Genomic DNA, 72,089 nt, shown 5'->3' on the forward strand with positions numbered 1-72,089 from the left:
CTTCGGCCCAACGATTCCACGCCAACCCCCGCACGCTAACACTATCCTACACACACTAGGGACAATTTTACTGAAGCCAATGCACCTACAAACCCATACATACGTCTTTAGAGCGCGAGAGGAATAACGGAGAAAACCCGCGCAGGTCACGGGGAGAACGTACAAACTCCGTACACACAGCACCCGTGGTCGGGATCGAACCAGGGTCTCTGGTGCTGCGAGGCAGCAACTCTACCGCTGTGCCACCTTCAGTCTTTTGTGAAACCCGTTGCTCTTGCCGTCTCCTCCCACAAAACTAATTACACGGAAGCATCAGTTGATTCTTTTGCACGATATGAATGTAGATTTAAAAAAATGTGCACATATTTGAACGTGGGAAAGGATAGTCAGTACTCAAAGGGTTTAAAAATATATATTCTTTAGACAATATACAATGCAGTAAGATCTGTTTGGGGTTCTGAGATCACATCAGCAACATTAAGTTCAGTAATCTAAAGGGCATTTCACGGAGTTTTATTTCCACAGTAAAAGTGTGTTTGGCCTTTTATTAGAAAACACAGAATTCTTCGGTTCACATCAGAGATGTAGCTCATATGTCCTTTTCCGAATATATACATTACTTCTATCGTCTTCGGGTAAAATTTTTCACACAAGTTTACTAGACTAAAACAAATGTCCCATCGGATGAGTCTTAAAAACATTTCCGTGTTCTTCTGATCGCTTGCATCGGTGAACATCCCCAGGAAGAGAAAGTCTTCCATCCACGCTGCCTCTGGCCCAGTACAATGGTTATGTTTCGGGAACTGATAAATGGCAAGGAAAGGTAAGCGTTTGACAATGACTTTCCTGATCCCATGCAGTGAAGGTTTTAAAACTTGATCTCCACACGTTTTTGAGACGGCCAACGTTCAAAGTCTGGGGCGAGTGAGTGCCATTTGTCAACTCTCTGGCTGTGCTTTCCATCACGGAGGGACGGCACTCCAATGCGTTACTCCTCATTGCGATGTGCTAAGATTCTGTGTTGGAAGCCCATGTCATGTGGCTGTGGCCGCCAGGTAAGTCTGTAGTTTGCGGACAGTGGTCTCATCCAGCGAGAAGAGGTCAAAGTCAAAGGTCGTGTTCGTAACATTGAAATGTCCTGTTTCTTCGATAAGGTTCACAATCTGCAGAGAGAATAAAAAGGTGGCATGAAACCATGAAAGAGGGAATGAATCTAATTGCCGGGATGGCGGCACTCACATATGATGAAAGAATGGATCAACTGGGCATGTATTCACTGGAATTTAGAAGGGTGAGAGGGGTTCTTATGGAAACATATAAGATTCTTAGGGTTTAAGAAGGAACTGCAGATGCTGGAAAATCGAAGGTGGACAAAAGTGCTGGAGAAACTCAGCGGGTGCAGCAGCATCTATGGAGCGAAGGAATAGGTGACGTTTCGGGTCGAGACCCGGAAGGGTCTCGACCCGAAACATCACCTATTCCTTCGCTCCATAGATGCTTCCTGGTCTCGACCGAAACGTCACCTATTCCTTCACTCCACAGATACTTCCGGGTCTCGACCCGAAACGTTGCCTATTTCCTTCGCTCCATAGATGCTTCCTGGTCTCGACCGAAACATCACCTATTCCTTCACTCCACAGATACCTCCGGGTCTCGACCCGAAACGTTGCCTATTTCCTTCGCTCCATAGATGCTGCTGCACTCGCTGAGTTTCTCCAGCACTTTTGTCTACCTAAAATTCTTAGGGGGATTGGACAGGCTAGATGCAGGAAAAGTGTTCCCCATGTTGGGGGGAGTCCAGAACCAGTGGTCATACAGTTTAAGAATAAGGGGTCGGCCATTTAGGACTGAGATGAGGAAAAACGTTTTCTCCCCGAGAGTTGTGAATCTGTGGAATAATTCTCTGCCACAGAAGGCAGTGGAGGCCAATTCACTGGATGATTTCAGGAGAGAGTTAGATATAGCTCTTCGGGCTAACGGAATCGAGGGATATGGGGAGAAAGCAGGAACGGGGTACTGATTGTGGATGATCAGCCATGGTCATATTGAATGGCGGTGCTGGCTGGAAGGGCCGAATGCACCTATTTTCCATGTTTCCCCGTACCTGTTGCAACACATTGCGTTCTCGTAGTGCCATCAACCTGCGATGTAGATCCACCAATTCCTCTGTGTACGACTGCACAAAGTAAAATGAATAGAGATTTAATCATTTGCACCAAAACGGCTGGAACTCAGCTTTGCCCTTCTGTTTGTGAATCTTACTGTGGGATTGGGTGAGAGGGTGGAGAGACAATGCACCCTCTAAGACAGTCTATTTAGTTTATAGATACAGCATGGAAACAGGCCCTTCGGCCCACCGAGTCCAGACCGACCATTGTATACCCGGACACTAGTTCGATACTGCACACTAGGGGCAATTTACAGAAGCCAATTAACCAACAAATCCAGACGTCTTTGGAAGCCATTTAGAACGGAGACGAGGAAAAAAACACTTTTTCTCACAGAGAGTGGCGAGTCTGTGGAATTCTCTGCCTCAGAGGGCCGTGGAGGCAGGTTCTCTGGATACTTTCAAGGCAGAGCTAGATAGGGCTCTTAAAAATAGCGGAGTCAGGAGATATGGGGAGAAGGCAGGAGCGGGGTACTGATTGTGGATGATCAGCCATGATCACACGGTGCTGGCTCGAAGGGCCAAATGGCCTACTCCTGCACGTATTGTCTATTGAATGTGGGAGGGGAACTGGAGCACCTGCAGAAACCCACGTGATCCCAGGGAGACCGTACAAATTCCAGATACAGACAGCACCTGAGGTCAGGATCTAACCCCGGGTCTCTGCCGCTGTAGTGCAGCAGCTCTACCACTGTGCCACCGTCCCGCCCATCACTGGAGAACGCGGATAGGTGACGTTTCGGGACGGGGCCCTGTCTTGCCGTTCGCTCTTCCACCTGCAGAGGCCAGTGCTTTTGGCAGTTGGGTTTGGGAGTTGGTCTGGAGCCTTGGACCTCCTTCTGTCCCTCTCGCCCACCTGCGGAGTTTACGGGTGCCACTTGACAATACGATTCTCAAACACGGCCCTGTTGGAACGTGCCAGTCCGTGTGATGCATTCTTCAGATTACAGGTGGTGACTCCACCATCTTTTGTTTTAGAGATACAGCGTGGAAACAAGCCCTTCGGCCCACTGAGTCCGCACCGACCGACTATCGCCCATTCGCTAGTTTGCTCCGGTTTCCTCCCACACTACAAATATATACAGGGGCGATTGTGGAGGCAGTTACGATACTGACGTTTATGAGGCTTAGAGAGGCAGAGAAACTTTGTTCCTCTCACCTTAAAGCTATGCCCTCTAGCATTTGATGTTTCTACCCATGGAAACAAGTTGTGACTGCCTACCAATACTGTATATTCTTATTTCTCTGGAGGTTGGATGATGGATAATTTTGAGTTTGCACGTTCTCCCTGTGACCACGTGGGTTTTCTCTGGGTGCTCTGGTTTCCTCCCACACTTCAAACACCTGCAAGGTTTGCAGGTTAATCGGCTTGTAATCCCCTACATGCACACGCCCCTTAAAGCACTGCCAGTATCAGGAGAACTATACAAAAACTCTGCCACAGCTTCTCTTTGTGGGGTGATAGTGAGTCAGGCCCACTTTCCTCCTACTGCTCCGATATGAGTTTCATTCTTATAAATCGCTACATCATTTTTTCCATACAGAGGTGTTTCTTTGAATAAAGTATTACTAAAAATCGCACATATGACATTAAATACTTAGCAACCGCACTCAAAAAATAAAAGCAGTTGAGTAAAAAGTCAAAATATTAATTTATCATATAAAGTCAAAACTATATTCCTTCCTCTAATCGTCTACTATTGTGGCTCTTTAAATAATAAGGGAGCTGTTCACCTTGTCTTGCAATCCTTTTTTAAATAATTTGTCTGGTTTTTCACAGTTTTCAGGACTTTTTCTGCCAGATGCCTGCAATAGAGATAAATAGAATTATTGTGTAGGAAGGAAGTGCAGATAGATGCTGGTTTAAACCGAAGATAAGACACACAATGCTGGAGTAACTCAGCGGGACAGACAGCATCTCTGGAGAAAAGGAATAGATGACGTTTCGGGTCAAGACTCTTCTTCAGACTGAGAGTCAGGGGAGAGGGAAACAAGAGATATAGACGATGATGTAGAGAGATATAGAACAAAGGAATGAAAGTAATGATGATAAAGTAAACCGGCCATTGCCAGCTGCGTGCTAGGTGAAAATGAGTTACAGACAATGAGACTCAACAAGACAAATTATCCTAAACTTTAACCCAATCCGCGCCGACCAGCGATCACCCCGTACATCGGTGCTATCCTACACACTAGGGACAATTTACAATTTTACCAATGCCGATTAACCTACAAACCCGTGTAGGGAGGAACTACAGACGCTGGTTTAAACCGAAGATATACAATACGCTGGAGTAACTCAGTGGGACAGACAGCATCTCTGGAGAAAAGGAATAGATGACATTTCAGGTCAAGACCCTTCTTCATAGTGAACGTCAGGGGAAAGGGGAACAAAAGATATGGACAGTACTTAGGACAAATGAATGGAAGATATGCAAGAAGCAACAGTAATCAAGGAAATGTGGAGCCCACAATGGTCCAGTGTTGGTGGTGGGGTAGGTGATAATGAGGTGTACAGACAGTGGCCATTGTGCCACCCTTATGAATGCTGCTTCTTTGCATGTCAGAAACTGGACAATAAAATAGTTTATTTTGAACTCCATTGTCCTTCACGCTTCTATTTATAAATGCAATGTTCAAGGATTTTGTACAAACGACTCATGGGCAAATAGAAAAACACAGCAGCTTGTCACGTGAAGGGATGCTTGGAATAAAGGGGTTTCTCTCCGACAGAGAAACAAGAGTGATACAACGTGGAAACAAGCCCTTCAACCCAACGTGCCTACACCAGCCAACATGTCCCATCTACACTAGTCCCACCTGCCTGTGTTTGACCCATATCCCTCCTGTCCTATCCATGTACCTGTCTAACTGTTTCTTAAACGTTGGGATAGTCCCTGCTTCAACCCACCTCCTCTGGCACCTCGTTCCATACATCCACCATCATTTGTGTGAAAAAGTTACCCCTCAGATTCCTTTTAAATCTTTTCCCCTTCACCTGAAGCTTACGTCCTTCGATTCACCTACTCTGGGCCTAATCTCTCATTTATTTTCCCACACTCTGTATTCATCATCCTTGGATGGCCAACACTACTGCGGCCAAAGATAGGCACAAAGTACTGGAGTAACTCAGCCTTCTTTTCTCCAGAGATGCTTCCTGACCTGCTGAGTTACTCCAGCACTTTGTGTCTATCTTTGGCATGAACTAGCAGCTGCATTTTTTTAGTTCAACTACTAGAGACCAACCTGAATTTTCACACCCACCACAATAAGCATGCAGGTACAGCAGGCAGTGAAGAAAGCGAATGGCATGTTGTGCCTTTATAACAAGAGGAGTTGAGTATAGGAGCAGAGAGGTCCACACCTGGAATATTGTGTGCAGTTTTGGTCCCCTAATTTGAGGAAAGACAATTCTTGCAATTGAGGTAGTGCAGCGTAGGTTTACAAGGTTAATTCCCGGGATGGCGGGACTGTCCTATGCTGAGAGAATGGAGTGGCTGGGCTTGTATACTCTGGAGTTTAGAAGGATGAGAGGATATCTTATTGAAACATATAATATTATTAAGGGTTTGGACATGCTAGAGGCAGGAAACATGTTCCCGATGTGGGGTGAGTCCAGCAAACCAGGGGCCACAGTTTAAGACTCGCCAGCGTTTGGCCATTTTGAACGGAGACGAGGAAACACTTTTTTCCACGTTGTAGAGAGTGTGTGAGTCTGTGGCCATTCTCTGCCTCAGAGGGGGTGGAGGCAGGTTCTCTGGATACTTTAAAGAGAGAGCTAGATAGGGCTCTTAAAGATAGCGGAGTCGGGGAATATGGGCAGAAGGCAGGAACGGGGTACTGATTGTGGATGATCAGCCATGGTCACATTGAATGGCGGTGCTGGCTCGAAGGGCCAAATGGCCTATTGTCTATTGTCTACTATCAGACCACAGGCCTGTGAATAAACTTTTCAAGCCTCTGATGTTAGATAATTCCAAGGGAAAGGCCAGTGTCATTGCTTGTATAAAGTGTGACCATGCATTAGGAATCTGCGGCTCCTGAAGCATGATGCTCCATCTAGTGGCAGAGTTATGATGCTGCAAGTGTTGAAGTGTTTGAATTCATTGATGCAGCGTGGACCCTTTGGCCCATCGAGTCCAAGGAGACCATCATTCACCTTCTCACTTTCACAACCACTCGCTACACCAAAGGCGTCATTTAGAGAGGCCAGTTGCATGTGCAGCACAGTGTCATAGAGTAAGCTGACTATACAGATATCTTCAAAAAACAAACGACAAAGTGCTGGAGTAACTCAGAGGGTCAGGCAGCATCTTTGGAGGACATGGGTAGGTGACGTTTTTCAGACCTACTGTGATGGGGAGAAAGAAATCTGCAAGAGACGAGATGTTTAAGAAGGAACTGCAGATGCTGGAAAAATCGAAGGTAGATAATTCTGCTGGAGAAACTCAGCGGGTGAGGCAGCTCCATAGATGCTGCCTCATCCTTAAGGGTCGAGACCCGAAATGTCACCTATTCCTTCGCTCCATGGATGCCACGTCACCCGCTGAGTTTCTCCAGCATTTGTATCTACCTTGGAAGAGAGGAGAGGCACCTACACTGACCTTTCTGTCCTGGGCCTTTTTCCACTGTCCCAGTGCAAATTGGAGGAGCAGCACCTCATAGTTTGCTCGAGCAGCTTACACCCAGTGGTTTTACCATTGACTTCTCTAACTTCAAGTAACCCTTGCTTTCCCTCTCTCTCCATCTCTCCCCCTTCCTAGTTATCCGACCAGTCTGACTGTCCCCCAGATTAAATATTATCCATGTATGCTTCTAGCTAAAAGCCCTGTCCCACGGTACGAGTTCATTCCAAGAGCTCTCCCGAGTTTAAAAAAAATCAAACTCGTGGTAAGTACGGAGAATGAACGTAGCGGGTACGTCGGAGCTCGGGGACATCTCTTAGTGGCTCGTAAAGCTAACGGCAGGTACTCAGAAGACTCGCTAACGGCAGGTAAGCACGGGAAGACTCGTGAAGATTTTTCAACATGCTGAAAAATATCCACGAGAGCCCCGAGTACCGACGAGTGGCCATTACCGTAAATCTCCGAGTTCGAAATAGGGCAAACTCGGGGAGAACTCTTGGAATGAACTTGTACCGTGGGACAGGGCTTTAACAACGATCTATTCTACATTTTCTTTGAGCTTTGTCCCTTTTGATGCCTCGTTTTCACACCTTACGCTTCCTTATCTCTGTGTCTCCCTCTCCCCTGACTCTCAGTCTGAAGAAGGGTCTCGACCCAAAAACGTCACCCATTCCTTCTCTCCAGAGATGCTGCCTGACCCACTGAGTTACTCCAGCTTTTTGTGTCTGTCTCCCATTTACACATGATCCACTCAGTTGGATCAAGCGCCTGGTTGCTTGGAGGTGTGTGCAAGTTATTCAGGAAAGTCTGAATGTCCCACTGAGTCCACGTCAACCAACGATCACCTGTACACAAGTCCTATCCGACACACTGGGGGACGATTTGCAGAAGCCAATTAACCTACAAACCTTAACATCTTTGGAATATAGGAGGAAAGAGGAGCACCCGGAGTAAACCCACGAGGTCCCAGTTAAAACGTACAAACCCCGAACAAACAGCACCCATAATCAGGATTGAACCCGGGGGGGTATCTGCTGCTGGAAAGCAGCAACTCTGCCGCTGTGCCACCCCACTACTATGTCTGGTCTCTGCTATGCCCTAAACATACAGATTATCTTTGGAAGAACTTACTGCCACCAAGAGTAGCAGTTTATATTAAAATAGCTTCAGCATACCACTTCAAAATTGGAATTTATGGTCAGAAATTGGATGCTGACATTAATCCCTGCAGCACAGATACGGGCAACTCTGTACTCACCTTGTTGCTGACGGCTAAGTGTTTTTGAATTGAAGGCTGGTCGAGTGTGTTGATATTGCAATTCTCGCTGCTTTCGCTTCCACTATCATCACTTAAACTCAACCTGCAAACAAGCAACACATTTGCACGTTAAACAATGTCCGCACACTTTACAACATCATCCAGGCTCTTCAGGCTTCATTTACCTTAGACTAAATCTTATTCCCTTATATAACTATGCACTGTAAATGGCTTGAGTGTAATCATGTGTTGTCTTTTTGCTGACTGGATAACACGCAACAAAATCTTTTCACCGTCCATTGGTAGACGTGACAAAAAACTAAACTGAATTTATATACTTGAAAGGAGAAATGTATCAGTCTTAATGTCAAACAGCCTGGGAACAGGCCCTTTAGCCCAACTTTCCCACACCAACCAAGATGGCCCATTTACACTCGTCCCACCTGCCGGCGTTCGGCCCATCTAAACCTATCCTATCCATATACCTGTCGAAATGTCTTTTATTACATTTGTACATTGAAGAGGAAAGATATAACATTTCATATTCCTGAAAGATAAAAGCATCAGAGAGTGGAGACATTAGCTGCTGAGTGATTTGCTAAATGTGTAGGAAGGAACAGCAGATGCTGGTTTACACTGAAACTAGACACAAAATGTTGCAGTAATTCAGCACGTTAGGCAGCATCGCTGGAGAAAAGGAATAGGTGGCGTTTCAGGTGGAGACCCTTCTTCAGACCGAGGGTCAGGGGCGAGGGAAACTAGGGATATGAAAGGGGACAAAGAATCAAATGAATGAAAGGTCGCTAAATTGTCCACTTCTGAGACTTTGGTCTTGAACACTTTGTCAAATCATTTGTCTGTAAAACCTCTAAACAATAATCAGATGAGCACAGCAATCTCTGCAATTATTATGTTTAAGAAGGAACTGCAGATGCTGGAAAAATCGAAGGTAGACAAAAATGCTGGAGAAACTCAACGGGTGAGGCAGCATCTATGGAGCGAAGGAATAGGTGACGTTTCGGGTTGAGACCCGGAAGGGTCTCAACCCGAAACATCACCTATTCCTTCGCTTCATAGATGCTGCCTCACCAACTGATGTCCAGAAGGGTCTCGACCCGAAACGTCACCTATTCCTTCGCTCCACAGATGCTGCCTCACCAGCTGAGTTTCTCCAGCATTTTTGTCTACCTCGGATTATCCTTGATCGGACTTTGCTGGCTTTACCTTGCACTAAACGTTATTCCCTAATCATGCATCTATACACTGTAAACTGCCCAATTGTAATTCCGCTGACTGGTTAGCACACATCAATACCTTTTCACTGTACCTCGGTACACGTGACAATAGACTAAACTGAATAAACCAAACTGAAGCTCAACAAACTGGACTTGGCTCAGATCACTGTGGCTACAGGTTTTGTGTCAGAACCTGAGCCTGTGATCTGGGCTGACAATCCAAGGCCTGTCTCACTGCCAAACACTGACTCACTTCAGTGAAACGCTGAGAAGGATTGGAGTAAACTGAAACCTAAAGCACCCTGTTTATCTGCAAGATTCAAAAAGTAACTGGACTCTTGCCCAGAAATTCAATTGTGAAACAGTTTTATTCAGTTTTTGTGCTATTGAAATTCAATTTTAGTTGAAATAGAATTGCAGTGAAGTCATGTAGCGACGTGCCAGGTTCCTCTGGGGCAAGGTTAGACACACAGTGCTGGAGTCGCTCAGCGGGCCAAGAGAAAATGGACAGACAGTTGAGATTGGTTTATCTTGGTGCTAGAGCAACTCGGCTGGTCAGGCAGCATCTCCGGAGAAAGGGGACGAAGAGGGGTCCCGTCCTGAAAATTCGCCCGTCCTTTTTTCTCCAGAGATGCTGCCTGACCCGCTGAGTTACCCCAGTGCTTTGTGTCTATCTTTGGTATAAACCAGCATCCGTAGTTCTTTGTTGCTGCTCTCTTCTGGGGCAACTCGTCTTTGCACTCTGATGAGATTTTCACAGCCAAGGCATAAGGGATGTCGTAGATTACCCAGACAAAAGTGAACATTGGAGGGTAACCTGGGTGCTCCCTGGACATCGTGATCTTAGTATCCCGGCTGGGGCTGGGACCCCACCCCACCCCCGGTAGGTCAACAACTTCCCTTCATCCTGCCTAACTCAGTCACTCTGCGCTGCACTGACTCTCCCACCCCCTCCATCATTCAAGTCTGTAGTGGGTGACGAATAACTAAAACAGCGCAGTGTCTTCCTATCTTCATCTAATTCTTCAGCTTTGTAGGTTAATTGGCTTGGTATGAATGTAAAAATTGTCCCTAGTGCAGGATAGTGTTAATGTGCGGGGATCGCTGGTCAGTGCAGACTCGATGGACCGAAGGGCCCATTTCCGGGCTTTACTAAGAACCTGGGGGGTAATCGTTTTTCCACAAAGGGTGCTGGGTGTTTGGAACGAGGAGGTAGTTGAGGCAGATACCAGTAGGCCTCCCTCAGTCATGACTGACCATGGGTGATGCATCGTGGTCGGATGCAAGCCTGGGCCATCGATGTCATATGGAGGACAGGCTGTCACCCAGGCAGCACGTCCCCCCCTCTCCACGTCGTTGATCGATCCAAAGGAACAGCAGGGCCGTTACAGTTTGGCACCAGCGCCGTCGCAGGAGCTGCCAGAGCGAGGTTGTAGACAACGACGAACTGCCTCAGGGGCTCCGACTGCGGATTTTCTGGAGGTTTACTCCAGGAGCCTTTTCCATGACTGGATATAGCCACAAGGCAGTGGAGGTTTTAAATCAGAGTTTTCCCTTTCCTAGATGGACCGCCTTCCCAGGCTGACGAGCCCCATCTGCCCGAGACTCGTGGGGGCGGGAGCGTCTACCTTCCTGTGCAGGTCTATAGCACCTGCCCACTGCCTAGATACTATTGCAACGTTTAAGTAACATCCAGACTGGTACATGGATAGGATAGGTATAGAGGGTTAAGGGCCAAACGAGTGCAGGTGGGACTAGTCTAGATGGGGCATGTTGGTCGGTGCGGGCAAGTTGGGCCGGAGGGCCTGTTTCTGTGCTGTATGTAATATGGTAAGCACCAGTAAGTCACCATTTGTCTGCTTTTGGTAGACAAGAATGCTGGAGAAACTCAGCGGGTGAGGCAGCATCTATGGAGTGAAGAAACAGGTGACATTTCGGGTCGAGAAACCTTTTCACTCAATGGTGGGTGTATGGAACAAACTGCCAGAGGAGGTAGTTGAGGCTGGGACTATCCCAACATTTAAGAAGCAGTTAAACAGGTACATGGTTAGGACAGGTTTTCCTCTACATCACCGGCAGAATTAAAGGCACCTCCCTTTGTGCCTGTCCACATTGGTTTTTATTTAAGAAGGAACTGCACATGCTGGAAATATGTGCTGGAGAAACTCAGTGGGTGAGGCGGCATCTATGGAGCGATGGAATAGGTGACGTTTCGAGTCTTGACCTATTCCTTCGCTCCATAGATGCTGCCTCACCCGCTGAGTTTCTCCAGCATTTTTGTCTACCTTCGATTTTTCCAGCATCTGCAGTTCCTTCTTAAACATCTCCTCTCTTCCAGATTTCTTTCTCCCTAATTCCCCCCCCACCCCCCTCCCCATCACAGTAGGTCTGAAATATTTCTCCCTGTCTTTAATATTTACTGCTATTCGGTTGCGACCTCTCGTACACTACGGATGAATTCCCACTCTTCAGTCTGCTTTTTTCGTGGCTCTTCCAGGGTTTTTAATCTGAACTTTCTCTGTAGCTGTAACATTATATTTTACACCCAGTTTTGTTTCTATTTAGCAGATGTACACGCGTGTGTGGCAATGACGCTGGATAGCATGGGCAACAACATTTTTTACACTCTCAGTACATGACAATAACAAATCAATATCAGTATTAAGCCAGCAATAAAAATCTATTTCTGAGTCTTTATTTACAGCAAATATGCAAACCTTCTTTGAAAGGATTACTGGAGATTAGGTTTAACTTAGGTCATAGAGTGACACACATGGAAACAGGCACTTCGGTCCAACTTGCCCACACGTCCCATTACACTAGCCCCACCTGCCTGTATTTGGTCCATATCCCTCCAAACCTGTCCTATCCATGTTTCTTAAAAGTTGGGATAGTCCCTACCTCAACTACCTCCTCTGGCCTTTCGTTCTGTACATCCACCACCCTTTTACCCCTCAGATTCCAATTAAATCGTTCCCCCTTCACCTTAAACCTGGGAGCACCCGGGAAAAACCTATACAGGTCATGGCGAGATCGTGTGGGAGGAAACCGGAGCACCCGGAGAAAACCCACGTTGGCCACGGGGAGAAAGTACAAACTCCATACAGACAGCACCCGTAGTCAGGATGGAACCCGGGTGGGTCCCTGGTGCTGTGAGGCAGCAACTCCACTGTGCAGCATCTGTCAGGCACACTGACCTGTTATCTCTGCTCACTGCAATGTTTTTCACAGCCCTCTCCTCCTCGGAGCTGCTGTCGTCGTCCGAGCCTTCCGATTGGATTTCCTCCACCATGGAGCGCAGGGGCCCTGGGGGAAACAAGAGCAGTTGTCTATGAGGGAACTGCAGATGCCGGTTTAAACCGTAGACACAAAACGCTGGAGCAACTCAGCAGGACAGGCAGCATCTCTGGAGGGAAGGAACGGGTGATATTTTAGGTCGAGACCCTTCTTCAGACTGAGAGTTGGGAAAGGGAAACGGGAGATATAGACGGTGATGTAGAGAGATATAGAACAAATGAATGAAAGATGTGCAAGATAGTTACTTTTTTTGCATATCTTTCATTCATTTGGTCTATATCTCTCTGCATCACTGTCTATAATCTCTCGTTTCCCATTCCCAACTCTGTCTGAAGAAGGGTCTCAACCCGAAACGTCACCCATTCCTCTCCAGAGATGCTGCCTGTCCCGCTGAGTTACTCCAGCCATTTTGTGTCTATCATTCAATATGCCAATGGTCAACAGACACCAGACTCTGTCAAATCTATCTCATAACCTTCCTCCAAGATATTTGATCTCATTGAAGCTGCTATACAAATGAAAGTTTTTCATACATAATTTCCGAACTTCACGTGGATGGACAGTGGGCCCATAAGTCTGTGTCCGGTTGGTACAGAACGTTTGTCGGCGCTGGGCCTGAACTCGCTGGAGTTTAGAAGGATGAGGGTGGACCTCATTGAAACTTACCGAATAGTGAAAGGCTTGGATGGGGTGGATGTGGGGAGGATGTTTCCATTAGTGAGGGAGTCTAGGATGAGAGGTCATAGCCTCAGAATTAATGGACGTTCCTTTAAGAAAGAGATGAGGAGGAATTTCTTTAGTCATAGGGTGGTGAATCTGTGGAATTCAATGCCATAGACGGCTGTGGAGGCCAAGTCCATGGATACTTCTAAGGCAGAGACGGATAGATTCTTGATTAGTACGAGTGTCAGGGGTTATGGAGAAAAGGCAAGAGAATGTGGGTAGGAGGGAGAGATAGATCGGCCATGGTTGGATGGCGGAGTAGACTTGATGGGCCGAATGGCCTAATTCTGCTCCTATCACATGATCTTACGAACAGCCATGATTGAATGTCGGAGTAGACTTGATGGGCCGAATGGCCTAATTCTGCTCCTATCACATGATCTTATGAATGTCGGAGTAGACTTGACCATTCTAATTTGTCCCACTCCCCAACCTTCTCACTGTAGCCCATCAATGCGCTTTCAAATGTCACAATCATATTAGGACACCACCACCTAACCCATATGCTATTTTTCCCCCAATCACCTTCATTGCGTTTCCATTCCCTCCTGATCCCACTGCCCATTAGATGAGAGGAACTTCTTTAGCCAGAGGGTGATGAATCTGTGGAATTTAGCCACATACCTTGTCTGTGGTTTTGGGAAGGTGCAAAATCAGAATCGGAGCTCGAGTCCGAACTTGAGGTCGTGTTCGACTGGCTAGTTCGCACAGACTAAACATGGAGAAAGAGGAACAGAAATCAGTCAGGAAATATCTTGACAGTTAATCAACTTAACTTACTTTCAATTTAGTTGACACAAGGAACTGCAGATGCAGGTTTACGAAAACAAAACACACCAAGTGGGTAACTCAGTGGGTCAGGCAGCACATCTGGAGGACAGTCTGAAGAAGGATTCTGACCCAAAATGTTGCCCATCCATGCCCTCATAGTTTAGTTTAGTGTCACGTGTACCGAGGTACAGTGAAAAGCTTTTGTTGTGTGCAAACCAGTCAGCAGAAAGACAATACATGATTACAATCGAGCCATTTACTGTGTACAGATACATGAAAAGGGAATAACGTTTAGTGCAAGGTAAAGCCAACAAAGGCCGATCAAGGATAGTCCGAGGGTCACCAATGAGGTAGATAGTAGTTCAGCACTGCTCTCTGGTTGTGGTAGGATGATTCAGTTGCCCGATTACAGCTGGGAAGAAACTGTCCTTGAATCTGGAGGTGTGAGTTTTCACACCTTTTGCCTGATGGGAGAGGGGAGGAGAGGGAGTGACCGGGGGTGAGACTGGTCCTTGATGATGCTGCTGGCCTTGCCGAGGCAGTGTGAGGTATAAATGGAGTCAACAGAAGGGAGGCTGGTTTGTGTGATGGTCTGGGCTGCTGCGTCCACAATTCGCTGCAATTTCTTGCGGTCTTGGATGGAGCTGTTCCCAAACCGTGCTGTGATACATCCCGAGAAAATGCTTTCTATGATGCATCTGTAGAAGTCGGAAATGCTGCCTAGCCTGCTGAACTACTCCATAGTGTTACTCAATTGGGTATGATTGGTTTTAACTCAAGAATGTGCTGCTTGAATAAGAGTGAAGGCAAATACAAAACTAATGTGGAGAACAGAAAATGATTCAGAGGAATCTGAATCTGAATCTGATTCAGAGGCATCATGTTTACACCTGAGTCAGCTGCCCATCCATAACAAGTGGCAGCATTGTGCCACAGGGAGAAGTCGTAAAAAGGAACTGCAGATGTTGATTTATACCAAAGATAGGCACAAAATATTGGAGTCAATCAGTGGGTCGGGCAGCATCTCTGGAGAGACGGAGTCTGACGAAGAGCCCCGATCTGAAGCGTCACCTATCTTTTTTCTCCAGAGATGCTGCCTGACCCGCTGAGTTACTCCTGCACTTTGTGTCTATCTTTAATCACCGGAGACTGATAAAATCTCTTTGGATTCTCTGTATCCTTATCTGTCAGATCTATCTCACGTCCTCTAGATTTCCTTCTTAAGTATAATCTTCAATCCTCTCCTCATCTGCAGGAATACACTTGATCCCAGCTGTGTGTACCTGATCCATGCCACCTTATTTTTCCTGACCAGAGCCTCAGTTCTCTCATCTCTTACCTGCCTTGCACAAGCACGTACATCTCAAACACTCATGATCACACTTAGAAAAGCATCACACTTTCCAGACAAAGTTTTTAAGAAGGAACTGCACATGCTGGAAAATCGAATGTAGACAAAAGTGCTGGAGAAACTCAGCGGGTGCAGCAGCATTTATGGAGCGAAGGAAATAGGCAACGTTTCGGGATGAAACCCTTCTTCAGACTAATGGAGGGTGGGGGGTCTCGACCCGATATGTCACCCATTCCTTCTCTCCAGAGATGCTGCCTGTCCTGCTGGGTTACTCCAGCATTTTGTGTCTATCTTCGGTTTAAACCAGCATCTGCAGTTCCTTCATACACCTAAGGTGAGATGGCATATGTACTGAGATTTTTCCCTACTGTTCCTCGAAGCATCAAACTGCAGCGTTACATCCCTTTGAACCATATTTAGATTTGAGAATAAAATTCTTTACCTCAGATTTGGAGATCACTTCATCTTCTGAATTACACTCATCTGAATCCACAGGCTTTTTCACCTCCTTCACACTACTTTCAGTTTTAACCTTCTCTACTTTAATGTTCACTTTTTCTTTTTCCTTTTCCTTGGTCTGTTTTTTTTCAGAGTATGAAGTAGAGGAAATTCTCGGCGAAACACTTGGGAAAGTTTTTGATGTCTCTGAAGTACTTTTCTTTTGCTTTTTAACGTTGGATTTGATTAAATCTACATTGGAGGGCCTCTTTATGCTGGGCTTTGACTCTTGGTGTAGGGTCCCACTACCTTTGGGCGACATGCTGTCTAGTTTAGACTCCTTGAAGGCTGGTTTTGGTTCTTTAGAAGTTGCCTTTGGAGTAGATTTCTCTTCCTTTGAAATCTTGCTTTCAGCCGATTTCCGCGATAGTTCCTTAGACGATTTACTGTGCTCCTTCTCCGGTTCTTTCACGGTTGTCTTGTTCTCAGAGTCTTTCGTAGTCCGCTCCTTGTGCTCTTTTGTGACCTTGTGAGGTTTTGAGGATTTGCTGCTCTCTCTATTTGTATCCTGTTTGAAATGACAGAAGTAATTTAGTGAGTTAGTTTACACACACAAGTATATATATAAATGTTTGGAGGGATCTCAAGAGTGCTTTATTGCCATATGTCCCAGATAGAACAATGAACATCTTACTTGCAGCAGCACAACAGAATATGTAAATATAGTACTCTGTAAACGATATAATAAGTAAGTAAGTAAGTTTATTGGCCAAGTATTCACATACAAGGAATTTGCCTTAGTGCTCCACCCACAAGAGGGGAAAAAACAAGAGGGGAAAAAAGTTCAGCTTGTGTATAATATACATACACTCATAAATACACACACACACACATATATATACACACACACATATATATATATATACATACATACATGCACACATACGTACACACAAAAAAGTAATAATAGCAATAATAATTTATGTAGTACAGAGCTTATTTGAGGTTGTAGTGATTAATAACCTGATGAAGCTGTTCCTGAACCTGGACATTACAGTTTTCAGGCTCCTGTACCTTCTTCCCGGTGGCAGGGGTGAAATGAAAGAATGGCCAGGGTGGTGTGGGTCTCTTATGCTGGCTGCCTTTTTGAGGCAGCGATTCCCGTGACATGTCAACATGTGACGCCTGTATGGTCGTGAGTAGTCGCCCAAAGAGTCGTACCTTTTTCTGGTCGCCGCTGCATTTTCAACATGTTGAAAGTTTTCAGCCACCTGCTGCGACTATGACGGGTGACGGCAAGTCGCCGAAAAAATCGTAAGTAGGACAGGCCCTTAAGGATTCAGATTAGTCCCATTATTCTAATCTGACTCGATTAGAGAGAATCAGATCAAGAGTTCTATTACTGACCTTAGAGCCATGTGATGGCTTGCTTTTCTTTGGATCGGAGAATGCAGACAGTGGAATTGTGGGCAGCATGGGGTAGTCCGGGCTTGGCCTCGAAGTTGTGTCAGTCCCTTCAGGCATCACCATAACCTAGAAGAATAAACTAATGTAATGCCTGCAGACTTGTTCAGTAAACCAGCATCTTCTTTGTAGTTATAAGCCAGCATCTGCCGTTCCTTGTCTCCAGACTTTACTTGAGAGATACAGGCCCTTCAGCCCATCGAGTCCGCGCTGACGAGCAATCACCCCGTACACTAGCACTATCCTACACACTGGGGACAATTTACAATTTTACAGAAGCCAATTAACCTACACGTCTTTGCCGTGCCCTCAGAATGAAACTGAATACTGTGCAATTATCAGTGTACTGCCTGCTTCTAACTTCATGTTGGCATCAGTTGGGCAGAGGAGTGTGGGAGGAAACCGGAGCACTCGGAGAAAACCCACGCGATCACAGGGAGAACAGCACCCGTAGTCAAGAATCAAACCCGGGTCTCGGCCGCCCTTCCACTGCTAACGTTTTAAAGAATTATTTTATTGGGTGGAACTATCTGCAAATCATACACATATTGAAAGGAAGGTTGGCCTGAACTTAAACTTCATTGCAAAAGGATTTGAAAAGGATCAGGGAACCCGGGTCTACGGCAGTTGTACCTTCCACCTGGAGTAACGTACAGTAGACTTTAAAGACATTATTTAGAGGGGTGGAACTACGGTTCACTAGCTGAAATCATAGGACACTTATTGAAAGGACTGGATAGAGGGTTTATACTCCTGAACTTAAAGATGAATCTTATTACAAAATTCTTAAGGGGTTATTGTTCCCGATGTTTTCCAGGACAAGGGGCAAAAGGATTAAACCTAAAAAACCGAGATAATGGAAGAACTTTTTTAACTCAGAGAGTGGGAATCTCTGGAACTCTTGCCACAGAGGGTAGTTGAGGCCAGTTCATTGGCTATATTTAAGAGGGAGTTATGTGGCCCTTGTGGCTAAGGGAATCAGGGGTATGGAGAGAAAGCAGGTACGGGATACTGAGTTGGATGATCTGCATGATCATATTGAATGGCGGTGCAGGCTCGAAGGGCCGAATGGCCTACTCCTGCACCTAATTTCTATGTTTCTATGTCTATGTTTCTAAACATGAACATATTCCTATTCCAGTTGTTTTCCGACTGCAAAGATTAAACCTAAAAAACATAATGGCTTTGGTTTTAACTCTAGGTTGGTTTTAAGCAGTAATTCAACTATTCTCTTGAGCCTGACATGACTGCATACAAACATGCTTCACATCTAGATGCAAGAGTGGTGCTGAAGAGGCTTTTAGAACATGGAAGTGCAAGGGATTAGAGGGATATGGATCACGTACAGGCAGATGAGATCGTTTAACTCTGCGACATGTTCAGCACAAACATTATGGGCCAATAAGCTCATTCCCATGCTGTACTATTCTATGTTCTAATAACTTGTGAACCTTTCTTCCACATTGGATAATACTGCTAAAATACATGACATTCCGATGCCTTGATTTGTTCTTTTCACACATTTCCTTCTTTTGTTTTTTCTATGTTTTCATATCTCTAGTTTCCCTCTCCGCTGACTCTCAGCCTGAAGAAGGGTTTCAACCCGAAACATCACCTATTCCTTTTCTCCGGAGATTCTGCCTGAACCGCTGAGTTACTCCATCATTTTGTGTCTATATTCTGATGCATGTGTTCTGCAAATATATAATTTCTCAAGGCCATCAATAACTCTTGCCTTTTCACTTTCCTCTTGGTACTTCTCAACATCCAGGGCACCCATCCTGCCTCCTCCACTTCAGTTTAGTTTATTGTCACATGTACTGAGGTACAGTGAAAAGCTTTTGTTGCGCGCTATCCAAGTCAGCAGAAAGACAATACATGATTACGATCGTGCCATTTACAGTGTAGTTACATGATGAGGGAATAATGTTTAGTGCAAGATAAATTCAGAAAAGTCCGATCAAGGATAGTCCGAGGGTCACCAAAGAGGTAGTTCATTTGATAACAGCTGAATTATCCTGAGTGCTGGACACTGCTTCAAGACAGGAAAGTTCTTTTGAAGACAGGAAAGTTCTTTTAGAGTTATACAGTGTGGAAACAGGCCCTTCGGCCCACGCCGCCCAACATGTCTCATCTACACTAGTCCCACCTGTCCGCACTTGGCCCTTATCCCTCTAAGTGAATCAGAGACCTGGGTTCGATCCTGACTACGGGTGCTGTCTGGATGGAGTTTGGACCTTCTCCCTGTGACTGCGTGGGTTTCCTCCCACATCCCAACAGGCCCACTCCGGCCTACCAAGTCTGCACCGACTAGCGATCCCCGTACATTAACACTATCCTACACACACTAGGGACAATTTACACTTAGACCAATCCAATTAACTTACAAACCTGTACGTCTTCGGATGTGTGGGAGGAAACCGAAGATCTCAGAGAAAACCCACGCAGGTCACGGGGAGAACGTACAAACTCCGTACAGACAGCACCCATAGTCAGGATCGAACCGGGATCTCTGGCGCTGTGAGGCAGCAACTCTACCGCTGCGCCACCGTGGCGTCCATTACCAGGACTGTGAAGAAAGAGTCAAGAGAAGGCGAGCAACAACAGCAGGAACCTACCCCTCCTGCCTTGACGAGCTTGCGCCGAAACTCCTTGGTTGGGTTGTTAAAGGTGAGCTTCTCACAGCGTAGGTGATTCACGGGTGGGTTTCCTTCCAGGTTTAGGAACAAATCATACGTGAAACAGACTTTCTTCGGTTCTTCCTGACCAAAAAAAAACTTTTTTAATTTCAAACCTATTCAAATATGAACTCACTTTAACTTTTAAGTTTTACAACATGCGGTTTTAATCGTTGCACTAAAACAAAAAATTCAAACTAAGAGATTAAAATATCAAATAGATTCTTGCTAAGCAAGGACAGTGGGGAAATGTGCATGTAATCATCTGGACCAACCTACCATGAGGAGCATTATCAAATGCTTTACTAAAGTGCATGTTGACAACATCGACAGTTCCTGTCTGGGAAGGAACAGCAGATGCTGGTTTAAACCGAGGACACAAAATGCTGGAGTAACTCAGCGGGACAGGCAGCATCTCTGGAGAAGCTGCCTGTTCCGCTGAGTTACTCCAGCATTTTGTGTCTATCCACTGTACCTACTCTCTTCAATCGTCTTTATCACTTCCTTAAACAAAAACAATCACATTTGTGAACAAAATGTGACAAAAGGCCGGAGGAACTCAGCAGATCAGACATGTTGGGTCAGGAGGTTACACAAAAAAGCTGGAGGAAACTCAGCGGGTGCAGCAGCATCTATGGAGCAGGAAATAGGCAACGTTTCGGCCCGACGTTGCCTATTTCCTTCGCTCCATAGATGCTGCTGCACCCGCTGAGTTTCTCCAGCTTTTTTGTGTAACCTTCGATTCTCCAGCATCTGCAGTTCCCTCTTAAACACATGTTGGGTCAGGACCCTTCTTCAGAAAGACTGTCTGCTTATTCTCTGCACAGATGCCGCCTGACCCAGTGAATTCCTCCAACCTTTTGTGTAGGAAGGAACTGCAGATGCTGGTTTACACCGAAGATGCTGGAAACGTCACCTATTCCCTTTCTCCAGAGATGCTGCCTGACCTGCTGAGTCGCCCCAGCATTTTGTGCCTACCCTCCAATCTTTTGTTTTTATGCTCAGGATTTCAAGTGTCTGCAGTTTCTTGTATCTCCAATCAAATATGAGAACCAGGATCACCCCAAGATTAAGCTACGATGACCATCTCTCATAAATCCATACTTTTCGAAAAGCAAGCACATCCTTTCCCCAACAATCCCTCTCCAACTATTGCCCAACCAGTGCCGCAAGGCCCGCTGGCCTACAATCTTCTGGTTTCCCCGATGCCCTCTTTAGACAAAGGAACAACATTGGCTTCTCTCCAGGAGGGCATAAGGTCATGTGATAGGAGCAGAATTAGGCCATTCAGCCCATCAAGTCCACTCCGCCATTCAATCATGGGTGATCGATCTCTCCCTCCTAACCCCATTCTCCTGCCTTCTCCCCATAACCCGACACCCGTACTAATCAAGAATCTATCTATCTCAGTCTTAAAAATCCCCATTGACTTGGCCTCCACAGCCTTCTGTGGCAAAGATTTCCACAGACTCACCACCCCCTGATTAAAGGAAATTTTCCTCATCTCCTGCTTAAAGGAACGCCCTTTAATTCTGAGGCAATGACCTCTGGTCCTAGACTCCCCCACTAGTGGAAACATCCTCTCCACATAAAGTGGAACCATAGGTTCCTGGAACGATCAGGCAGCAGTTCTACCAGCTGTAGCATTGAACTTCTACTTCCATATCAAAAATAGAAAAAAACCTGAAAATAACACTTCTTCTAATCTAGCACACTGCATCATATTGTTCTTCCCGTTTCCATTAGCAGGTCCTACAGTCCTGCACTTAGCACTTCTCATGGGCCTTGGTATTCTCTCTCTCTCTCCCCTTATCTCATGGCTTCTGATCATTTTTGCTCATCCCAATGCTCATCTCACTAACCCTTTGATAAATTTCTCCACAGCAACCTTGCGCTCAGAGGTAGACATTTGTACAACAAGGTCATTAGGAATAAGAGTAGAATTAGGCCATTCAGTTTACTCCACCATTCAATTATGGCTGATCTATCTCTCCCTTCTAACCCCGTTCTCCTGCCTTCTCCCCATAACCTCTGACACCCGTACTGATCAAGAATCTATCTTTGTCTTAAAAATATCAACTGACTTGGCCTCCACAGCCTTTTGTGGCAATGAATTTCACATATTTCCTCAAAAACCAAAATGCTGGGAACACGCAGCAGACGAAGCAGCACCTGTGAAGGAAAAAGGACAACTGATGCTTCAGGTCACCTCGTCCTTTTCCCTCTGCTGGCCTGCTGAGTTCCTCCAATACTTTGTCCTTTACTCAAGATTACAGACTCTGCTGTCTCTTGAGTCGCCGTCCTTCCTCACCTCTCTGTAACTTAAAACTATAGACAATAGACAATAGGTGCAGGAGTAGGTCATTCGGCCCTTCGAGCCAGCACCGCCATTCAATGTGATCATGGCTGATCATCCCCAATCAGTACCCCGTTCCTGCCTTCTCCCCGTATCCCTTGACTCCGCTAACTTTAACTAGCTCTCCCGTGAAAGCATCCAGAGAACCGACCTCCACTGACCTCTGAGGCAGAGAATTCCACACTCACAACTCTCTGTGTGGAAAAAGTGTTTCTTTGTCTCCGTTCTAAAAGGCTTACCCCTTATTCTTAAACTGCGGCCCCTGGTTCTGGACTCCCCCAACATCGGGAACATGTTTCCTGCCTCGAGCGTGTCTAACTTGTTTTCTCTCTCTCTTTGTCACCTCTGATGCAGGACCTTCAATTGGAACCATTAATTGTGTTCCTTTCCAAACGTTTCCTGACCTGCTGAGCGTTTTCTGCATTTTCTGTTTTTACTTCAGATTTTCAGCCTCTGGTGTTTTTCACTTAAACAAATCTGGCTCCGACCACCGGGTGGTGCTATGCCCACCATCCTCCCAACCAGTTGAGACACTACCTCCCAACCCCTTCTCCAAAATTCAAAGGGCAGAATTCAGAAGTTAAATATCTTCCAAAATTTGAATATTGGAATAGAAAATGTAGGTGAGGCAGATTTGGTGGAGGCAGAGGTTTCAGGTCACCTCTGCAATTTTTTTGTTCTTCTAAAATTCAAAATTAGTTTTGTTTAGTTCAGTGTAGTGTCACGTTTACCGAGGTACGATGAAAAGCTTTTTTGTTGCATGTTATCCAGACAACTAAAAGACTATACAAGATTACGTACAGGTGTCAGGGATTATGAGAATATGGCAGGAGAATGGAGTTGAGAGGGAAAGATAGATCAGCAACGAATAGACTTGATGGGCCAAATGCTCCTAAAACTTATGAATTTAAGATTACAATCAAGCCATCAATTTACATTACAATAAATCGAACCTGACAATTGAAAAGTCTGAGGTAGACACAAAATGCTGGAGTAACTCCGAGGGACAGGCAGCATCTCTGGAGAGAAGGAATGGGTGATGTTTCAGGTCGAGACCCTTCTTCAGCCTTGAAAAGTCTCTTTATCTTAATGTAATTTTGTCGTTTTTGTACAACAGTTACACAGGGACTTAAAAACAAATGAATTTGGAGCAAGAGTAGATCAACTGACAATTTGAAAATGTCTTTGGTTCCTCAATGCCGTCAACTAAGCCTGTCCATGGATACAATCTCACCTAAAATAATTAGGACTCTTATGGGTTTTACCTCTGTCACTGGACTTTAGAATGTGTAGCTCAAATGTGCACAGAGCAGTTTCCTTCATCTGTGAGGATGGTGTAGGAGCTAAGGTGGAGTATCAAATAGGAACACACAAAATGCTTGAGTAACTCGGCGGATCAGGCAGCATCTCAGGAGAAAATGGATAGGTGATATTTTGGGATAGGGCCCAAAACCCTCTTTAGTCAGAGGGTGGTGAATCTGTGGCATTCTTTGCCGTAGAAGGCTGTGGAGGCCAAGTCAGTGAGTATATTTAAGGGCGAGACAGATGGATTCTTACTTAGCACAGTTGTCAGAAGTTATGGGGAGAAGGCAGGAGAATGGGGTTAGGAAGTAGAGAAAGATCAGCCATGATTGAATGGCGGAATAGACGATGCGCCGAATGGCCTCATTCTGTTCTTCACACTTATGATCTTATGACCCTTCTTCAGACACTAGTCCCAACCCAAGTTACTCCAGAATCTTGTGTCCTTTTGTGTATTATTCAGCATCTGCAGTTCTGTTTCCATACTGGTTCTATGCCATCCCACTTTCCCATCCACTCCTTACACGTCTGCGGCAGTATCTACAGAGGACAATTAGTCTCCAAACCTATACGCAACGCCTATGGGATGTGGGAGGAAACTGGAGCACCCAGAGAAAACCCGCGCGGTCACATAGAGAACATGCAAATTTCACACAGACAGCACTCGAGGTCAGGTTGGAACCTGGTTCTCTGGTGCTGTAAGGCAGCAGCTCTACCCGCTGTGCCACTGTGCCGCCACAATACACCACTTCTCATCCGAGGTATAGCAATGATGGGAATCAATGCTGTGGTCATTTATAGGGAAGTCTGGTTCTTCCTCTACATAGTGAGCAGTTTTAGGATCTGTCAGTGGATATTAGGCTGCACTAGTGAGCCTGATTCCAGTAATATCATCACCTAAACTTCATAGCCAACCTACCGCCTACCTCTCTCCCCTCAACTATAACAGATTCTCTAGAGTTCTGATGAAAATAAAAATAAAATATATCTCTTAATATACAGACCATTATTTTAGTTTAAACCGTGTAGGAAGGAGTTTAGTTTAGGAAGGAGTTAGAGATACAGCGTTAAACCGTGTAGGAAGGAGTTAAGAGATACAGCATGGAAGCAGGCCCTTCGGCCCACCGAGGCCGCATCGACTTCTGATCCCCGCACATTAACACTATCCTACTCTAGGGCCAACTTTTAGATTATATCAAGCCAATTAACCTACAACCCTGTACGTCTTTGGAGTGTGGGAGGAAAACAAAGTTCTCTGAGAAAACCCATGCAGGTCAAGGGGAGAACGCACAAACTCCGTATAGGCTAGCCCCCGTAGCCAGGATCAAACCCGGGTCTTTGGCGCTGTAAGGCAGCAACTCCACCGCTGCGCCACCGTAACGCCTGTCAGTCGGCAGCTGAAGAGGTAATATATGCAAATGTTCTTGATGTGACTTTTAGGAGATGAAGGAAATCGAGAGAGAGCGCAGTGGACATCACCAGCCAGTATTAAAGAGTCACTCTGCTGTTTTATCACCCACTTTTTAAATGAGTCAATAACATTTTAAGTTTAGAAACATAGAAACATAGAAATTAGGTGCAGGAGTAGGCCTTTCGGCCCTTCGAGCCTGCACCGCCATTCAATATGATCATGGCTGATCATCCAACTCAGTATCCCGTACCTGCCTTCTCTCCATACCCTCTGATCCCCTTGGCCACAGAGTATAAACCAAGTCTAGTAACGTAAGCATCAGAGGTACCTTGTTCTTGAAGTAGACATCAATTGGCATAATAAATCCAGCGTATCCAGACTCCTCTACTTTATAAGGCGGCTCCTTACAAACTACATTAGAAGAAACAAATGTGAAGTTGTTAGTAAACATAGAATGGAAAGAGTAGAACATCAACTGAAGGCCTTTTTATTAAAGAAAGCAAGAAAATGGGCACATGAATTCAGTTGCTTATAAAGTATTTCTGGTACCATCCCTGTGAACAATGTCCTCTCTTCAGTATTGTACAATAATTTGACTGCGTCGAGCTAACAATATGGATTCTGGACAAAACTCTGGATAAAACTTCAGCTCCGTTACCGTTCTTGTTCATTCACTGATCTCCAGGGCTTCTTTCCCTTCCGAGCTTCCATCATCATTCCCAAGTTGTATGAAAGCAAGTGGTGTGAGTTTGTGGTATGGAATTCATGATCAATTAGTGCCGCACTCTCGATGGTGGAGTGGGCTGCTGGAGGCCCTGCAGCAGCCTGGAGCCTGGAGCGCATGGACCGCACGCAACATGCAGCTGCACAGAACCGACCCTGCAACGCCGCCAGGACAACAGGCCTTCATAGCCAGGTTAAGAACTCTGCACTTATAACAAATTGGGACTTGAAAATGGTGCCAAAACCCGGCACGCTTGTACTCCTGTGCAGTAATACTGAATCCAAGATGTGCCTATCTATAATATACTTTAACTGAACTGTATGCAAAAAATCATTTCACTACACCTCGGTACACGTGACAATAAAAGTCCCACTGAACCATCAAAATACAATATTGACAATTTATGTGGGAAAAGTAATCTGTTTCAGCAGAGATACCCCAGAAAAAGTCACCTCACACCCATTCTTCACGAACCTAATTAGATAAACTCCAGGAGATTCTGGTAACTGCCTTTAAATGATTCATTTTCCAACACCCGTCTATTTAAGTAATCTTGCGTTATGCACAGAATGTTGTCCAATTTGATTAGTAACGATGTCAAAGGTTATTGAGGAGAAGGCAGGAGAATGGGATTGAGTGGGAAAGATAAATCAGCCATAATAGAATGGCAGAGTAGACTTGATGGGCCGAATAGCCTAATAATTCTGCTCCTATGATTCATGAACGTGAAATTAAGTTTTGAGGGCAGCCACACTGAGATAAAGGTCCCAATCCGAAATGCCACCTATCCATGTCCTCCAGAGATGATGCCTGACCCGCTGAGTTACTCCAACACTCTGTCGTTATTTGCAGTTTTTTGTGCCTACTGAACTTAATTATTCACATTGGACGTCGGAGTTCTTCCCTGTTTGAGATTTCCAATCTAACAGTACAAGTTGCTGCCAGTAACACAGTTTAGTTAGTTAGGTTATTGTCACATGTCAGAGGTACAGTGAAAAGCTTTTTTGTTGCGTGCCATCCAGTCAGCAAAAAGACTGTACACAATTACAGTCAGGCCGTCCACATTGTACAGATACAGAAGATAAGACACAAAATGCTGGCGTAACTCAAGTGGGACAGGTAGCATCTCTGGAGAGAAGGAATGGGTGGCGTCTTGGTTCGAGACCCTTCTTCAGACCAAGATTGGAATAAATAAAGATTCAAAAGAGTGGAGCGATTGCAACGAATGATAGCAGATCCACTTCTGGAACCAGTCACCTGGCCTTGGTGCCATCTTGCATTATCAATCAATTAAAATAACTTTATTGGGCTTCGCGAACAGAGGTAACAAAATACCAACACAATCCCATAACCTTATATTATATCCAAAACAAAATAGACCAGTCAATGCTGCCACCTCACATTTTACCCCAATTACACCCTGTTGCATGCCAAGAGTGCCAAGAGGAGAACTACGCATTGCAAAATGGAAGCATCATGGAGATAAAGCCTTTATTTTCTTACTTAGAAAATGCATCTAACCGTGACTATTCTGTCTCAAAAGAGTGCCCAACTTGCTAAAAATACCACAAGCTAAATTAAGCTCTTTGCACTATTTGCTCTTCCTTAACAGTAGAAGATCTTTACAATGTGACAGAACGGTTTAGTCAAGCAACGGCATAACTGACACCGACAGATTATGATCAGTGTCACAACAGTGCCACACTGAATTGGCAATATAACAGTACATTTGGGTGCGTTTTTATTCATGGAGCTTTTAAACAGCTGTATTGACAGCAGGATTTGGGGGGGGGGGAGAGAAGAGGAGAAATGGAAAGATACAAATGATTTAAAATTAAGCTGCAATTCAGACACAGGCTACTCACAATATATAGTTGTTTCTGCAATTTGGAGAAAAAATAAACCATCAAATTGCAGTTTACAAGAAGGGGGGCCAAAAGCAAATGATCACAAAGCAAAAGGAAAAAGGTCGTTGGCCCCTGATGGAAATAGTTTATTTTTAACATTTCATTAAGGGGCAAGAATTGGTAGCAATATCATCAATGATGAGGCAGTTACATGATTACAGAATGATCCCAAGAATGAGTGGGTTAACATATGATGAGCGTTTGACAGCACTGGGCCTGTACTCGCTGGAGTTTAGAAGAATGAGGCACATACCAAACAGTGAAAGGCTTGGATAGAGTGGATGTGGAGAGGATGTTTCCACTGGTGTGAGAGTCTAGGACTAGAGGTTATAGCCTCAGAATTAAAGGATGTTCCTTTAGGAAGGATATGAGGAGGAATTGCTTTCTCAGGGGGTGGAGAATCTGTGGAATTCTTTGCCACTCAAGGCTGTGGAGGCCAAGTCAATGGATATTTTTAAGGCAGAGATAGATAGATTATTGATTAGTACAAGTGTCAGAGGTTATGGGGAGAAGGGAGTAGAATGGGGTTCGGAGGGAGAGAAAGATCAGCCATGATTGAATGGCAGAGTAGACTTGATGGGTTGGAAGTCCTAATTCTACTCCTATAAACAGATACCAGCAATAAATGTCCTGCTCCTCTTCAAAATAATTCCCAAGGATCTTGTAACATCTATCTGAAAGGGCAGCCTGGCCCTTTTTACTATTACTTGGGATCCTGGGATGTCAGGACTTTCATATGAAGAAAGACTGGATAGACTCGGTTTGTACTCGCTAGAATTTAGAAAATTGAGGGGGGATCTTATATAAACTTACAAAATTCTTAAGGGGTTGGACAGGCTAGATGCAGGAAGATTGTTCCCGATGTTGGGGAAGTCCAGAACAGGGGGTCACAGTTTAAGGATAATGGGAAATCTTTTAGGACCGAGATGAGAAAAACATTTTTCACACAGAGAGTGGTGAATCTCTGGAATTCTCTGCCACAGAAGGTAGTTGAGGTCAGTTTATTGGCTATATTTAAGAGGGAGTTAGATGTGGCCCTTGTGGCTAAAGGGATCAGGGGGTATGGAGAGAAAGCAGGTACAGGATACTGAGTTGGATGATCAGCCATGATCATATTGAATGGCGGTGCAGGCTCGTAGGGCCGAATGGCCTACTCCTGCACCTATTTTCTATGTTTCTATGTTTCTATGTTTACTTACACTAAAGGACAGTACCAGTAAAAGTGCAGTACTCCATTAATGCTTCAGTGCCAGCTCTAGCTCCCCGAATGGAACTTGAACCCACAATCTTGTGATTCAATTAGCAAGAGTGCTACATGTTTATGGATCATGAAAAAGCCACTGCAATCCTTTAAGAGGGTAATTAGATTTAGATTTTTTTAATGCTCAGCAGGCACAGTTTACAAGGGTTTTGGGAAATTTAAGTCATTTCCTCAGAGCTATTTAGACATTGAGGTTTGCGGAGAGCGAGTTGAGTGAGGCAAGCTATCTTAAAGGGTGCAATGTCAGGGAGGTTGCTTATCTGAAGATGGAACAGAGTGGCGAAGAGACCAGAAGTCCCCAGGTTTAGTTCTGGGAAAAAGAGCTGTTCACTGTAGATAAGAGATCTGAAAGGAAACAACATAACCACAAATTTCGCTTCAGTTGGAGACTGTGTGATGGGAACACTTTGAACTGCAGAATCCTAGATGCTAATGAGATGTCTCCAAAAGGCAAATGAGTTTAAGAGCAAAATATCAGAGCTTGTGGTACAATGTTCACAATGATAACCTTAATTGAAGGTTAATGAGCTCCTAAAATTTGATCAAATACTGATATAATGTTAACACAATCGTGGTTGCAAACTGATTTTGTCCCCATTTGGAATCTTCTCGAATATTCAACTGATCTTCATCCCTAATCACCCTTGGCTTGGTTGACCAGTGTTGGTATCCGTCCATCTGTGGGAGATGATGGTGCGGCTTTGTCGCTGTCCAGTTTGGAGAGGGGAGTGTTTCATCTGTGGATGCATTTCCTGCAGTGGCTGACCAGGCATATCCTTGGCGGCAGATCTCAACTCAGTCCATTAGGGCGAGAGGAGAATTCAGACAAGGACACATAGTGCGCTCAGGGTAATCCAGCAGTTGATCAGGCAACTGAACCATCCGAACCACAACCAGAGAGCAGTACTGAACTACCTCTTTGGTGACCCTTGGACTATCCTTGATCGGACTTTGCTGGCTTTACCTTGCACTAAACGTTATTCACATATCCTGTATCTATACACTGTAAATTGTCCGGTGTGTAATCATGTATTGTCTTTCTGCTGACTGGTTAGCAGCCAACAAAAGCTTTTCACTGTACCTTGGTACACGTGACAATAAACCAAACTGAACTGAGTAATTCAGCAGATCAGGCAGCATCCATGGAATAGAATGCTGGAGGGATGATGTATGATCTGCCGAGTTACTCCAGCACTTTGTGTCCTTTTGCATATTAACCAGCAGCTGCAGTTTTTTGTTTCTACTTGGGGAATGTAGACGCTGGGCAAGTCTATGTTTCCAATTAACTGCCCAGGCTTGTAGCCAAACCAAATGGAAAGGACACTTCATCCTCACCGATCCCAGTGAGGGGGAAAAGAATCACGCTGCGTTGACAAGATCTGGGGAAATAATGTGGATAATAAATATGTCCTACATACATATTAACATGTTCCCATGGTGTTGCATCTTAAAAAAACAAGGCACCATTTTTTTAATGGTTATATCATAAAACCCAAATGTGTCTGGGGGAGAAAAAAATATGATTCTAGTCTAAACAAAGAACTGGAGATGCTGGTTTATACCAAAGATAGACAGAAAGTACTGGAGTAACTCAGCGGGCCAGGCAGTATCTCTGAAGAATAAGGATAGGAGACATTTCGGGTCAAGACCCTTCTACAGACTAGACCAGTCTGAAGAAGGGTCTCGACCCGAAACATCACCCATTTCTTCTCTCCAGAGATGCTGCCTGACCTGCTGATTTACTGCAACACCGTGTGTGTGATTGTTTGTAGTGGTTGCAGGTTATGAGGCCAAACTGATCCTAGATAATATATACATCCTCCTTGTCACGTGGCATCCTCTGCAACCCACTGGAATTGCAGATGGACAATGGTCAGATGGTCAAATCAGTAATATTAGCAACGCCATTGAATGTGGCTGTTAAAGCTAAATGGCAAGGATTAATACGTATTTAGTTTAGAGATACAATGAAAACGGCCCTGCGGCCCACCAAGATAAGGGAGGTTTACAGGGATATGGGCCAAATGCGGGCAGGTGCAACTACTGTGGATGGGGCATCTTGGTCGGCATGGGCAAGTTGAGCTGAAGGGCCTGTTTCCATGCTGTATGACTATGATTCAGACTACAGATTACCTGTTCACACTAGTTCTATTTATCCCACTTTCACATCCACTCCCTACACATTCGGGGCAAATGACCTACAAACCTGCACCTCATTGGCATGAGGGAGTAGAACTGGAGCACACAGTGAAAGAGCAAACTCCATACAAACAGCACCCGAGGTCAAGATGAAATCTGGGTGTCTGGCAGCAACTCTACCAGCTATGCCACCCGTGCGGGCTTAATAATTGCTCCACAGCTTTGCTTAATAGACTTGATCAACATACTCCCAGAACCTGGAAGATAAATAAATGCTGGAGTAACTCAGTGGGACAGACAGCATCTCTGGATAGAAGGAATAGGTGCTATTTTGGTCCGAGACCCTTCTTCAGACTGCAAGTCAGGGGAGAGGAAGACACAGAGATAAAGAAGGGTAAGGCGTGAAAACGAGGCATCAAAGGGGACGAAGCTCAAGGAAGATGTAGAATAGACCATTGTTAGCTGGGGGAAGGTGACTATGGAGCATACAATGTCAGACTGGCCCGAGAACTAGGATGGGGGAGGGATGGAGAAAGAGGGAAAGCAAGGGTTACTTGAAGTTGGAGAAATCGATATTTATACCGCTGGGTATCCCAGAACCTGGAATGACTTGAAACATCCTTTCATCTGCCTCGTACGGTCAGTTCCACCTTGGAAGATGGTATGAATTCTACAATATATACAAGTGTTTAACTGCTTCCAAAAGCCAAAGTAGTTTCCTTCCAAAACAAAACATGACAGCATATAGTGCGGTAGAGTTGCTGCCTTAAAGCACCAGCAACCCAGGTTTGATCCTGACCTAGGGTGCTGTCTGTACGGAGTTTGTACATTCTCTCTGTGATGTGGGTTTTCTCCGAGTGCTCAGGTTTCCTCCCACACTACAAAGATGTGCAGGGTTGTAGGTTAATTGGCTTCTATAAATTGTCCCTAATGTGTAGGATAGAACTAGTGTAGGGGGCGATCGCTGGTCGTTGCGTCCCCTAATTTGGTCCCCTAATTTGAGGAAGAAAATTCTTGCTATTGAGGGAGTGCAGCGTAGATTTACAAGGTTAATTCCCAGGATGGCGGGACTGTCATATGCTGAGAGAATGGAGCGGCTGGACTTGTATACTCAAGTTTAGAAGGATGAGTGGGTATCTTATCGAAACATACAAGATTATTAAGGGTTTGGACATGCTAGGGGCAGGAAACATGTTCCAGATGTTGGGGGAGTCCAGAACTAGGAGCCACAGTTTAAGAATAAGTGGTAAGCCATTTAGAACGAAGACAAGGAAACACTTTTTCTCACAGAGAGTTGTGAGTCTGTGGAATTCTCTGCCTCAGAGGGAGGTGGAAGCCGGTTCTCTGGATACTTTCAAGAGAGAGCTAGTTATGGCTATTAAAGATAGCGGAGTCAGGGGATATGGGGAGAAGGCAGGAACGGGATACTGATTGGGGATGATCAGCCATGATCACATTGAATGGGGGTGCTGACTCGAAGGGCCGAGTGGCCTACTCCTGCACCTATTGTCTATTGTTGCAGATTCGGTGGGCCAAATGGCCTGTTCCTATGCTGTATCTCTAAACCTGACTAAACTAAACAGGATCCAAAGAATGATAAGCTACTGGACGCAAGTTGCAAGAACGATGTGTGGAGCTCCCATGCAGCAATACACTTACAGTAAATCAAATGTAAAAGGAGATTGGAAAAAAAGTCTCAACGTGTACTCAGTTTGAAGTGATTTGGAACAAATGATGGCCATTCCAAGACGTGAAGATTGTCACGAGAAAGAACTTTCTGTTCTCTTCCACACTTAGCCCAATGTGCCAAGAAAAGTGATCAACAGAATGTTATCATTTATTTTTCAGGGGAACTGAATACAAAAATTTGGAGGTTATATTACAGGGCACTGCTGAGATCACATCTGGAATAATCTTCACTGTAATGAATTCCTTATTTAAAGAAATATGTTAATGCATTGGAAACAGTTCAGAGGCTCGCTTGACTAATACTTGGAGCGAGCGAGCAAAATAATAGAGATACTCAGAGTGGAAACATTTGCAACGTGCCAGGGGAAGAACAGAGGCTTTAATCCAAGTGATCATGCATGTCTGTTACTTTATTTAACTGTAAAAACTCTTTGATGAATCTTCATATCAAAATAAGAAATTGCTCAGCCCACAGATTGTTCTGTCTCATTATTATGTCAAAGTACTCAGATGCTACCTAGCCAAAGATTCTTCTGAATTGCCCTTAGGCAAAAGTTCATGTCATCGGAGCAGAATCAGGCCGTTTGGCCTAACGAGTCTAATCTGCCATTCAATCATGGCTGGTCTACCTTTCCCTCTCAACCCCATTCTCCTGCCTTCTCCCCAATAGCCTTTGATTGTTGGGCCGAAACGTTGCCTATTTCCTTCGCTCCATAGATGCTGCTGCACCCACTGAGTTTCTCCAGCATTTTTTGTCTACCTTCGATTTTCCAGCATCTGCAGTTCCTTCTTAAACAAAAGCCTCAAAAATCTGTCAACTTCCGCATTAAAACTACCGAATGACTTGGCCTCCACAGCCGTCTGTTGTAATGGATTCCACAAATTCACTACTCTATAATAATAATAATAACTTTATTTATAAAGCGCTTTTAGACAACATCAGTTATCACAAAGTGCTGTACATGGGAAGTCAACAAAAAGTTATTACAAACTACTAAAACCATTAAGACGACAGGACTATAAAAACAGTAAAAATTAAAAGACATTAAAAGCACTAAAACAGGAACAATGTCTCAGCCAGTGTCGAAAGCCAGTGAATAAAAGTGAGTTTTTAGGGAGGATTTAAAGATGGACAGTGAAGGGGCCTGTCTGATCTGCAGCGGCAAGGTGTTCCAGAGTGCCGGGGCAGCAACAGAAAAGGCTCTATCCCCTCTGAGCTTCCGCTTAGACCTTGGTACCTCAAGGAGCAGCTGATCCGCTGACCTGAGGCACCGGGTAGGAGCATATAGGTGGAGCAGCTCAGAGAGGTAAGGCGGGGCGAGGCCATTCAAAGATTTAAAAACAAATAAAATAATTTTAAAATGAACTCGAAAGTGCACTGGGAGCCAGTGAAGGGAGGCCAAAATTGGCGTAATGTGCTCCCTCTTTCGAGTTCCGTTTAAAAGGCGAGCGGCAGCATTTTGGACCAACTGGAGACGAGCCAACGAAGCTCGTGAGACTCCAGAGTAGAGCGCGTTACAGTAATCCAGCCGAGATGAAATAAAGGAGTGAATTACTGTTTCAAAATGCTGCCGCTCGAGAATGGGCTTCACCTTTGCCAGCTTCCTTAGGTGAAAGAAGCTGGACTTAACCACTGCGCCTATTTGTTTATCTAATTTAAAATCACCGTCCATCATAAAACCCAGGTTTAAAACTGTTGGCTTTACGAACACTGCAAGTGGACCCAAGTCAACAGAGGGAGGTTCACGGCAGCCATTAGGGCCGAACAAAATCACTTCTGTCTTTTTTTCGTTAAGTCCCAGAAAGTTTAAGGCCATCCAGGACTATGACTAAAGAAAATCCTTCTCATCACCTTTCTATTTTGTTTTAAAGGATAAAATTGAAACATGATAAAGTATTTGTAATTTGTAAAAAAATATAATTGATCAGGCTCCTTCCCCTTGCAAAATCATTACTTTTCCCATGAAAATCCCGTTCTCAGGAAAAGATGTGAATACAGAGAGGGCACTGATAAACAAGAACTGTGTGGCAAGGAAGGGCCTTCTATCAAAGAGATTCGAGGAACTGCAGATGCTGTAATCTTGCGTCGAACAAAGTGCTGGAGTAACGCAGCGGGTCAGGCAGCATCTCTGGAGGACATGGATAGGCGACGATTCGGATCTAGTTTAGCTTACTATTGTCACGTACATTGAGCTATCAAGTCAAAGAAAAGACTATAGAAGATTATAATCAAGCCGGCCTTACAGTACAGATAAAGGATACAACATTTAGTGCCAGGTAGTCAGATTTAAGCTAGTTCAAAGAAATCCAATGCTGGTAGGTCAGGGGTGCACTCTAGCTGGTGGTAGGAAGGTTCAGTTTCCTCACAACAGCTGGGAAGAAATTGTCCCCAAATCTGGAGGAGTGTGTTTTCAAACTTCTTGCCTGATGGGAGAGGAGGAAACGACTGGGGCGAGACTGGTCCTTGATTATGCTGGTGGCCTTGCCAAGGCAGCGTGAAGTGGATATGGAATCAATGGAAGGGAGGTTGGTTTGCTTGATGGTCTGGGATGCATCCACAATTTCCTGCGGTCTTGGATGGATCTGTTCCCAAACCATGCTGTGATGCATCCCGATAAAATGCTTCCTACGGTGCATCTGTAGAAGTTGGTGGGAGATTTTGGGGACGTGCCAAACTTCCTAAGCTTTCAAGGGAAGTAGAAGCTTTGGTGTGCTTTCTTGGCCATAGCTTTGATGTGGCCGGGATCCTTCTTTCAGGCAAGCTTTTCTGCGACTACCCTTTAAAAGTACTTTGTTGACTGTAAAACATGACGGGACAACCCAAGTTGCCTTAGGACATGGTACAATAGCAGATATTTTCTTCCTTTGGTCAACTGGAGATCACTGAGCTTGATGAACTAATTTAGGAAGAAAAACAGTAGGACTTTGTGGAAGTATTTGGAACAATACTTCTGAAGGCATCAAGCTCTTGGGCGGCAGTGGTGCAATGGTAGAGCTGCTGCCTTACCGCACACGAGTCCTGGGTTCAATCCTGACCTTGGGTGCTGTCTGTACGGAGTGTGCGTATTCTCCGGGTGCTCCAGTTTCCTTCCATACTCTAAAGACAGAGGCTTGTAGGTTAAACGGCTTCTGTAAATGATCCCTCCTGTGTAGGATAGAACTAGTGTGTGATCGTTGGTCAGCACCGACCCAGTGGGCTGAAGGGCCTGGTTCCACACTGTATCTCTAAATTACAAACTCTTCACGATGAACTGTGTGAATGTGATGTATGATAATTCAAAGAGAGTGCAGATGATGGAAGCTTGAGCTAAGGAGCAAACTGCTGGAGGAACCCGGTTGGTCAGGCGACACCCAAGGAAGGAAAAGGGCAGAGGACATTTCGGGTCGGGACCCTTCCTCAGACAGCAATTCCTAGATCTACAAATATTTGATTTGGGAACTTTTCACTTGGATGACTTTTATTTTTGGGGATATGTGTCATCAAGTTACAAAGCTATCTTCTGATTTGACAAAATATGCACCACTCTCAATATGCACCACCCATAAGCATCTGCAGTACCAAGATGCCCGTGAAGCATATTGCTGCATATTTATAATATTTCACTGTTCAAACTATAAGGAGGAACTGCAGATGCTGGAAAAATCGAAGGTAGATAAAAATGCTGGAGAAACTCAGCGGGTGATAGGAACAGAATTAGGCCATTCGGCCCATCAAGTATACTCCGCCGTTCAACCATGGCTGATCCATCTCTCCCTCTTAACCCCATTCTCCTGCCTTCTCCCCTTAATCCCCGACACCCATACTAATCAGGAATCTATCTATCTCTGCCTTAAAAATATCCATTGACATCCTCTACAGCCTTTTGCGGCAAAGATTCCACAGATTCACCACCATCTGACAAAATAAATTCCTCCTCATCTTCTACCTAAAGGAATGTCCTTTAATTTGGAGGCTATGACCTCTAGACCTAAACTTTCCCACTACTGGAAACATCCTCTCCACATCCACTCTATCCAAGCCTTTCACTATTCGGTACGTTTCAATGAGGTCACCCCCTCATTCTTCTAAACTCCAGCGAGTACAGGCCCAGTGCCAACAAACACCCAGCATATGTTAACCCACTCATTCCTGGTCCAAGAACACATGGCTTTCATAAATCGAAAGGCCATACAACTGTATGAGTATTCCAATAAAGCAAACCTTTTGAAAAATGTCACTCACATAAACACAATACATCTCAACGCTTAGTTTTAAATGCCAGTAGTTTGTAAAAACACCTGGCTAACTGACAGAAAGTTTGAGTCACCTTTTTAAGAATAAAGCAGTGCGTCTTTTTACAACCCTCCAGTGTATGGATATATTAATCCAATATTTGAAAGCTGACACCTTTTATCTTGTGACAGTATTGTCACAGTAACTTTTATCAGCCATACATACTTAAAATAAAATCCAGTGCATGCAGACAAGCAAAACGCCCATTTAGCACTGATAAGAACAGCTAGTAATTTCAAATTACCACCCATTTAATGATTAATGTCAAGCAGAATGAAAGCTGCTCCAGTGTAGGAATTGCTGCCAGATTTTCTGGGTGTAATGCTTGAATTACCCATTGTTTTGACAATCTTGAGCCTTTCCTGCTTGAGAAACCGCCTTTATAGTCAAGTTAACTATTGCCCTTCCCCCAGGAGCAAACTGGGTGTGGAAAAATCTCTCTCCCTCCTGTGTGGGAAGAAACCGCAGATGCTGGTTTAAACCAAAGAGACACAAAATGCTGGAGTAAAGAGCCCCGTCCCACTTACGCGACCGTGGGGTAACGCCTGTATGGTTGTGATTAGTCGCCCAAAGAGTCGTACCTTGTTCTGGTCGCCGCTGGATTTTCAACATTTTTTACATTTTCGGCGACCTGCTGCGACTACGACAGGTGCCGGCAAGTCGCTGAAAAAATTGCGTTAAGTGGGACAGGCCCTTAACTCAGTCTGACAGGCAGCTTCACTAGAGAAAAAGAATGAGTGACGTTTCACTGTTCTTCAGACTATCTCTCTCCTGTTTGAAGAGAATATTAGGGTGCACCAGACAGAGACATTTCTTCATCTTAATAGGTGATTCCTCCACTTCAATACAGTCCATAGATCTCATTTAATCTTAAGAAGCATGTCTGAAAATCAAAGAGTCTAAAATGCATGCAGCTGTGTGACAGGCACCTGTGGGCAAATCTGCACTACATTCCAGATGTGAAGAGGGACACAAACAATGAGAACGTTGAAATGCTCTGGATCAGACTGAAGAGACCAAGATATGGATCACATACGAAGTTTGTAAGTCATTCTTGAACAATGGCCCTGATAACAAGGAGGCAACAAGCAAGACATACAGTTTTGAACTGTATAATGCAGATGCTGCTTTAAATAAAAGATAGACACAGAGTGCTGGAGTAACTCAGCAGCTCAGGCTGCATCTCTGGAGAAAAAGGATGGGTGACGTTTCGGGTCGGGACCCTTTGTCAGAGCCTGAGGAAGGGTCCTGACCCAAAACGTCACCCATCCTCCTTCTCCAGGGATGATGCTGACCCACTAGGTTACTCCAGCACTCTGTCTACCCAAGACATATGGTAGCATGTAGTCCTGCTGCAGCTTATTTAAAGGAGCTGCTTACAACTATCCACACTGTTTGCGGGTTCTCAATTGAAGAAACCTTGAATCATATCAAATTTAATATGTCCCAAAGCTTTGAGCATAGTGGATGCCTCCTTTTATAATTGTAACATTTGTCACTATTATTACCCATGCATTACACGGAAATATTCTACAACTTTCAACACATGGGACAATTTATTATTTCATACACTTTCCCTATTAGTTGATGGGTGAACCTGACGCAAGATACCAGCACATCTCCATGAAGTCCTTTGAATACTGTCAAGCTCACTTTCACTCAAGCCCTGTGTCCTGATTTCTCAGGTTACTGTGACGATCAGATGACCAGGTTTTCAAATGTCCTCATGTAAAGAAATGGCTTTAATCTGTTGCAGGTGTAGCTGGGTGAAGACCCATTAATTACTTTTTAAAACAGAATGCCCAAGATTAATGTCATTTTCTGGAACGTCAATGTAAAGGGCCAGTCCCACTTACGCAATTTTTTCGGCAACCTTTGCGCGACTACTCACGACCATACAGGTGTCACCCGGCGACATGTCGACACGTGACGCCTGTATGGTCTCGAGTAGTCGCCCAAAGAGTCGTACCTTTTTCTGGTCGCCGCTGGATTTTCAACATTTTGAAAAATGTTCGGCTACCTGCCGCGACTATGACGGGTGACGGCAAGTCGTCAAAAAAAATTGCATAAGTGGGACAGGCCCTTAACAATTCACAGCTAAGTGGGTTGTAACAAGTGGTGCTGGCCAGCAAGTCCTGTGCTGGACTAACTCTTTAGAGTGCTTCGTGAATGACCCGATTAAATTGTTGTGACATCACATTTGAGTGCAGTCTTATATTGGGAGATATAGATGGAAGGCTCAGAATTAAAAATCTTGCAATATAGATTTCCCCTGTGGGGAACAGCACAAGGCCATCTGCTGAGGTGAATGGCAATGCATTATCTAACGAGGTAAGGATATGATGCATTATATACACATGCCTAGGAACACATTCTAATCCCTTTTCTACATCAGCCAACGTGACTATGAGAGAGATCAGCGTGAGCTATGATGATTCAGCGATGCTTTTTGAGGAAATGCTGCATTTATCTTGAAAATAAAGATTTAGCGATTCACCACTTCTTCTTCCCGGATAGATTTTGTTCCAAATTCCCTCTGGCTGATGAACAGTGTGGGGGGGTGAGAAAGAAGATAACCTCAAATAATTGTTTGTAAATACACTCTCCAGCTCCAACTCTCCGCAGAACAAATTACAACTATTGATTGGGTTATGGAAATGGATTTAATCAAATTTTGGATTTTATATTAAAGAAGGAAACTTTTCCCACCTCTGTCAAGACAAACCACATCCCATTCCTTCTCTCCAGAGATGTTGTCTGACCCGCTGAGTTACTCCAGCCAGCATTTTGTGTCTAACTTTTGTGTAAACCAGCATCTGCAGTTCCTTCCTACCCACATCCATGGTCGTTTCACAGAACTCCATTTTGTTTCCAATTTGCTTTAGTGGCACTGTGGTGCAGCGGTAGAGCTGCTGCCTCACAGCGCCAGAGATCCACTCTGACCTCAGGTGCTGTCTGGGAGGAGTTTGTACGTTCCCCCTGTGATCGCGTGTTTTCTCCAGGTGCTCCAGGCAAGTCCCACTTCCCAAAGACATACAGGTTTGTAGACTAATTGGCTTCTGTAAATTGTCCCTCGTGTGCAGAATGCGTAAATGGGATAACATAGATCCAGGGTTCAGGCAATCGATGATCGGTGTCGACTCAATAGACCGAAAAGCCTCCTTAAAAACTAAAACTATAGTTTGGAATGTTACATTCATTTTCCGCAATCAACTAATATTTTGACATTTAGGAAGAAGGTGATAGAGATCCTAAAAAAACTAAACTAATCAAGTTGTTTGTGAAGGTAGATAAAAATGCTGGAGAAACTCAGCGGGTGAGGCAGCATCTATGGAGCGAAGGAGAAGGTGACGTTTCGGGTCGAGACCCTTCTAACGTCACCTATTCCGTTGCTCCATAGATGCTGCCTCACCCGCTGAGTTTCTCCAGCATTTTTATCTACCTTCGATTTTTCCAGCATCTGCAGTTCCTTCTTAAACAAGTTATTTGCGAAATTGCTCCACTACACTTTTAACACATGCATTTCCCGACTAATTACATTGCAGCGTTTTAAAAGTAAACCCCTCACCTCTCATCCTTTAACCAATTATCTTAAATTGGAAGCTATACTTAGTGGGTCTTTAACCACTTGAAAGTGTCTCTTTACCTAATCTATCAGAACCATTCTATTGAACTGTATACTAAGAAGATCACCCTAAGATTCTGCAGAGGCTCCACAGGGTGGATTTCTTTCAAAATTATACCACCCTACACCCCTCCCAGCTAAAAACCTAATCCTTTGTGTTCTTCTGGATACTGCACCGATACAAGCTTGACAAATAACAGTCTTTAATATGTGGGAGGAGCAGTTTCAAATTCCACATAGGACATTATTCCCCAAGTGCAATCGTTTTCATCCTTAGAGATACAGCGTGGAAACTGGCCCTTCGGCATAATGGGTCCAGGACGACCAGTGATCACCCGTTCACACTCGTTCTATCCTACACAATAAAAAAAATTATTTACAGATGCCAATTAGCCTACAAACCCGCACGTCTATGGAATGTGGGAAGAAACCGGAGCGCCCGGAGGCAACCCATGCAGTCACAGGGAGAACAAACAAACTCTGTAAAGACAGCACCCAGGATCACACCCGGGTCTCTGGTACTGTAAGGCAGCAACTCTACCGCTGCACCACCATTGTAATCACATTGTATAATTCCAGCTAACACCTTCTTCCTAAAACACATTACGGCCTGTAGATTCTACAGAGGGATTAATGGCAAAGGGAATAGTGCTGCCCATTTCGTGCAACGTATACTAAGTTTAGTTTAGTTTTATTATTGTCATGTGATAAGCTTTGGATATAAATAACATTGTCAACTTTGACAGGTAGTTCTATCAACCACTCCTAGACCAAATCAGTTGCCAGGGTGTTCTCTAAACTGTGCTTGCACAACCACAAACGATTCCTCAGAGTGTGCTGAAATTTCCTGCTTGACGAATCTCTCTGCTGCCAGGGGTTTGCTGGTTTGAAATGATTAGGCTTGTTTGGAAGCTTAGGCAGTTTACAACCCAGTGGTATGAGAATTGATTTCTACAACTTCAAATAACCGCTGCATTCCCTCTCTCTCTCCATCCCTCCCCCACCCGTTACACCAGCTTCTCGTTCTCACCTAGCAAACAGCTAACAATGGCCAGTTTCCTTTATCATCGTTACTTTTTTGCATATCGTTCTTTCATTTGTTCTATATATCTCCACATCACCGTCTATATCCTTAGTTTCCCATTCCCCTGACTCTCAGTCTGAAGAAGGGCCTCGACCCGAAACATCACCCATTCCTTCTCTCCAGAGATGCTGCCTGCCCCACTGTTTATCTTCAGTTTAAAGCAGTATTTGCAGTACCTGAAGATTCTAGTTGGTGGAAATATTGAAAAAATACAGCCCAGGAAAATTTACTGCTCTGAAGATACTGTCCAAAAACAGTTGGACGATATGATTTGAAACGGAAATTAACATATCATTTCTTGTGCTGAAGACAGGCTGCTTACTTCAATGCTACCTCTTAGGTTAAAGCGTATGGGGGTGGGAGAACACCTTAATTGTTAGTCTCATTAGAAATTCCCCCTCCCCCCCCCCCCCCCACTTTCAGATAGGGCATCAAAGTGGCGCAGCGGTAGAGTTGCTGCCTTTCAGCACCAGAGACCCAGGTTTGATCCTGACCAAGTGTACTGTCCATGTGGGGTTTGCACGTTCTCTCTGTGACCACGTGGGTTTCGTCCGGGTGCTCCGGTTTCAGGCAGCCCTATGAAAACAGGATTTAGTCGAATGGGCTTCAAAATGGGAGCCATGCACAGTTATCCCAGTATGGTATGACCCAGGGATAATTCACTGAAGGACACAAAGTGCTGGAGTAACTCAGTAGGCCAGGCAGCATTTCTGGAGAACATGGATTGGTGACGTTTCAGATTGGGACCCTTCTTCAATCTGAAGAAGTCTTGACTTGATCCATGTTCTCCAGCGATGCTGCCTGAAGAAGGGTCTCGACCCGAAACATCACCTATCCATGTTCTCCAGTGATGCTGCCTGACCCCCTGAGTTGCTCTAAAACTGTCTGCCCTTTTGTGTATTAACCAGCATCTGCAGTTCTTTGTTTCTATTCTATAATTCACCAGAGGTTAGGAGTTAAAATTAAAAAGGTGGAAACCATCAGGCAGTCTTCTTTTCCCTGGGTACCCATCTCAAAGGGCATTGTAAGGCACTCAAAGGGCAAGCAGGTAGGTATAGTTTTCATCAAAACATATAAACCCACAAGAGTGATGCATGGGATAGATGCTGCTATTCCCAACCGTAAATGGCGACACAATGATCGCAGTCACTTGGGACTGAAAGGAAAAAAATATATATTGGCTCAGAAATGTGTGAAAGATAGGATATACTGTATAGCACAGAAGGCTGTGTGTGCTCTCTTGTCAATGGTAATGGCAGGTTTTTAGACAACAAATGAATTATGGATCAGGAAGGAAAGGGAAATTGACTGTGATTTTACTGAAAATCGGCATCCTGAGGCAGCCAAGTCCCCTCCCCCTGTACCTTACACCCATGTTCTCTGCACTAACTCACTACACCGACCTCGTTGCACTTTGAGTGCCGTACAATCCCCTTCGAGATGGCTGATAACATCCAACTTTTAATTGTAATAACTGAAGATAGACACAAAAAGCTGGAGTAACTCAGCGGGGCAGAGCATCTGAGGAGAAAAGGAATAGGTGATGTTTCGGATCGGGACCCTTCTTCAGACCTGATCGACAAGGAAGATTTTAATTTTAGTTTAGTTAATTTTATCATTGGCACGTGATACCGAGGTACAGCGAAAAGCATTTTGCTGCTTGCTATCCAGTCAACCAAAAGACTACACATGATTACAATCAAGCCGTACACGGTGGACAGTTACAGGATAAAGGGTATAATGTTTAGTGTAAGATAAAGTCCGGTTGAAGATAATTCAGAGTAGTTATTTACCGAGATTTAAACTGAAGAAAGAGAGAAACAGGGGGCCAGTTGCATCTTCACAACATATATAGCATGGAACTCATCCATGCTGACCAGGTAAATCAATTGTCTTGGTGACCCCTTCAAAATAATAACTCCAAATTCAAGAGACTCGATTTCCCATAGGAGACATGAACTCCAGTTAGTTGATGGTGAGAATGAACAGGAAGAGAATTGTCAGTGGCCTGTGTTACAAGTGGCAACAGGAAAGAAACAAAATATTTTTTTTGTTGTTTCTTTCTCTGCGGCCTTCAACTAATGCCAGGAAGGTACAAGTAGCCAAGGACTACCAAACGCAGCATCAGCGGTTATGTATCTCCGGATATGTAGAAGCAGATAAAATTAAGTGGCAAAAGCATTGTCAGAGTGACATTAATCGTCCGTAGCTATTTAAATCTGGTGCATGCAGGCGGGCAAAACACCCATTTAAAACAGATAAGAGCAGCACGCAATTTCAAATTACCACACCACTTAACGATGAATGTTGAACAGAATGAGAGCTGCCGCAACGTATGAAATGTTGCAAGATGTTCTGCAAGAATCTGATGCAGATGACAATCAGAAGGATCCCAGAAACAGGCAAGCTGATGGATTTCTTGCAGTTCTCACATGCATGGAAAACATGCACCAAATAGATGCGACATGTCTGTTTCATGTAATGCTGCAGTGGAGCCATCATGGAAACATAGAAAATAGGTGCAGGAGTAGGCCATTCGGCCCTTCGAGCTAGCCATTCAATATGATCATGGCTGATCATCCAAAATCAATACCCCGTTCCTGCTTTCTCCCCATATCCCTTGATTCCGTTAGCCCATGAGCTATATCTAACTCTCTCTTGAATACATCATGTGGTGGTCTTGTGTTCAACATTCATGCCTTCTCTCCCGCCTTCCTGTCATCCTATAGGTAACAATCAGCTCAAAGGATAGACACAAAATTCTGAAGTAACTCAGTGGGACAGGCCGCATCTCTGGGGAGGAGAAATGGGTGATATTTCAGGCCGAGACCCTTCTTCAGACTGTGTCTACACAGTCAGCCCAAAGCAGGCAGGTCTCAATGTGGTCGAGACATTGGGGACTGTACATTTGTAAGGAAGGTCTGGAAAAGGATGCAAGTGCTGCTGGAAGATCATCAACTCAAGTCAAGACACACTTCAGTCTGCTTGGAATTTGATGGTCTTCCTTCACTCTGAAGCCTGCAAGGCAATAACTAGTCAAAGTCACAGAGCATTGAAAAAAGCCCTTCGGTCTAACTCGTCCATGCCCTATCTAAGCTAGTCCCATCTCCCTACATATGGTCCACATTCCTATAAACCTATCCAATCCATGTACCTGTGCAAGTATCTTTTAAATGTTGTTATTGCACCTGCCTCAAGTATCTCTGGCAGTGTGCTCCATATACCCGCCGCCCAGGTAGCCATAATGTGTATGAAAGAATTGCAGATGGTAGTTTAATGCCGAGGATAGACACAAAAAGCCGGAGTAACTCAGTGGGTCACGCAGTGTCTCTCTGCTGGAGTAACTCAGCCGGCGAGGCAGCATCTGAGAGATGTGGCCTGACCTGCTGAGTTACTCCAGCACTGTGTCTACCCTGGTAGCCATTCCAGGTTTTAGTAGTACGTGCTAAAATGCAGCCAACACACGATGCAGCCAACACAATCGCTTTGTGAGGGTGGAATAGTCATAATTACTACCACTAGACAATAGGTGCAGGAGTAGATCATTCGGCCCCTCGAGCCAGCACCACCATTCAATGTGATCATGGCTGATCATCTAATCAGTACCCCGTTCCTGCCTTCTCCCCATATCCCTTTACTCTGCTATCTTTAAGAGCTCTGTCTAGCTCTCTCTTGAAAGCATCCAGAGAACCAGCCTCCACTGCCCTCTGAGGTAGAGAATTCCACAGACTCACAACTCTCTGTGTGAAAAAGTCTTTTTGGGCTTAGCTCTGTGTAGAAGCCTCTCAGACACTTGATGTTGGTTTTGTCCCAAGCACCGTACACAGATTTTGCTCACACCACAAATGCACAGAACTGATAACAACATGACCATATAGTCTGAACAACATTTTGAATTCAAGGCAAGCCAAGCAATCTTTAGTATTTCCTGTATGTATTTTTACAAATTAAGTTATTTCAGGATGATAACAGGAAATATTTCATCAGATTTTCCAAGTCCTCGTCATGATCAATTTTCAAACAATTTTTAACTCCATTTTGAAGGGGGGAAAAAAAGTAATTTACAATTGCATTCCTTTGCTTGGTTGATGGTTACATTTTCTTTTTATTTTCTAGCACTTGTTCTCACACCATCTATTACTAATTTCCATGATGTTCATCCTTGCAATTCCTGTGGATTTTTGAGGTTAAAAACTGTCTGGAGAAGGATTCAAGAGTCCTTGTTGTGGTTTATCCTGAGCAGCTGTATAACAGAGGTCTGTCTCTCTGATCTTCGGAGGTAGACAAAAATGCTGGAGAAACTCAGCGGGTGCAGCAGCGTCCATGGAGCGAAGGAAGCAGGTAACGTTTCGGGCCGAAACCCTTCCTCAGACTCTCTGATCTTCGGGTTGTTCCCAGGGATGCATCGCGAGAACAATTGGTAATCACCCTTCCCTGTATCTCAGTCATAACTCTGAAGCTTTCTTCATTGCTCATCCCGGCATTTCCACACCACATTAGTTTCTACCGCCACCACCACCTCATCTCTTGGTATGCTGATGTGATTGACCCAAGCAAAAATAAAACTGAAGAGTAGAAACAGAAAATGCTGGCCGCAGGAAAGCGTTGTAAATATTTGCATTCTTCATGAAGCAAGCATCTACAGCAAGGTGAAAAATCTGAAGAAGGGTTCCAACCCAAAATCCATTGTGGTGATGTACAGAGGTGCAGAGAGAGACAGCGAAATAGGAGCCCGAAACTTCACCTATTCCTCTCCAGAGGTGCTTCTTAACCCGCTGAGTTACTCAGCACTTGTGACTATCTTTCTATAGCACGGTCAGCATCTAATAACCATTTAAACTGCCCTTGAGATGGAGGAGAGCTGCCTTCTTGAACCATTGCATTGTTGCTTGGCAGGGAGTTCCAAAATTTCCAAGTAAGGATGGTGTGGAACATGATAATGGTAGTGTCCCATGCATTTACTGCTCTTCTTAGCTGTGTTGGTGACAAGTTTGTGAAGTGTCTGTGGTTGTACACTCAATTAAGCTGTCTGAGAAACATAGTTGAACAGGTAGGTACCTGCAGAGCATTTTGTAAATGGTACACACAGGTGGTGTTGATATACAGAGAGATGCAGAGAGAGACAATGAGAAAAGAAATGATCAAGTTGCAGCTAGATAGAGGTAGAATAGATAGTCAAAACGTACCACCTATCCTGAGCAGCTCATCGACAAGATCAATTCTGGATTATAAAGAGGTTTGGTCATTCAATGTCAAAAGATATTAATGCATTCAAAAATATTAGGATAACTTTAGAAAACAAATAGTTCAGACCATAAGTTACTCTGCAGAAGATAACAAGGAAACAATATAGATGATATGAAATAACAAAAAAGGTAGAAATTAAGTTGGAACATACAGTTTATTCATCTTGAACAAACCCAGGAATTAAGGACATAATCAATAAATTGATAATCCTTGATCTAGCAATGGGATTGTAAAAAGTATTTATCCAAAAATAGCAGTCACATGAAACAAAAGGACTGTACTAGAGGGTACAGATTTGTTAATTGGTACATTTATTGATTATTGTCACGTGTACTGAGGTACAGTGAAAAGCTATTTTGTTGCGTGCTGGCCAGTCAGTGGAAAGACTATACATGATTACAATCAAGCCATCCACAGTGTACAGATACAGGATAAAGGGAATAACATGCAAGATAAAGTTCAATAAAGTCCGATTAAAGATAGTCCAGGGGTCTTCAGTGAGGTAGATGGGAGGTCAAGACCGCTCTCTAGTGGGTGAGAGGTTGGTTCTATTGCTGGATAACAGCTGGGAAAAAACTGTCCCTGAATCTGGAAATATGCGTTTTCACACTTCTGTACCTCCAGGGAGTGGGGAGAAGAGGGAGTGACCAAATGCGTTTGTTACAATATCGCAAAGCATTTCATAGAAAATCTAGTCAGACCTAAGAAAAGCAATGTGGCTGGAACATGATATTACAGGATGAAGAAGGGACTTGACCTGAAATGTCACCTATCCCAGTTCTCCGGAGATGCTGAGGAAGTGTTTGTTCCTTCTCTCCAGAGATGCTGCCTGTCCTGCTGAGTTACTCCAGCATTGTGTGTCTATCTCCAGAGATGCAATCTGACCAGCCAAGTTCCTCCAGCATTTATTTTTGCTGGAGAAAGATTCATTTTGGTTACAAAATCTTCAATATTTTTTATCAGTTTCAGTTTAGTTTATTGTCACGTGTATCGAGGTACAGTGAAAAGCTTTTGTTGCGTGCAATCCAGTCAGCAGCAAGACAACACATGATTACAATCGAGCCATTTACAATCTATTCTCCATGATCCCAGTAACTTTAAAATGAAAAGATTGTTCAAGATTGAGAGAGGCAAATGTAGTGTAAATGCAAACACAAGCGATTCCTGTTAGCACCACAGAGGAAACGAAAAGGAATTATTTGAGGAAGCGGTGCAGTACTGGAGATTTGTTAGTTGCAGTTTGTCCTTTTGTCCCACATAACCAGCCTCAACCATTCTTACTGAATGCGGCTGTTGTTTCCTTGCACTGTGTTTCACACCAGTCTATCCCAATCCCACAAACTCAGGTTACTGGGAAAATCAGTTTCAGCTTAGTCTATTGTCACGTGTGCCGAGGTACAGTGAAAAGCTTTTTGTTGCGTGCTAACCAATCAGCAGAAAGACAATACATGATTACAATTGAGCCTTTTACAGTGTACAGATACATAATGGAATAACGTTTAGTGCAAGGTAAAGCCAGCAAAGTCCGGTCAAGGATAGTCCGAGGGACATAAAAGAGGGAGATAGTAGTTCAGCACTGCTCTCTTGTTGTTGGTAGGATGATTCAGTTGCCTGATAAACAGCTGGAAAGAAATTGTCCCAGAATCTGGAGGTGTGCGTATTCACACTTCTATACCGTTTGCCCGATGGGAGAGGGGAGAAGATGGAGTGGCCAGGGTGTGACCCGTCCATTATTATGCTGCTGGCCTTGCCGGGGCAGCGCGAGGTGTAAATGGAGTCAATGGAAGGAAGGTTGGTTTGTGTGATGGCCTGGGCTGCATCCACTATTCGTTGCAATTTCCTACGGTGCTGGATGGAGCCGTTCCCAAACCCAAAATCAGTAAATGCAACTTTAGACACAAGGGGTGAGAGGCATCGCAAATATTTCTTAAAAGCACCACTCACCGCGTTTGGGTTTTGGAAAACTCTCATGCAACCGGAAAACGACTTTTTCCACAAAGTGCTGAATGTCGCTCTGTTCTGGTCCTCTAACAAATACCATCCAGTCGTGGGTGAATCCTTCAGTAGTCGGCTTTTTCCGTAGCTGGGCTCGATGGCCTAGTTCCAGTTTTACCTGTACAGTGCACTGCAAGCAACCACAGAAAGAAATACAATAAAGATGCAGACAGGCACAGAGCATTCCATTACAAACATTAGCGGCATTGGCCACGCCCCTTCCTCCTGCAAATCAGTCCTTTCTCCCAATCAGTACAGATATTTTTCACTACCTGTCACGGACAACAATTAAATGTGCCCCCCCCCCCCCCCCCCATTTTATTGCAGTCAGAGCTCCAGTTTTTAATTGTTTAAGAAGGAACTGCAGATGCTGGTAAAATCGAAGGTAGACACAAAATGCTGGAGAAACTCAGCGGGTGAAGCAGCATCTATGGAGAGAAGGAATTTGCGAAGTTTCGGGTCGAGACCCTTCTTTGGACTGATATCAGGGGAGGGGGTAGGACAAAGAAAGAAAGTGGGCGGAGACAGTGGGAGGACTGGGAAGTCAGAGGGGAAGGAGAGAGAGCAAGGGCAACCTGAAGTTAGAGAAGTCAACGTTCATACCACTGGGGTGTAAACTACCCAAGGGAAATATGAGGTGCTGTTCCTCCAATTTGCACTGGGCCTCACTCTGACAATGGAGGAGGCCCAGGACAGAAAGGTCAGATTGGGAATGGGAGGGGGAGTTGGGGAAGTGCTGGGCCACCGAGAGATCAGTTTGGTTAAGATGGACTGAGCGGACGTGTTCAGCGAAACGATCGCCGAGCCTGCGCTTGGTCTCGCCGATGTAGAGAAGTTGACACCTGGAACAGCGGATACAGTAGATGAGATTGGAGGAGGTGCAAGTGAACCTCTGCCTCACCTGGAAAGACTGTTTGGATGGAGTCGAGGAGGGAGGTAAAGTTGCATCTCCTGCGGTTGCAAGGGGAAAGTACCTGGGGAGGGGGTGGTTTGGGAAGGGACGAGTTGAGCAGGGAGTTACAGAGGGAACGGTCTCTGCGTAAAGCAGAAAGGGGTGGAGATGGGTAGATATGGCCAGAAGTGGGATTCATTTTTTTTTTTTGTTTTTCAATTACTTGATCTTGCTTACACACAGAAACTAACTTCCTAAATTTACATCAGAAATGGTGGCACAGTGGTAGAGTTGCTGCCTTACATCGCCAGAAAACCGGATTTGACCCCGACTATGGATGCTGTCTATACAGATTTTATACATTTTCTCAGTGACCGTGTGGGTTTTCTCCGGGTGCTCCTGTTTCCTTCCACATTCCAAAGACATGCAGGTTTGTAAGTTGATTGGATTCTGTAAAATTGTCCCTAGTGTGTGGGATAGAACTAGTGTGAACGGGTGATTGCTAGTCGGTGTGGACCCGGTTGTACTGAAGGGCCTCTTTCCACATTGTATCTCTAAACAAAACCTCTAAAATAAACGAAGCTGTCAGTTGATGGCCATTCAATAACTGACTTGCGATGCATTTTGTTCCTAAATCCACGTGACTGCGTGGATTTTCTCCGGGTGCTCCGGTTTCCTCCCACACTCCAAAGACGTACAGGTTTGTAGCTTAATAGCCCGCTGTAAATTTGTAAATTGTCCGTAGAGTGTGTAGGAAAGTGCTAGCATGTGGGATGATCGCAGGTCAGCACGGACTTGGTGGGCTCAAGGGCATGTTTCCATACTGTATCTCCAAAGTCTAAAGTTTACATTGAATGTGAAAAATGGGGCATTTGTCATTTCCCCTCCCTCCCCACAGCTCCAGTTTCATTGGCAAATAACGCCAAGGACAAATATAAAGAGGTTCCACGAAAATCTAACCCATGCCAAAATAATGCTTAAAACGGCATGAAAATGTTTGAGGCAGTGACCTCAATTCTAAATGGTAGAAAGCTCGGGTGAGGGATTAGAAACCTGGAAAATCTAAATCTCGTCTCCAACAAACTGCGCCAAACTAAAAGCAGGAAGGGGCCCATTCATCTCAATGTCATCAAGCCAGGGGAATCCTGCATTATCTGCCAGCTGGCAGCAGAAGAGAGAGGAGGAGGAGCCCATGCAAGGCTCTACAGCTATTTTCCCCACCCTCCCCCTACTCCCAACAAGAATCCTTGGGGCTATCCCGGGCGGAGCTTCCTGTCACCATAAAGGAATCTCCAGCCTCTCCTCCAACCTCCACCTGCACAATAAAGGCCAATCGCTCGTTACTCATTAGTAAAGACATGCAGCAAACAGGCACAGAATTTCTTCCCGGTTATTGTTATACTGCTACAAATACTGCACTTATCGAGAGATTTCAGAAGTAAAAACTGTTTAATTTCTTGTCACGTGCACTAAGGTACTGTGAAAAGCATTTGTTGTGTGCTAACCAATCATCGGGAAGGCTATACATGATTACATTTGAGTTATCCACAGTGTGCAGATACATGATGAAGGGAATTAGTTTTAGTGCGCAATAAAGCCCAGTAAAGTCCAATTAAAAATATTCAGAGGATCCCCAGTGAGGTAGATTGTAGCTCAGAACCGATCTCTAGGTGATAGGATGGTTCAGTTGCCTGATAACAGCTGGTAAGAAACTGTCCCGTATCTGGAGGTGTGTGTTTAGTGCACGTTAAGTCTACTAAAGTCTGATTACATTTGGCTAAACCAAGCACAGGCTTGGCGATCGTTTCGCTGAACACCTCCGCTCAGTCCGCCTAAACCTACCTGATCTCCAGGTTGCTCAACACTAACTCCTCCTCCCATTCCCACACTAACATTTTTTCTGATCCAGGCCTCCTCCATTGTCAGAGTAAATTGGAGGAACAGCACCTCATATTTTGCTTGGGTAGCCCTACAGCCCAGCGATATGAACATTGACTTCTCTAACTTCAAGAAGCCCTTGCTTTCCCTCTCTCTCCATCCCCTCCCACTTCCCAGTTCTCCAACCCGTCTTACAGTCTCCGACTACATTTTATCTCTGTACCGCCCACTCCCCTGACATCAGTCTGAAGAAGGGTCTCGACCCAAAGCTTCACCCATTCCTTCTCTCCAGAGATGATGCCTGTCCCGCTGAATTACTCCAGCATTTTGTGTCTATCAAAGTCTGATTAAAGATAGTCCGAGGGTCTCCAATGAGATAGATTAGGACCACTCTCTGATTGGTGATAGGATGGCCCAATTGCCTGATAACAGCTGGGAGGAAACTGTCCCTGAATCTGGAGGTGTGCCTCTTCACACTTCTGTACCTCTTACTTAATGGGAGAGGAGAGAAGAGGGAGTGACCAGGGTGAGACTGGTGTTTAAGAGGGAACTGCAGATGCTGGAGAATCGAAGGTTACACAAAAAAGCTGGAGAAACTCAGCGGGTGCAGCAGCATCTATGGAGCGAAGGAAATAGGCAACGTTTCGGGCCGAAACCCTTCTTCAGGGTGAGACTGGTCCTTGATTATGCTGCTGGCCTTGCCGAGGCAGCGTGAGGTGTAAGAGCAGGTCACTGCGTTGGCGATGGGGAGGGGCAGGCACGATGGGGGACGTTAAAGTAGAATGTTTAAGACAGGATGCAGGAGTTTGAATCTGGGAAATGAGCAAGGGCCAAAAGGTTGCCTGAAGTTTGGGGTTGGGTGGGGAGAGTTCTGTTTGAATTCAGCAGTTGAGGAGGGAGCTGCCTTGTTTGCTGAGGGCTCTGCAGCCAATAGAGCACAAAGGTTTGGAATAAATCAATGGCCAAAGGTCAGACTGCCAGAGGCATGAAAGGCTGGTGGAGAGTGCAACGCAAGGTTAGAAGAGATCTGACGATGACGATAAGGATTTTAAATTTAAAGCAGTAGATTCACAAGACAACACACATCAAATAATAGAGGCGATGCAAAAGCAATTCTCCAGAACAGGATAGTAAAGCTGAAATTTAAACCAATTGGAATTCACATTGCTAGTCATTTCATAGGCTAATAAGGGGAAAAAATGAAGGCAATTTAACAGGGAATAGCAGAGACATAAATAATGATCATTCCCTTTGATAAGAAAGCAAAAATAGAGAACAACAATTCTGGTTTGAACTGACCCTGCCATCAAATTAATTATGAATTTACCCCCAAAATATCACAGTTAATCTTAAACATCACATCAAATGGTTCTATTTATCCTGTGGAATTTAGTTCCTGTCAAGCCATTTGCTGTGGAGCAGTCAAGCCCAAAATGATTTTAATACTTCAGTACACAAAGTCGTGGTGGATTTTGAACTGCAGGCTTCCTGCTGATGTAAGTGTTGGCTTTTTAAACACTCCACCGTAACTGAAAAATGCATTTCTCCTGCCACATCATACGAAGAGGAGCCCTCGGCGTAGAATTAGGCCGCGACGCTTATAAAATGCCACTGATTTGCAGACCAATCTTCAAATCGTGCTCCTTGAATCTCATCAGAAATAGCACATATTCCACAAGATAAAAATATCAGCTCTTATTACTGATAAAACCCAGTGAATGATGCAATTCAAGTGCACAGCAAAACAAGACTCTAAAATGGCACTGCATGGGAAACCTGCAACAGCTTATGATGGTGATTATTGCACATGCTTTTAATGCACAGACTTTGTGCAAAGATTCAGCTACTAAGTGCAATTTCGTAACATCACACTGCACGGAAAGAGAGAATGTTTGGCCATACTAGTCCAGACCAACCATCAAGTGTGAACAAGATAGACAAAAATGCTGGAGAAACTCAATGGGTGAGGCAGCATCTATGGAGACCCTTTGGGTCTCGACCCGAAACGTCGCCTATTTCCTTCGCTCTATAGATTCTGCCTCACCCGCTGAGTTTGACCAGTATTTTTGTCTACCTTCGATTTTCCAGCATCTGCAGTTCCTTCTAAAACATAAAGATCTGCACAGCAGCTGAAATCAACTAGCAGTGATTCACATCATAGGACACAAATTGCTGGAGTACCTCAGCGGGTCAGGCAGCATCTCAAGAGAAAACTGGATCTCCAGAGATGCTGCCTGACCCACCGAGTTACTGCAGCACTGTGTGTCCTTTTGTCTATTAACCAGTATCTACAGTTCTTTATTTCTGCTACTTATACAATGATAGTTTATTACTTGATAATCTCTGACTCGGTTATAGTGGAGAGATTAGAGATATACAGAAGATGCGAGTTTTGTAAACCAGCATCTGCACTTTCATGTATCACATTCACATCATGCCGGTGGCGCAGCGGTAGAGTTGCTGCCTCACAGCTCCAGAGACACGGGTTTGATCCTGACCACGGGTGCTGTCTGTACGGAGTTTGCACGTTCTCCCCGTGACCTGCATGGTTTTCCCCGAGAGCTCCGGTTTCCTCCCACACTTCAAAGACGTGCAGGTTTGTAGGTTAATAGGCTTGTGTCTAGCGTTTTGAATAGAGCTGGTGCACAGGGATCGCTGGTGGGCTAGGTGGGCAGAAGCGCCTGTTTACACTCTGTATTTTTAGTTTTTTAGAGATACAGCGTGGAAACGGGCCCTTTGGCCCACCGAGTCCGTACCAACTAGCGATCCCCACACAGTAACACTATCCTGCACACACTAGGGACAATTTACATTTACACCAAGCCATTTAACTTACAAACCTGTACATCTTTGGCGTGTGGGAGGTAACCGAAGATCTCGGAGAAAACCCACGCAGGTCACGGGGACAATGTACAACTTCAGTACAGACAGCACCTGTAGTCGGGATCAAATCCGGGTCCCCGGTGCTGCAAACGCTGTAAGGCAACAAGTCTACTGCTGTGTCAACGTGCCGTTTCTCTAAATTAAACTAAAATACTTCTGAAAGAGAGTCATCGAACAATGATTTGAAGTCGTCGTGCATTGATAAAGCTAGACAGGTACAGCAGAGGTTGAAGAGGCAGGTTACAGGAAAGGTGTCCTGCATGGTCGAAGGTCCAACAGGCCAACAAAGCCACAAATATCAAATGCACTCAAGAGAGGTGGTGGCAAAAGGTGATGCACCCATTATTTACTAATCCCTTACGCACGGTCCATGACAGTGAACACATCAAATGGCCAATTGCTCTTGGACACTGCTCCATCACTCACCCAGCATTCAACTCGAATAAAGTGCACTCCAGGGCCAACACTGATACATTTTAAAGCACTATTAGATAATATATTAAACAAACAAAAAAAAACCCCAGTAAATTAAAAGAATATAGTACCAAAACAAAGCAAGGCTCAAAGTCTCTAGTGCAACCCAGGCAGTTCATAGTTCAGAGTTTAGTTGGAGTTCGTAGTGTTCAATAGCCTGATGACCCCTGAACAAATTTGACTGTGAAAGATTCAGACAAAGCCAACAATAGAGCAGCCAATCTGAAGAAGGGCCCCGATCCAAAATGTCACCCATCCTTTTTCCCCAGAGATGCTGCCTGACCCGCTGAGGGACTCCAGCACTTCCGTGTCTATCTTCAGCCTCTAGACAATGGTTGTTGTACAAATACTGAGAGCCTTAGGCATTGTCTGGGAGACGGCAAAGGGTGTTGACAGACATGTGAGGGCATCTTTACTTTAGTTTGGAGATACACTGCAGAAACAGGCTCTTCGGCCCACCAAGTCTGCACCGACCAGCAATCCCTGCACATTAACACAATCCTACTGCTAGGGACAATTTATACATACACCAAGCCATTTAACCTACATACCTGTACGACTTTGGGGTGTGGGAGGAAACTGAAGATCTCAGAGAAAACCCACGCGATCACAGGGAGAACATACAAACAGCACCCGTAGTCGAGATCAAACTCGGGTCTCCAGCAATGCAAGCGCTGTAAGGCAGCAACTCTACCGCTGCGCCACCGTGCCAACCCTGCGAGAGGACCTGCACGGAACTTGAACACCATTCTTTCCAGTAATGGGCAGCTGCTTGTCAATGCCCAAAGACACAATCATGGTGTAACACCTCAGGCAATTTGATAAGAGGGAAAGTAATTATCTTTAGTTTGTTTTGGAGGTACGGCATGGAAACAGGCTCATCGGCCCATCAAGTTGACTCTGGCCATCAATGAGCGGTTTACACTAGATCTAAGTTATCCCACCTTCGCATCCGCGCCTTACACACTAGGGGCAATTTGCAGAGGCCAATTAACCTACAAACCCACACTTCTTTGGTATGTGGGAGGAAAACGAAGCACCAAGAGGAAACCCAAGGGGGAACGTGCAAACTCCACACAGACAGCACCCGAAGTTAGGTTCGAACCCAGGTCTCTAGCAATACGAGGCAGCAGCTTCATTAGCTGCGTCACAGATATCTTTGATTATTGTTTAACACAAGGACACAAGTAAACACTTGGGAATGGGCTTGGCTCATTGGTACTTTAAAGCAAACAGCCATGTGTGACTAGTGTTGTTGGGGCATGTTGGTAGGAGTGGGCAAGTTGGGTAGAAGAACCTGTTTTCACGCGGCATAACTCTATGACCAACCATCAAGCTGCCATTTTTATGCCAATCCTATCAAAATCCATTGTACTCTCCACACATTCCCATCAACTCCACCCCAGATCTAAACACACAATACCTACTAGGGCCAAATTATAGTGGTCTGTTGAGCTATTTGTGAAAGTGTATTTGATACGTGGGAGAAAACACATAGAGAAAACCAATGTGATCACGGGGAGAACATGCAGGCTCCACACAGACAGCAGGAGAGTTTGGGACTGACGCTGGGTCACTGGAGACAAGACGTTGGATGAAGTGCCCTTAAAGCGATCTGCTTTCTCCTGTCTGGTGGGCCAGGATCTGTGCATTGCTAGGAAGAGCTCATCCAGGCAAATGGAGAGCAAATTTGAGGAGGGACATTCTTGCTACAGACCCAGCTACGATGAGGGAGTGCAGCGTAGGTTCACGAGGTTAATTCCCGGGATGGCGGGACTGTCATACGTTGAAAGAATGGCGCGGCTGGGCTTGTATACACTGGAATTAAGAAAGATGAAACGGGATCTTATTGAACCATATAAAATTATTAAGGGACTAGACACACCAGAGGGAGGAAACATGTTCCCAATGTTGGGGGAGTCCAGAACCAGGGGCCGCAGTTTAAGAATAAGGGGTAGGCCATTTTGAACGGAGATGAGGAAAAACGTTTTCACCCAGAGAGTTGCGAATATGTGGAATTCTCTGCCTCAGAAGGCATTCAGGGCCAATTCTCTGGATGCTTTCAAGAGTGAGTTAGATATAGCTCTTAAAGACAGCAGAGTCAAGGGATATGGGGAGAAGGCAGGAACGGGTTACTATTTGTGGATGATCAGCCATGATCACAGTGAATGGCGGTGCTGGCTCGAAGGGCCGAATAGCCTACTCCTGCACCTATTGTCTATTGTCTATAAATACAACACCTTAGCACAGAGGCACAAAGCAGCAGTAAGGGTGCAGGGATAAACCAGGCAGCTTACAGACCAGCAGAGAACAAGAGCAAGAAACAACAACAATTAGGGTCAAAATTAGCGGTCACTTGTACAGCGAGGATTCATTAAAGAAAGCCAGCATGGATTTGTTAATGGCAAATCCAACTTCAAAGCGTTTGTTAAAATAACAGGAAGGGTGATGAGGGAAATTCAGTAGATTGGTGTACAATAGACTCCTCAGCAGGACTGAAGGATGTGGATAAAAAGGGTTGTCACAGCATGGATAGAAAATTGCCCAACTAATAGGAAGAACGACAAGCAGTAAAACAGGGGGAAAGTGGATTGGGCGGCTCGCTAGTCAGAACTAGGATAATTAGCTCTAGGGGCTGCACAGTGGTGCAGCGGGAGTCTCTGTCTTACAATGCCAAAGACCTGGGTTCAATCCTGACTAAGGGTGCTGTCTTCGTCTGAAGAAGGGTCCTGACCTGAAACTCGCCCATCCTTTTATCTTCAGAGATGCTGCCTGACCCGCTGAATACTTCTAGTATTTTCTGGCCTCTCAAATTTCCAGCAAGTATTATGTGCACAAATATAACTGGCACAACTTGCTCTTGTCTGCATTAATGGTTGAGACTGTCTCAAAGCTTTCCTTCATCAGGAGTAATACACTGGTCTGATAAATTAAAGATAGATAACAGATAGCTACCCATATTAAATATAATATAAAACTTCAAAAGAAATCCCCAAAATGCATTTCTCGCTTGCCCAAACAAAAAATAAATCTTTGCAAGCTCCAGACAGTAACTAGGTGTAATAAAACTAAAGTGTTTGCGGCTGCAGCTAGTCGAGCCGCAGCTCCACAGCACCAATGACCACAGGTTCAATCCTGACTTTGGCTACTAACTACATGTAGTTTGCATGTTCGCTCAGTAACCCCAATGAGTTTTCTCCAGGTGCTTCGGTTTCCTCCCCATCCCAATGATATGTGGAATGGTAGGGTAAACGGACACGGAGAGGCACGTTGATGCAGCTGGCAGAGCTGTTGCCGCACAGCCCCAAAGATCAGGGTGTGATCCTGACTTTGAGTGCTGCCTGTGTACATGTGGAGTTTGCACCTTCTCCCTGTGACTGCGTGGGTTTTCTCCAGGTGCTCCAGTTTCCTCCCATATCCCAAAGATGTGCGAGTCTGTAGGTTAGTTGGCCTCTGTAAAATGCCCCTAGTGTGTAGCGAGTCAAGTCAAGAGTGTTTTATTGCCATGTGTCCTGAAACTGAACAATGAAATTATTACATAGCAGCACAACAGATATGTAAACATTGTACTCTGTGAATGGATGAGGAAAAGGGATAACGTAGAACTAAGGTGAATGGCTGATTGATGATCGACCTGATTTGGTGAACATACAAGCCCGTTTCCATGCTGTTTCTGTAAACTAAATGAAGCAAACAACATGATTAGTGTAATGGTTGGCATGGACTTGGTTGATCAAACAGCCGTTTCCATGCTGTGGGGCTCCATCTCCAAATCAACTCAATTTGTTCCATGGAGACACAAGAAACTGTAGACAATAGACAATAGGTGTAGGAGTAGGCCATTTGGCCCTTTGAGCCAGCACCGCCATTCAATGTGATCATGGCTGATCATCCCCAATCAGTTCCCCGTTCCTGCCTTCTCCCCATATCCCCCTGACTCCGCTATTTTTAAAAGCTCTATCTAGCTCTCTCTTGAAAGCATCCAGAGAACCTGCCTCCACCACCCTCTGAGGCAGAGAATTCCAGACTCACCACTCTTTGTGAGAAAAGGTGTTTCCTCGTCTCCGTTCTAAATGGCTTACTCCTTATTCTTAACATTGGAATCTCAGTGGGTCAGGTAGGGTCTGTGGAGTGAAGATGAAGAAATCTGGAAAAGGATGTAATGTCGTCTTTGCATTTCTCCACAGATGCTGCCTGACCCGTTGTGTTACTCGAGCACTTTGTGTTTTGCTCAGAGGCTACCAGATTCTTTTGGTCGCTTTTTTCTTCCTCACACTGCGTGGTACTTCTAAAATAGGGAAAACATTAACTGAAGCAACAAAATTGCTAACTGCACTGCTAAAATTATTTATTGCCAAAAAACACCTGTACGCTCATCGCCCAAAGACTTATTTTCCCTTTTGCAATATCAGTAACACCCTGAAGTAGCACCTGCTTCTGTCAGATGCTAGCTAGGATGGCAATGTCAGTCCTGTACACTTCCAGGCACCATGGTTTCTAACTCATTCCTGTCCGAACTTGCCCACCAGCCCATCCTAACTGCTGTCACCTCAGGAATGCCATTCTGAACAAAAAATTAAAGGCTGGCTTAATGAAGGTAAGCAGCCCACAAGCCCCCTCTCCACAGTTTTTCCACAGGATCCCTGTTCCCCAACCGACCAGAAAACACTGATGAGACCAACACATTTACATTAACATTTCTGTAATGTTAAAATGTTGACTCGAACCCAGAAGGGAAAGCATCCACACTACTGCGGCTGCATAAAACAAAATTCAAGTAGCACTGACAGGAAATGCAAAAGACACCAGTATTTTAATGTTGGATATATTCCAGTCAGCCATCTGTGGCTGTGCTCACTGTCTGGTGGTGATAGACTATTCCAGACACCGAGCCATTTCAAATACAATGTACAATCAAGGCGGCTAATTTACAAGATCAAGTTACTGTGTTTTCGTTAATTCTTCAGATTTTATGTGGAAAAAAAAGACAGCAAAAATCAATCTTTTAGTTTAGTTTAGAGATACAGCACGGAAACAGGGCCTTTGGCACACCGATTCCACGCCAACCAGCGATCCCCGCAAACACACACTAGGGACAATTTACAATTTTACTGAAGCCAATTAACCTACAAACTTGCACGTTTTCAGAGTGTGGGAGGAAACCGAAGCACCCGGAGAAAACCCACGCAGGTCACGGGGAGACCGTGCAAACATCACCCGTTGTCAGGATCGAACCCGGATCTCTGGCACAGTAACGAAGCAACTCTACCGCTGCACAACCGTGTATGCAAAAATATTCAGCAGTTTAATTATTTGAAACCTCTAAACCCAAAATAATAAATCTAATCTTTCGGAGTTGAATATCTGTTGACTGCCAAGACAAATTGGTGAGATGAACTGAATTATACAATAATGCTATCATCAGATGAAAGCAGATGCTGTTAGCACTGGTAGCTGAGGTAACAGTGGAGGGAAATATTAAAGTCAAATTCAATATTAACTTGAAGATAGACACAAAAAACTGGAGTAACTCAGCAGGTCAGGCATCATCTCCGTGGAATAGGAACACGTGACATTTCGGGACGGGACTCATCTTCAGACTCAGGGGAACGCGAAACAAGATATGTAGATGGTGATATAGAGAGATATATAGAACAAATGAATGACAGTGCAGCCTCTCCATTGGGGCTTCCGCATTTAGCGGCACTTCGGCAATCAGCGTGACCTCTGCACTTACCGGAAATTACACAATCAGCGCGACCTCTGCACTCACCGGAAATTACACAATCAGTGCAACCTGTCCACTAAGCAAAAGTCACGAAATGAGCGGGACTTGAACCAAACATAGTCGGACCTAATAAAGCATTTATTCCTTCCAAACACAGTCGGACCTAATAAAGCATTGCATGTCAAGCACAGGCAAGGCAGCAGGCCAAACAACTCATGGCATTGTTATTAAGGGCTAACAAATCATTTATTGCAAGTACATTGCAGACTCACAGTTCAGTTGATTCACAGCTTAGCATGAGTGTCGTGGCCTCTCCCTCGTGACCTTGCAGAGTGACTGAGTCACGAACAAGCATCCGGGGTTTTTATAGTCCTGCTCTGCTCACCCCCCCCACCCCCACCCCACCCCCCCCCCCCCCCCCCCCCCCCCCCCCCCCCCCCCCCCCGGAAGGGGCGTTACCTTCATTGCGGTGATTGACAGGCGAGAGGATCTCAAGGTTTTTTTTAAACACTCATAACTTTTTTATTTTTCATGGATGGGAAAAATCCTCAGGGCTGGCTCAGCGGAGGAGGACTGTGAGTAAGATGGCCAAAAATCATCGCGATATATGGTAGCGTTTTTTCTAAAATCAATATACAGCGCAGACAGGAAGTGGTCAAGATGAGACTTTTAATTATATAGATGTTAATTTTGAGGTCTTTTTCTGTGGTTTATGCCTTGAACAAAGAGCTTATGGTGGGTAATTATGTGCTTTAGACTTTAGCGATACAACATAAGGAGGGTCTCGACCCAAAACGTCACCCATTCCTTCTCTCCAGAGATGCTGCCCATCCCGCTGAGCTACTCCAGCATTTTGTGTCTATCTTCGGTGAAAACAGGCTCTACGGCCCACCGAGTCCAACTTAAATTGCTCCTTGTGTGTAGTGTAGATGTGGCTACATGGCGAGTTGATGGAAATACGGATGACACAGCTATGAGTCAGAAACAAGTCAGTAAAGAGGTCCCGACCCCAAACGAGAGTCACCTATCAATGTTCTCCAGAGATGCTGCCTGACCCTCTGAGTTACCCCAGCACTTTGTGTCCTTTTATGTTTCTACAAAGTCTCTCAAATGACCCTCATCTTTCCTCTGACGGCATGCCAAAACAAAAGGGCAAATAAAAGCCATCTAGTCCACACTACTGGCTGTTTCCAGCATTCCAAAAGATTTTGCCCCACATAACATCAGCTGTAAATGTAAACAGCCTTGCAGTCTTTTGATAAATGAATCATTTAATCATTTGGCTGAACACCTGTCCAGCGGAACAATTGTCCGGTCGCAGTCTGTGTGTGTTAAATCAGTCTGAGGGGGTCTGATTCCAAGACCTCCGCATCACAAGCAGTAGCAGAGAACAAACATCTGCAGACTATCAAGGAACCAACACACTAGCTACCAAGGCAGCCAGCGAGCTCACAATCCTTGGCAGAGCTGTAGCACGTATAAGCAACCTCCTCCTGCAATGACACCGTTCCCCGGCCAGATTAAAGGGACCACCCATACAGCTGAAGACAAAACCTTTCATTTCAGTCCGTGTAAACCAAATTCTACTGGAGATGGTTCGAGGCAAGGGGATTTCGAGTTAAACGGCAAGTTGCAAGATGGAAGGTAATTCGTATTTTACACGAACAATAAGCAGAAGATGCTTGACGCTTAAAATACAAATTTACAATCTTCAAGCAAGGTTCGAAAATCTTTTTTTGTCACGACATAAACAAATGGAACAGCGTTCAGGGGAAAAAAAACATTGATTTAGAGTCAGAAATTACCACAAAGTAAAAAATTAAGACAGCCAAAGTCTGTTACATGTTGGCCACAAGTTCTCTCCGCTCAGCCAGTTGGAGGCTGCAACCGTGTCAACCTGTGTGACCCCAAGCAGAGCTGCAAACCTAGTAGCATCTCCATTTACAAAGAATGCCTAATGGGCCTGTCCCACTTAGGTGATTTTTTTAGGCAACTGCAGACGACTAAGCTGTCGCCACATGGTCGCCGGGGTGTCGCCTGTGTGGTCATGAGTCGTCTCCTCAGTCGCCCAAAGAATCGTAGCGTTTTTCTGGTCGCCGCTGGATTTTGAAATGTTCAAAACTTTTCGGCGACAATCGGCTTGACGCCAATGAGCGAAGCTTGACTTCGCCTGACGTAGGTGTTGTCGCCAAGATGACGTAGGTTGTCGCCGGTGCTGACTTTGGTGAATTCCATTAACGACCACCTACATCAACAGGTACTGTCGACAGAATTATCTCAAGTTGTCTTCAGTTGTTGCGGACAAGATCGTACCTTGTAGTAGCTTGTCACTGGCTGATGTCCTAATAGGTCGCCGGTTGTCGGCAGCTTGCCGTAGCTTGATGTCGACTAGGTGGTAGATTGTTGTAGACATTGTCAAAGACATTGTCGTAGGGTGGACCAGTCGCCGTTTTTTTTAGCGACCTGCAATGACTATGACAGTCGCCAAAAAAAATTGCCTAAGTGAGACAGCCCCATAATGCTTCCCTTACCCTCCCTCAGCTATACGGGTCAACACTCCTGTCCTAGTTCATCTGCTACATTGTCATAGCCCTTCCCTCCCACCTTGCACCATCGAAATCATCTACATGATGCACTGCCTCAAGCCGGCAGCATCTATCTTCAAGGATCCCCACCCTTTTTTCGCTGCTACCATCAGGCAGGTGCAGATGCCCAAAGTCGCACATCAAGTTCAGGAACAGCAGCTTTCCTATAACTATGGGATTCTTGAACACACACAATCCTAACCTTACCTCGACCATGTAACACTATTGGAGATGTACGGGGCACATCTTTACACAGAGGATGGTGGGGGCCTGGATAGCATTGCCAGGGGCGGAGGTGGAGGTAGATATGATAGTGACATTTAAGAGGGTTTTAGATAGGCACATGGAAGTGCAATGAATAGAGGGATACAGATCATGTACAGGAAGGTGAGATCAGTTTAACTTGGCATCATGGTCAATGCAAACATTGTGGGCTGAAGTGTGTGAAGTTCTAAATTCTACGTTCTTTAAAAATAATTCATGGATGAGTTTTTTTACAGGAAAAGTAGCAATTTGTATTTGTGTGGCCTCATCTATTCTAAGTTCACCTATAATTTTGTTATATTCTTAAATTTGTTCCATCTCAATGCTGTCACACTAAGACAGCAACTTGCCCTATTCTAACTACACATAATCTTACATCTTACAGTACATCCGTTCAATTTTGTATTTAGTAGTTGACGTTTTTTATCACTTTTTAAATCTCTACACAATTGAAGCCTCTCCTCCTTTCCCCATCCAACTCTCACCCCAGAAACATCTGATAATGGCCAGTTGTTGAAGCCACTCAGTGCTCCATATATTTCCGATAATGGAATACTTCAATATGACTAACCAAATTTAGGTGGCACGGTGACACAGAGGAGAGTTGCTGCCTTGCAGTACTAGAGACTCAGGTGCGATCCTGACCACAAGTGCTGTCAGTACAGAGTTTGTATGCCCTCCCTGTGATTATGTGGGATTTCTCCGGGTGCTCCGGTTTCTTCCTACAATCCAAAGCAGGTTTGTAAGTTAATTGGCTTATGTAAATTCCCCTCAATGTGTGGCATAAAATAAGTGTGAACAAGGTGGTCGGCATGGACTTGGTGGGCCGAAGAGCCCGTTCCCACACTGCATCTCTAAACTAAACCTGGGACACAATAGTAAGGCCTGGATCACTTGTCGAACAGTACTCTAGTAATGAAGTCTGATCCTCCCAAACTCACAATCTATGCAACAATGGACTGAGTCAGAGTCTTACAGCCCTTCAGCGCAACTTGCCCACACTGACCAACATGTCCCAACCACACTAGCCCCACCTGCCTGCGTTTTGCCCATATCCATGAACTTGTCCAAATGTTTCTGAAACGTTGCAATACCTGCCTCAACTACCTCCTCCGGCAGCTCGTTTCATACACCCACCACCCTGTTGAAAGTTTGGTACAAGAAAGCTACCGCCTGCGCCAGTTAAGGCGATAGAAATACAACACAAGTGAGTGTAGGGACCCGACTTATGTACCACACTGTTCTTCGCATCCCCCCACCACACCCTCACCGCCCACAGTCGAACACACAAATGCTTTGCAACTGCACTTTGCTGAAAGTCAGTCACCACAGACAACCGCCATCAATATTTGCTGTGCAACAGATTGAAGAGAGCAGCAATATGTTGTCCTCCGATGATTTTAACTAGACCCCTAATCCTATTGAGATTTAAACTGGGGTGGCACGGTGGCATAGCAGTAGAGCTACTGCCTTATAGCACGAGAGACCCGGGTTCGATCCTGACTATGGGTGCTTGTCTGTATGGAGTTTGTACGTTCTCCACATGCGTTTTCTCAGAGATCTTTGGTTTCCTCCCACATTCCAAACACGTACAGATTTGGAGGTGAATTGGCTTGGTATCTATCCATACATAACTAAACCTCTGATCTTGTGCTCTTCCGGTTTGCATAGTTTTTCTATTTGCGCAAAAACGGTACACGATAGCTCTATGATATTTTGCAACAGTACTCACAATTCTCCTGTGCTCAAGTGCAACACGTTTTGTTCTGATCGATGGTAAAGTTTATGTTATTAAGGTTTAAAAATGTTAAAAACTGCGCATGCGCAGATTGGTCTCTCCTGCCAGTCACCGCCACGCAGATTGGTCTCCTCTCCTGTCAGTCACCCAGGACGGCGACGCCCAGGTCAGGACGGCGACGCCCCTTCCGACGCACCATCGCACCACCATGGGAGGATTGAGGAAGAGGTAGGGAGGGAGAGGGGGGGAAATGGGGGAGGTGAGGAGGAAGAGTGGGAGGGGATGAGGAGTGGGGGAGGTGGGCGAGAAAGGGATAGGAAGGGGGTAGGGAGGGGAGAGGAGTTATGGAGGGAGGGAGTGACTGAGGATAGGGGAAGGGAAGGGAGAGGTGAGGGAGGGATTGGGGAGGGGAGGTGAGGTGAGGAGGGAGAGTGGGGGGATTGAGAGAGAGGAGGGGGTAGGGAGGGAGAGGGGGGGAAGTGGGGGAGGTGAGGAGGGAGAGTGGGGGGATAGAGGGAAGTGAGGAGTGGGGAGGTGGGGGTTAGAGGGATAGGAGGGGGGTAGGGAAGGGAGATGAGTTATGGAGGGAGGGAGGGAGTGACTGAGGGTAGAGGAAAGGAGAGGTGAGGGAGGAATTGGGGGAGGGGAGGAGGAGAGGGAAAAGAAGAGAGAGGATGAAGAGGAGAGGGAGGGAGTGCTGAGGGATATGGGGAAATGAGCCGTGCCTGCGCAGTTAGGGGCTATGGCTGAGTGGCGGAATATTGCGTTGGGGAACGAGTTGCGTTGGGGGACCAGGCCTCCCATGTGACTCCCACTTAGTCTAGTAAAAGATAAAATTGTTCTCGTGTGCATAGGGTAGTAATCATGTGCTAGGATCGCTGGTCGACGTGGAGTCGGTGGACCGAAGGGTCTGTTTCCGTCCTGTATCTCTAAACTAAAAACTAAACTTATTCCCAATATTTTGTTCTACTTTTTATTAAAATAAGTTCTGGGAATGCACAGCAAATTAATGTTAGCAAGGCAGGCAGAGGAGACAAAGTAATTTTCACTTCATCAATTCCTTTCCCTTCTTCATAAAAATGTTGTTTCAGAGCCATTTATGAGGCACATTAATTTAATATACTGGCAACAATAGCCAAGTGCAAAGCCTCACAAACATAGTCAGGAGTATTTTATTGTCATTTGCCCCAAAACAGAACAAGGAAATTCTTACTTGCAGTAGCACAACAGATATGCAAACACAATACTCTGTAGAAGGTTATCGACCCGAAACATCACCCAATCCGTGTGTGTGTGTATGTGTGTGTGTGGGTGTGGGTGTGGGTGTGCGTGCGTGCGTGCGTGTGTGTGTGTGAGAGAGAGAGAACTGCAGATGTTGGTTTACACCAAAGATAGACACAAAATGCTGGAGTAACAGTGGGATAGGTAGCATCTCTGGAGAGAAGGAATGGGTGACGTTTCCGGTCGAGACCATTCTTCAGACTCAGCCTGAAACGTTACCCATTCGTTCTCTCTGGAGAATGACATCACCACAACACAGGAATCACATCAGGCTGGATGGAGACGCATGGCTGGGTGTGCCTGGTTAAATTAACAGACCGAGGTGAAATGATCATTGTTTTAATTTTTTCCTCTTGAGTACAAAATGACAAAGGGCCTGTCCCTGCGCGGTGTGTTCATGTTCATGTTCAATTTTCCACTGTGCAGCACAAATACACAAATGTTTCTGCCATTACAGCTCTCAGCCTTTATTCTTGAAAACAGCTTCACAGGACCTTTTGCTCCCACCTGAAGTTTAACATAATCACTTGCATCAACGATTCAATGTTACATTGAGAATCTGTGCCACGTTTTGTCCAGAATCCTTATTGAAGGAACTGAATTTGTTTTATAATGCAAGCTGCCATTATAAAAACGTGCAGAATGGCAAGAAGGTGTATCAGATCATGAGAGGAATAGATAGGGCCAATGAATACGGGAGTCAAGATCTAGACGACATAGGTTTAGGGTGAGGGGGAAAAGATCTAATTGGAACCTACGTGGCAACTTTTATTTGTTACACAAAGGGTGGTGGGTGTATGGAACAAGCTGCCGGAGGAGGTAGTTGAGGCAGGTACGAACACAATGTTTAAAAAGCATTTGTACGGTTTCATGGATAGGAAAGGTTTAGTGGGATATGTGCCAAACACAGGCAGCTGGGACTAGTGTAGATGGGGCATGTTTGGTCGGCAGGGGCCAAAGGGCTTGTTTCCACGCTGTAAGGCCATGACTCTAGGAAGCAAGGTCCAATTAGGAACAACCCTTTTCAGAATATTCGACAACACTTATCAGAAAATTTATGTGTGCACTTGATTAAAGACGATCAATTAACCTCATTGGCAAATGAACAAACTACCGTAATGGGAGCAGCCACCAACCAGAACTCACAGTGTTTAGTACAAAAAGGAAAACGCTTAGACTTTGTATTTGCTAACTGTCCACTCCACAGCATTCAGCGTGCTCACATAAAGAAGCTCAGCTAAGTAATGCTCAAAATTCAACTACTTTCCAAAGCTTCTTTCTTAGGGGAATGCCATAAGTGATAGGAGTAGAATTAGGCCATTCAGCCCATCAAGTCTACTCCACCATTGAATCATGGCTGATCTATCTCTCCCTCCTAACCCCATTCTCCTGCCTTCTCCCCTTAATCCCCGACACCCATAGTAATCAGGAATCTATCTAATCTCTAGGTACACAAAATTGCTGGAGAAACTCAGCGGGTGCAACAGCATCTATGGAGCGAAGGAAATAGGCGACGTTTCGGGCTGAAACCCTTCTTCAGATCTATCTATCTCTGTCTTAAATGTATCCACTGACCTGGCCTCCAGAGCCTTTTGTGGCAAACAATTCCACAGATTCACTACCCTCAGGGACACTGACAACTGCTTGTTGTCCACGCAACATTCTACCGTGAGTAACCGAGAAAACAAGCAGATCACGGTCGCAAGAGTCACAGGGGACTGTTATAGATTAAAAAAGAAAATGTGAAAACCTAAGCACTGATAGTGACAAATGTACACTGATTCTCATTGAGATGTTTAAGATTGATTGATCTTATAAATGTGTATAAGATAATGAGGGGAATTAAAAGGTTAGACGCACAGATTATTTTACCCGGAGTAAGGGAATCAAGAACCAGAGGACCTAGGTTTAAGGTGAGAGGGGAAAAACAGATATGAACCTGAGAGACAACTTTCTCACACAGCGAGTGGTGGGCATGTGGAGCGAGCAGCCAGAGGTGGTTCAGTTTTCCAGTTAAATTTTGACAATAAACTAAACTGAATTGAAATGGTAAGAGTTTATATGATATTGCCTCACAGAAACCAAATTCAAGGTTTCTGTAAATCAGGCATCAATGTCACATAACACGCTGTTAAATCATATCATTGTTAGACAGGAGATTGAGATCTTGCTGGTACATATATCTGATGATAGACATGAACCTGTCTAATTAACAGATTCCTAAATCAGCTCATCTCTAAATAATCCAGTTAATTCCATGAATTCCACTCCTGCACCTAATTTCTATGTTTCTATGAAAGCAGGGATGCACGGAATAATTTAAAAAACTCTTTTCTGTCGCAATATTCTCTGAAAATGTCCAAATTGTAACGAGAACGCAGGTCCAGAAGGATACAATAACTAGTGATATCCAAGGTCGACACATCCCACATTTCAGCTGCAGGCTTATCAGTTCTTAAATTCACCTCCAAAGCAGATGCGGAGCAATACACTTCAGACTGTATCCAAGTCACAATGATTAAAATGACACTTTAATGTTTGACAATATACTCTCGCCATAATAGCTTCTTGCTGAGCTGAGTAACGCACGGAACCTAAAATAAGCTATTTCCTTACGCTGGCAGGACTTCATAACTGGAGGTTTAAATCTCCTAACGCGCTATACCAGAATTGCGCGAGGGAAAATAAAAGGGATATGATGGACCATCAGCCAAAGGTTAGAAGTTCAAATCCCAGCCTGGCAAATTACAAAACCAAATTCAATAGATCCAGTAATTTGAGAGTTAACAGGGGAAGAAAAATTGTCTGAAAACTGCCAAATTGCTATATAAAAACACACACCAGCTCCGTAATAACCTTCAGGAAGGGAATGGGGGGAAATTAATCATTCCCCCCATTTTAACCTCACCAACCACATGTAAAGCAGTCCTGCATAATACAGCTGGTAGAGTCGCTGCCTCAAAGCGCCAGAGACCGGGGTTCAAACGCGAGCTCGGATGTTGGCTTTGTGTAGTTTGCATATTCTCCCCTATGTGGGGGGGCACAGTGCAGAGTTGCTGCCTTAACAGCACCAGAGACCTGGGTTCGAACTTGACCACACATGCTGTCTATTAAGAGTTTGTAGGATAGAATGGGTATATTGGTCTGTGCTGACTTGGTGGGCCGAAGAACCTGCTTCCACACTGTATCTCTAAACTAAGTTGCCCTTAGTGTGTAGGAAGTGGGTGGGAAAGTGGGACATCATCGAGCTAGAGTGAATGGCTAATCGATGGTCAGCATCGACTTGGTGGGCTATGGGCCTGTATCTGTGCTGTATCTCTAAACTAAACATAACTCACTACCACGTTATTCAGTTAGAGCACAGGGTTTCCCTGCGTATAAATAGAGCTATCTTCCATGTGAGCTGTCTGAGAAAGTCAAGATCACTGTTACTAATTTGGACACCAAGTGCTGGAGTAACTCAGTGGGCATGTTATGATTTAGTTTCCTTTTTTAGGCAATAATACAAATTGGTATTGAGACAGACAATACAAAGCAGTGATTACAAGGAGTTTACATGCACAGCAGAAGTAAATGGGGATCAGTGTCGAGTCAGATTCTGCTTCATCACTGATATTTAAGTGATATCATGCAATTTTGCCCATTGGTTCAGGAAACTAGTCGAAACAAGGAACTGCAGAAGAAAGATCACCTATCCATTTTCTCCAGAGGTGCTGCCTGGCCCACTGAGTAACTCCAGCATTTTGTGTCTATCTTGGTATAAGCCAGCATGTGCAGTTCCTTTTTATTACAAGGAACTACAGATGCTGGTTTACACTGGGTCAGGCAGCATCCCTAGAGAACATAGATGATTTTTTGAGCCATAACCCTTCTTCGGACATGAATATAGGGGGTGGGGAGCTCTTCCAGGTTTCGTCCCCCCTCCACCTACAGTCAGATAGGTTCCGATCCAAAAAGTCATTCATATTCTTCAGAGAGGCTGCCTGACCCACTGAATTACTCCAGTACTTTGTTTCTTTCTCTGGAAACTAGTGGTAGTCCTAGGTATAAGCACAGTATGGGCCTAATTTAACTGTTGGCAATAACTGATAATAATTTATTAAAGTGGTGCAGTGTGGTAGAACAAAACCATTCACTGCTGTAACAACATTGAGAGTTTGTTCATCTCTCCCCTCTTTTCAAATTTCCTGTTCTTATCCCACTTACTTTTTATTTTAGTTTTAAAGATACAGTGGCCCACACCATGTAGGGTGGAACTAATGTGACAGTTTACAAAAGCCAATTAATCTACACGTCTTTGGAGTGTGGGAGGAAACCGGAAGATACGGAGAAAACCCACAAGGTCACAGGGAGAATGTACAAATTTCATACAGGCAGCATCCGTAGTCAGGATCAAACCCGGGTCTCTGGCGCTGTGAGGCCATTCTAGTCCTAGAGGCTTTATTTTGCACAAGTATCTATCCTTGATCTGAGGGATTGGAAAGCAAGTGCTGGTGGACCATTGAACCAAAGTCTTCCACCCAGTTGAAATCAAACCAACCATCTTATCATGGAATAACTGAGATATTCCCAGTTGTCTTCTGTTGTATAGAACACTTTAACTCCACACTGACCTTTCTGTCCAGGGCCTCCTCCACTGTCAGTGAGGCCCAGCGCAAATTGGAGGAACAGCACCTCATATTTCATTTGGACAGCTTACAGCCCAACGGTATGAATATTGACTTCTCTAACTTCAAGTAACCCTTTCTTTCCCTCTCTCTCTATCCCTCCCCCTTGCTATTTCTCTAACCAGTCTGACTGTCCCCCTGATTATATTTTATCTCTATATGCTTCGTTGACACCTTCTCCTAGCCAACAATGATCTATTCTAAATTTTCCTTAAACTTTGTCCTGGTTTTGATCTCATTTACACACCTAACACTTCCGTATCTCTGTGTCTCCCTCTCCCCTGACTCTCAGTCTGAAGGCTCTTGACCCAAAAAGTCACCCATTCCTTCTATCCAGAGATGCTGCCTTGCCTGTCCCTCTGAGTTACTACAGCATTTTGTGTCTATTTGTTTTCTGTTGTAGTCTGGGGGCAACAGGTAGTATTAAAATTTAAAAAACAACCTTTCTGATCATGCCCAAATTTGCAAAGGGTGCCAAATAATCGTGATTCCAACTAATCGATGCGTCTCCATGCCTCAGTACAAGGCGTTACACTGCCATGCTATAAACTGCATTATTGTTCCAGAGCAACATCAGAAAAATAACAGTTCATCACCAATTGTTTATTGAGCCAGTTTCACTCTGACTAAACCCAGTTGAAATTGAGGTATCATAAGTGGAAGTCCACACTGTTCTAAC

At 44.8% G+C, this 72,089-nt stretch overlaps 1 protein-coding gene across 1 annotated transcript; it reads right to left on the reverse strand.

The window, feature by feature from the left end:
* Positions 1–398: 398 nt before the first annotated feature.
* LOC129710922 (protein ENL-like) lies at positions 399–49,204 on the reverse strand. The gene is made up of 11 exons (XM_055658228.1): positions 48,970–49,204; positions 25,405–25,487; positions 19,948–20,091; positions 17,273–17,398; positions 15,870–16,433; positions 13,930–14,017; positions 12,483–12,591; positions 8,051–8,153; positions 3,902–3,973; positions 2,105–2,176; positions 399–1,163 (listed from the first exon to the last, which is right to left on the reverse strand). The coding sequence occupies exons 1-11, from the start codon at positions 49,202–49,204 to the stop codon at positions 1,035–1,037; spliced, it is 1,725 nt and encodes a 574-aa protein (XP_055514203.1). The 3' UTR covers positions 399–1,034.
* Between the last annotated feature and the right edge of the window lie 22,885 nt (positions 49,205–72,089).

The sequence above is a fragment of the Leucoraja erinacea genome, chromosome 29 (assembly GCF_028641065.1).
Source record: "Leucoraja erinacea ecotype New England chromosome 29, Leri_hhj_1, whole genome shotgun sequence".
NCBI classification, from domain to species: Eukaryota; Metazoa; Chordata; class Chondrichthyes; order Rajiformes; family Rajidae; genus Leucoraja; species Leucoraja erinaceus.

What these genes read in the sequence shown, in the direction of transcription:
- LOC129710922 (XM_055658228.1), bottom strand. Translation starts at nt 49,204, where the DNA reads ATGCTCTGTGCCTGTCTGCATCTTTATTGTATTTCTTTCTGTGGTTGC. An exon ending in ATGTCTACTTCAAGAACAAG is followed by an intron (nt 20,092 to 25,404) that starts GTACCTCTGATG and finishes TTTTTTGGTCAG; the next exon opens with GAAGAACCGAAGAAAGTCTG. An exon ending in TTCCCAAAACCACAGACAAG is followed by an intron (nt 12,592 to 13,929) that starts GTATGTGGCTAA and finishes TGTTTCCCCCAG; the next exon opens with GGCCCCTGCGCTCCATGGTG.